The sequence below is a fragment of the Papaver somniferum genome, chromosome 9 (assembly GCF_003573695.1).
Source record: "Papaver somniferum cultivar HN1 chromosome 9, ASM357369v1, whole genome shotgun sequence".
Classification (NCBI taxonomy): Eukaryota; Viridiplantae; Streptophyta; class Magnoliopsida; order Ranunculales; family Papaveraceae; genus Papaver; species Papaver somniferum.
In genome coordinates, this window is record NC_039366.1 from 123,988,132 (window position 1) to 124,060,220 (window position 72,089).

Consider the following 72,089-nt stretch of genomic DNA (forward strand, 5'->3'; position numbering starts at 1 on the left):
TCCACAATCAAAATGGGGTTCAATGGCATCATGTTTCTCCTCGAAATGCTTCCTAGCTTTTGACAGCGTTCACAAGCAACACAATAATCATGGCAATCCTTGAACAATGATGGCCAATAGAATCCACACTGCAAGATCTTTGCAGCGGTTTTCTTGGCACTGAAATGGCCTCCACATGCTTGGTCATGACAGAAAGATATCACATCTTTCTGTTCAGTGTTGGGGACACATCTCTAATGATTTGGTCCGGGCAGTACTTAAACAAATATGGGTCATCCCAAAGGAAATGTTTAACTTCAGCCAAGAATTATAGCGGTCTTGTCTCGACCAACGTGAGGGCATCCTACCTGTAGCGAGGTAGTTAACAATATCAGCAAACCAAGGAAGGTCTGAGATAGACATCAGCTGTTCATCTGGGAATGATTCTCTAATCAGCTCAAATTCATCAATAGACTCTAAAGTTAATCTAGACAAATGATCAGCAACCACATTCTCACAACCTTTCTTATCACGGATTTCGAGATCGAATTCCTGTAATAAGAGTATCCATCGAATAAGGCGAGCTTTAGCATCCTTCTTGGAAAGAAGATACTTCAAAGCCGCATGGTCTGTGTATATGATGATCTTAGACCCTATCAGATAAGATCTAAACTTGTCTAATGCGAAAACGACGGCAAGCAATTCCTTCTCGGTAGTTGAATAATTGAGTTGGGCATCATTAAGGGTTTTGCTAGCATAGTATATCACATATGGTAGTCTATCAACTCGCTGTCCTAAAACAGCACCAACAGCATAATCAGAGGCATCACACATAAGTTCGAACGGAAGCTTCCAATCGGGTGGTCGGACTATAGGAGCGGTGGTGAGAAGGGTTTTTAATTCCTCCCATGCCTTCACACAAGCAGCATCGAAATTGAAGGCAACATCTTTGGAGAGAAGACTGCACAGAGGTCTGGAGATTTTGCTGAAATCTTTGATGAATCGCCGGTAAAAACCAGCATGACCTAGAAATGATCTGATCTCCTTCACAGAGCGAGGTTGTGGTAGATGTTGAATGAGGTCAACTTTAGCTTTATCCACTTCAATTCCTTTTTCTGAGATGATGTGTCCTAGAACTATTCCTGAATTCACCATAAAATGGCATTTTTCCCAATTTAGAACAAGGTTCTTTTCTTTACATCTGGATATCACGAGGGCAAGATGCTTCAAACATTCGTCAAACGAGGAACCAAAAACAGAGAAATCATCCATAAAGATCTCGAGAAAACTATCTATCATGTCAGAAAAAATGCTCATCATGCAACGCTGAAAAGTAGCAGGTGCATTACACAACCCGAAGGGCATACGTCTATAAGCAAACGTCCCAAATGGACACGTGAATGTAGTTTTTTCCTGATCTTCTGGAGCAATGTGAATTTGGTTATAACCGGAAAAGCCATCTAGAAAACAGTAGTGACTGTGTCCAGACACACGTTCTAGCATTTGGTCAATGAAAGGTCAATGAAAGTGATCTTCCTTGTTACGGTGTTCAACTTCCTGTAGTCGATGCATACTCGCCATCCTGTGGTTGTACGAGTAGGGACTTCATTCTTGTCGTTCTGAACTACAGTAATGCCTGACTTCTTAGGCACAACTTGAATGGGACTAACCCATTGCTATCGGAATTGGGTATATGATACCCGCATCAAGTAGTTTCAGGATCTCTCCTTTGACTACATCTCTCATGTTAGGATTAAGTCTCCTTTGCATTTCCTCGATGGTTTGGCATTCTCTCAAGGTTAATGTGGTGCATGCAAATGGTGGGACTAATTCCTTGAGATCTGAGATGGTCCATCCTAAGGCCTCTTTGTGTTCCTTAGTACTTCTAAAGCTTACTTTCCTGTTCCTGTCTAACATGATAATTGGACGGGTAAGTATCAGAAGAACCTAGGAATGCGTACTTCAACGTACTAGGCAATGTTTTCAATTCAAGCTTGGGTGGCTCAACAATGGTTGGAATGAGCTTGGAATCAGAGAGTAAGGGTGGTTCCACTTCATATTTCCTTTCAGTGATGTCCATTTGAGGTACAGATTCGAGCAGAGATAGGACGTCACTACAGTATGCATCATCATAGGAATCTGGGTTAAAGTTCTCCATACATGCTTGAAAGGGGTCGACGGATAGAATGTTAGTCAAATCTTGCATTAATCCTTCAATCATATTAACTTCATGCACATCATCATCATCAAGATTCACAGGTTGTTGACTAATATCGAACACATTCAATTCTACCGTCATGTTACCAAAAGACAGTTTCAACACTCCATTACGACAATTAATGATCGCGTTGGACGTAGCCAAGAAAGGACGTCCTAAGATGACAGGAATGTGACAGTCTGGGTTTTGTACAGGTTGAGTGTCTAAGACAATGAAGTCTACGGGAAAATAGAATTTGTCAACCTTGATCAAAACGTCTTCGACCACTCCACGAGGAATCTTGACAGATCGGTCTGCCAGTTGTAGAGTGATAGATGTTGGTTTCAACTCCCCAAGACCTAACTGCTCATAAACAGAATATGGCAGTAGGTTAACACTTGCACCTAGGTCTAATAACGCTTTATTGACCGTGTGTTCTCCTATAGTGCAAGAAATTGTTGGACATCCTGGATCCCTAAACTTGGGTGGAGTTTTGTTCAGAATGATGGAACTCACCTGCTCAGCTAAGAAAGCACGTTTTTGCACATTGAGCTTGCGCTTTTGAGTACACAAGTCTTTGAGGAATTTGGCATAAGCAGGGATTTGCTTGATTGCTTCAAGAAAAGGAATGTTGATGTTGACTCTCTTGAACAGATCTAACATCTCATTGTAATGGGTACTTTTCTGTTGATAGATCAATCTTTGAGGAAATGGGGCAACAGGAGAATGAGTTGGCAAAGGGACATTCACAGCAGTAGAATTGTCAGGCTTTCCAACTTGCTCAGATTCTTTGGTTTTCTGGGGTTGTGGAGACAGCGTGGAATTTGTATCAGATTCATTAGGTTCGCCCACGTTGTTCTCGATGACTTTACCACTTCGGAGGGTGGTAATGGCATGGACTTGATCGGGTGAGGTTTCAGTGCAGGATGTTGTGCCTGTTTGAAATATCCTCTTTGGATTTTGTTGGGGTTGGCTCGGAAGTTTACCCTTTTCTCTCTCACACATTTGATCCATCTTTTGATCTAGATTTTTCTGACTTTGCATCAAACTCTGGAACATTTCCTCTAGGGTGGATAATCTCTTGTCGGTATTGTGTTGAGGATGTGATTGTTGTTGAGAGTTTGATTGCTGTTGAGGGTTTCTCGGGTGTTGATAACCTTGATTGTTCTGATATCCCTGATTGTTTTGATAGCTCTGATTGGGTTGAGATGGTCCTCCCTGAGTGGGTCCTTTGGACCATGAAAAGTTAGGGTGGTTTCTCCATCCTGGATTGTAGGTCTGTGAATAAGGGTTATGCTCTGGTTTTTGAAACATGACATGTGCCTGTTCAAGCCTAGATTCCTGGACTGCAAGCAAATCGGGACAATTTTGGAATTTATGGCTGGGATCGTTACAAGCGGCACAAACAGACGAAGCGACATGTTCTCGGAGAGTAGTGGTGGAAGGTTTTGAATTTTTATGTAGTTCTAACTCTTCTAATCTCCTAACTATTGATGCCATGTTTGCTCTTCCCTCGAAATCCGCTTCAATCCTAAAAGCCTTTGCTTCGGATGTAGTCTTTCTGGTTTCACGGATGGATTCCCACTGTTGCGTCTTTTCAGCTACTTCAATCAAGAAGTCCCAAGACGCATCAGCAGTTTTGTCTACGAATATACCATTACACATCGACTCAACCGTTGTTCGGGTGGACACATCTAGACCTTCATACAAAATTTGCACAAGTCTCCATTTTTCAAAACCATGATGGGGACATTGGAGCAGTAATTCATTGAATCTCTCCAAGTATCTAGCTAAGGTCTCACCTTCTAATTGCACAAAGCTATTCAGACTTTGACGAATTGTCGCAGTCTTGTGGTTCGGGAAAAACTTTTTGAAAAACTCCTTTATGAGGTCATCCCATGTCATGATGGATTGAGGCTGTAAAGCATAGAGCCAGGCCTTTGCTTTATCTTTCAGGGAGAAAGGAAAGAGCCTTAACTTTAGGGTTTCGTCGGACATTTGAGTGAAACGCAGAGTTCCACAAATTTCCTCGAATTCTCTCACGTGGTGGTACGGGTTTTCATTCTCAACACCTCTAAAAATAGGAAGCATCTGTATTGTGCTCGATTTCAGCTCATAATGGCCATTATCCTCGGGTAGCACAATACAAGAAGGTTGACTGGCTCTAGTTGGGTACATATAATCCTTGAGGGTACGGGGTTCTCCCATTGTTTCGGATTGATCTGGGCTGTCTACCTCAGAACTCAGAATTTCGATAGGTTCTTCTTGATTAATTCTAACAAGTCTGTTTGTTTGGTCTCTATAGGTCACAGTCATGTCCTTGTAGGTACCTCAACTAACATGTTGGTCAGACAGAGCAATCGGAAACAATTTGGCCCACAAGGGTTATGAAGATTTGGTTTTTGAGTGGGTTTTGGTTTTAATAAGGGATTTTGTTTTTTGGTTTAAAATTGGGCTTTGGAAAAGTTTTTGAACTAAACCTAGCATAAATTAGCACAACCCATAAAAGAAAATAAAAACAATAATAATAATTACAAGCCCATAAAAGAAAAATAAAAGAAAAGAAAAGAAAAAGAAAAATAAAAATAATTATTACAAGCCCAAATTAAAAATAAATTAATTATTACATACCCAAATTGAATATTTAATGGGGCCCAAGTGGGTTACTCATGGTTTAGGCTTACTTGGTTAAGGAGGGAAGCCCAGTTAGGCTTTTGTTCCCTTTAGTTGCACAGCCCAGTTGGGCTTTAGGATCGTCCTAAGCAGCTCACGCTCAAGCCCAGCAACAACAGGTGGAACAGAGCCCAGCAGCAGCAGCAACGAAGCCCAGCTCACAGAAGACCACGAGCCCAGCAACAAAAGAAGGCAGAGCCCAGCAGCACTTGGCAAGCCCAGTTCAGTTGAAGTTGGTGAAGCCCAGTTCAGAGAATTACAAGCCCACCAGTAGAAGGCAGAGCCCAGCAGCAGCAGGTAGCAGCCCAGTTGCTTTGGCTTGGCAGCAGGCTTGGCAGCAGCAGGCTTTGGTTTACCAGCAGCAACAGCAGCAGCAGCAGCTCAGGTGGCCTAGCAACACAGCTCTGCAGCAACTCAGCAACAGCAGCAGCAGCAGCAGCAACAGCAGCAGCAACTCAGTGGCACCTGCAAGTGAACAAGAGTGCAATGATATCAGGAGACAGCTTCAAGCACCGCAAGGTAAGATGCACTTTCAGCAGAGTATGCAGTGGGAGATGAAAGACAGCAAAGGAAATCAGCAGATGGCAGCACCACTCCCCGGCAGCGGCGCCAAAAACTTGGTGTGGAATGGAAAACACACAAAAACTCTTGCAAGTATACAAGGCCAAGTTTATAATATAGGGATAAGAAAGGGATCAGTCCACAGGGAGTAGGAGTGCTTAAAAGAAGTTTTCCTAAGCTATCAATGAGTGCAAAGCACTATGGCAGTGAGCAGTGATGGATGAAGGCAGATACAATGAACTAAAACAGTTAACACAAGATGGCAGCACAGCAAGGATTAGATGGCAGATGATATAAAATAACAACAGCAAGGAACCAAGGCTGTAAGCCAAGGGCAGGGGTGAGATTGTGCACTGACTTCAGTGCACACAGCTTCAAAATGCAAGAACTAAGCAAAACAGTAAAGGAAAGTAACTAAGCAGTGAATAAAAGCAGAGCTGGAATTGTAAGTGACTGAAGAAAGGAATTGTGGCTAAGCTAATGGCTTAGAATCCACCTTGGTGTCCTAGCCAAACAATGTAGTTCTAGGTTGAAATTAAGACCCTAAGCATACAATTGGAATGGAAAGAAAATCAGCTTGCTCAACTAATGTTCTCCTAGCATTGACTGTCTTTTGACAGTACAATCAATCACAAGCACACAGATGAGCACTAATCTCTCCCATTGCTCAAGAAAAACAAGCATTAAGGCTCTAAACTAGCAATTCATCATCCAACAATGCACTAAGGCTTCATCTGAGCCTTAGCTGCAGTAACTTAGTTCATGAAAAACATGTTAACAGCATCAACATTCATCACATATGCTAATTGAAACAACATTCTCAACATTGAAGATAAAAATCAAAACATCATATAACATTCACTATCAACTGTCATGCAATAACTGAAATTGAAATTGTGAAATAAAACAGAACAAAATTTTTTTCTGGCTAGTCCAGAGATCATCCCCCCCAATTCACAACCCTTAACACCTATTTATACAAATAAAAAAAATCCCCAAAAATCAGGACCACATCAGTCCAATTAGGGTTTGGTGAAAATACAAAATAAATCAAAGAAAATCCTACCTAACTATGATAACAACCATAATAGACTAACCCATGCTTCAATTAGACGTACAATTGATTTCCCCAAAAAGTTCCCAAATCAGAAAAATTAGGGTTCTTATAAAAATTATTAAAATTTACCTAATCACTGTTGACACTGGTAGATGTCGACCCATGCCTCCAATCCTTCTCCTGATGCTTCTCTTGTTCTTCCCATGCCCTAATTGCTTTTCTAGCTCATCTATTTCATCAACCCCTAACCTAGGGTTCCTGTGAGAGGAAAAGATCGAGGAATTGATGTTATAGAAAGCTAGAGGAGTAGGGGAATGATGGCTCGAATGGTGATGGTTGAATGATTTGGGGGGGGAGAAGATGGTGGAGTGATTTGTGGGGAGCGTCACTGTTGCAGAAGAGGGGAAGAAGATGGATTCGATGGTTTTGGGAGAAGGGTGTGTTTGGCTAATGGGTATAGAATGGGGTATTAGGGTGTTGAGCGGGTTCAGCGAGGTTTGATGATCTGCGACAAGAAGCGATGGATGGGAAGATGGTAGGTGGATCCAACGGCGATACGGGGGTAAGCGTGGAGCGACCGTCGGATGAAGGGATGTAGCAAAACGGACGACCCAAGATGGAGATGGGTGTTGCGATGTAAAGCGGGAGCTTCGGAGTTTGATGTGCGATGATGGAGCGACCGTTGGATGATGATATGGATCCAATCTGACGGCTGAAATCCGAGACGGGCTTGGATATAGAAAATGGGTTTGGGTGAGGGTTTTGGGCATGCCAAGCCCATATCTTCTTTAAGAAAAATTCTTCCTCTTCAAGCCCACTTCTAGCCTTTTGGTCTTGTGCACGACATTCTTCGCGGCTTCCTTGTGTAATTCCTCCCGTCTTTTCACTACTTTTCTTCTCTTTTCGCTCCGCAATTCATCCAAACTTTATTTATTACCTAAAAATGCAAAATTAAGTAAGAAAAATATTTATTCTTGAAAACAATGAAAATACAGAATATGGGATAAAATGTAGAATTACTGCGCAAAAGATGAGTTAAATGCCAACAAAAAGGGATAAATATATACATTATTTGGCACTCATCATTGTGCGTTCGTGATCATCAACTTATCTAATCCAACCTTTGGTTGTTGATTGTAGTTGATTTGATCCTTGGACATTGGTCGTTGGTACCGTCCAAGTTATCTATCTTTGATAAAGACTCGCAGATTTCTATTTGCTTGAGTAAAGATAAAATCGAGAGATTGAGATAATTACTCCTTCAGATACTTTCTATCTAGATTGAGTCTGACTGTCTAGTTGATTCTCTAGCAAAGTGTTTCGGAGTTAGTCCATACAGATTGCTAATCGAAATATTGGGTGGTATTGTTAGACCCCCGCTTTTTCTATTAGTATCAGGGACAGGTTAACACTTTAAATACCTCATAAGTCTGTGTTTGTGGCAATCTGAGTCTATGGACAGAATCTCATACGCATACCAAAATGCCTCCTAAAGCTGTCAACTTTGTCAAGTGTCTCGGGAATACCTCAAAGGGTCACTCCTTAGATGATTCTTCCGAATCCCGAGGTAGGAAGACTGTTCCATCCTGTGTTGGTCATTCTTCCTCCAATGAGACGTTGGACATACTGGAAAAAGCTGAAATGGAGCTCACCATAATTTCAAAAAATTCTACAGAGTTTGTTGATCTCAAGGATCATGTACAGCTCATGGATGAATTCGGAAAGTCTATTGATCGTGAACAAGTACTCTACAACATTATAGGGTCATTCTCTAAGGAAATTGAGAAACTTCTTCAAGAAAACAATATACAGCGTGAAAAGATTTGTGTTCTTGAAAAGATGGTCAAAGAAGGCTCAATTAGAGAAAATTGTTTGATCAAGACGCATTCATCCGATCTAGACAGACTTCGTGTTGAGAGGGAGAAACTTGAAGCATCGCTTGTCTTAGCCCATGGACAGTGCAAATCCTTGGAAAAGGAAAACTCTGTTTTAAAGAAAAATTCTTCTGCACAAACTAATTCTCATGAGATACCGTACATAATGAAATTTTCTCCAAGAGAAGATTGTGTCAAGAGAAGTTTTCATAACTTACAATCTTCTCCCGTGGCTATGAAGTTTAAACAAGTGTCAGTTGTTGCTTCTCCTCCACGAATATGTACCTTCTGTGGGAAAGGAAATCACTATGTTATCCATTGTTTTACTAGAAAGAAACATGTTTCTGAACTCCACAAGTTGCTTCTTTCTACTGTCAATGGAGTAAATAGTCGAACGACTACTACAGTGAAGGTCCCTTTCACAGGAAACCAAGTATCTTATAAGAATGATCTCTCTCATAGAAATCATTATAGGACATTTTTAAATTCTCGTGTTACCAATGAAAGTATGTCATGTGCTTGTAAGAACATATATGATAAATCTAAGTCTAGTGTGTGGAGACGAATTTCAGAAAATCCCCTAGAACCTATTTCTAGAGGTCCTAGACTTTGTCATCATAAGGGTTTCCCGTCTGTGATTCCCAGAAGGACTGCGAGACACACCCTTATTCCTGGAAGCTGCATTGAAAGGATACAAATTTCCGAGATAAGATATCCTAGAAGAATTTATAGGTACTCTCTCAGAACCGATGGTGAGACTATGTCTCCCTCTGCTACCTAGCAGCAAAATGTTCTATCCTTGTGTCTAACTTGAGAGATACAAGGATGAGGATTTGAGAGATACTCAAGTATTGTGCTATATTTTCTCTAGGATTGTATATCCCTTGTTGTAATGATCTTCTCTAGTATCATTTTCCTTTTGTCACTTTGATCTTTTGGGATGGTGGACGTTTTGGAAGCTGCACAGTATCTCTTTCTAGGGCCATTCTTGGTCGGCCAAAAATGCCTGTATCTCCTCAAGGAAATCTAGGGTTTGTATACAGGGCATTCACGAACATATATAAATCTTATAGTGCCTCATTTTTCTTCAGAAAGGAGCTCTATGGAAACTGTTCTCAAAGAAGAAGTTAACCCTATGGTTGAGGATGATCTCAAAGGATGTGATTCTGGTCAAGAGTTTATACGGAAGAAGATGCTTGAAAGAAAAGAGTATAACACTTGGATTGGTGAATCTGTCAAGGATTTGATTCGTGTTCAGGATAAAGTTAAGAACGAACTGGCTAACCTTCAATTGCAGATAAACCAGCTGATTGATGAACAGGCGAAAGTCCTTGGTACTCAGAATATCTTGATCAGAAATCAGAAGAAAGTTATCCTTGACTGTGAAAGGCTCGTCATTATGCTCGCACTATTGATCGAAAAGTCAACGTTCTAAATTTTGAACATGGTGTCTCTACGAACAACATGGTCAAGGATATCAGTGACTCCTACTTGATGGACCATTTCAGAGGTATGAAATCATCAAGGAAAACTGAGTCTTATATGCCTAGTAAGTCTTCTTTTTGGATTAGTTGGAAGAATAACTAGTGCTTTGAATAGCGATGATTGTGACTACATAGCTATTTTTGTTTTCATCTTCTTATGTTATTTTTTAGGTTTATTGGTTTTAATTCTAAAATATTTGGAGGATGATGTTTATTGCAATATTTTAATGGTTTGTGATATTGCAATATTTTATGGGATATGTTTTGTTTACGTCCTGAACTTGAAGGTCCCATATTGTAGTCAAAAGTAAAGTCGTTCATGAATTGATATTCTTATTGATGAAAGGACGAATGGACTTTTGACATATACAAAATTTAAGCCTATGTAATCATTAATTTGATGGAAAATAGGATAAAATCTTTTGTTCAACAAGGATAAAGTCTATCATGTCGTTATGATGGAAAATAGAATAAATCCTTGTATGTTATCCACGGTATTGATCTTCGTTGATCCATTTTATTGTGTTTTACCGTGAAGGCTCCATTGTGTGTCTTATGTTGAGCACCTTACAAATAAGTCGATTTATCTTGGCTTTGTTGGTTGTTCCATAAGATGCTATATGTCGAGCATTAAGAACTGAATTAATCAACCTGTTTGGTTATTTAGTTTGTACTCCATAAGTTTTCTTTCTTATGTCGAGTACATGTACGGTTAAGGTTGTCATAATCTATGATGAACTTAGTCGGGGTTCCATAAGTTCTTTTATGTTGAGCCCAAAAAATTAAATTGATTACTTAGGTGATTAGTTTGGTTATTTGTATTCCAATTAGATTAATTATAGGTTCTCTTGTAATTAATCTAGTTGAGTTTTCATATATTCCACAAGTTCTTGTGTTGAATATATGAAAGGCTACACTATCATGTTCTTTGGTTAATGTAGTCATATATTCCGTAAGGTTTTCCTTATGTTGAGTATTTGAACGGATAAGTTAGTCATCTTCGTGTGATTGACTTAGTCGTAGCTCCATGAGTTTACTTATATTGAGCACTTTCAATTAAATTGATCACTTTTGTGGTTTGATTTAGTTGCGTATTCCAATTGAATTAATCATGGGTTTACTTGTGGTTAATTTGGTTGAGCTTTGGATATAGAAAATCATTCTTATGGTTTTGGTGTCCAATATAAAATCCTTATTTTCTTTCGAAATTAAGGTCGCTCTTGTTGTTTTCTCGGGAATGACATCAAATGGGGGAGAGTTCTTTTGAACTTGTGCTTAATGGTAATATCTTGCGGGGAGTGTGGCTGTGGAATTTTATAGGGGTTATCTTGTATCTTAAAACTCCTTGATGAATGCATTTAGTTTCGGCTTTATGATTGCATCTAAATTAAGTTGGTATGTATTTTTCTTTTGGTCATGAAATGTCTCTTGTGGAAATTTCATTATGATCCCATTCTTGTACCTTTGCCAATTCTATTGACAAAAAGGGGGAGAAATATTGTAGTTCACACTACAAATACATATGGTTTTTGGATCATTGTGTAAGGGGGAGTGGTTTCCATGATTGAGATGGAGTATTGACTAAGGAGGAGTGATACATATCATCGTAGTATTATTTTTAAAGTCGTGATACAATTGGACTTTGATGTTATATAATAATACTATGACACTGTATAATAATGATCGAGAATCTCGATTTCTCTCATTGTTATAGCTACGGATCTTCAACAACGATGGTGCTAAACTTACAACCTTTGGGATCATTGGAGTACTTGGAAGGACGAAGATTTCAAGGAACGTTGAAGATTAGACTATGGAATAGGAGCGACTAAAGTTTATCTTTTTTGTATTCCATATGTATTAATATTTTTGTCACTAAAATTGACAAAGGGGGAGATTGTTAGAGCATAGCTCGGTCAACCTCGCATGTGTTGCTATCTCAAGCATGTTTGTCAATGTTAGTGATCAAAACTATAAGTCTTGATTTTCTAGCCTACATAGCTAAGTCTCGGACTAGGATAGAAAAGTTTAGTTGAGCTCAAGGACTTCATGGCGATTCATCATACAACGATGAAGATCTATACAAGGAACTGTGGAACTTCATCAACAAAATGGTATGTGGAGACTTGAACTTATCTATCACTCAAAAGTCCATTTCTTCTATCTCCTACTTCTTATGAGATAAAAGTCGTATGCTATATAGACTAGATCATACACATTTGACATTTCGAGCTGACCGTTCATTACTTATCTTTTATCTCGAAATCGTGTGTTGGTAAAACGTTTCGATTTGATCAAGTTCATCTTCACCTAGTGACGAAAGTCATGAAAAGTTTCAATCACTTTGAGAATTGCTTTGACGTGAATCGGTCTGTGAATAACCGCTATATAGCGTCCTCTGAGAATGTCTCAATGATTGAAATGAGAGTTTAGATTACATAACCATGTATTCCTTGAACCGAAGTTTTCGAACTTTGTTGATCAAGAGAAATTAGAAGGATTGTGGAATTGGCTTGCCAAGTCCGCGAACTGTCGGAAGTTCTCGACCGAGAATTTCTGCTGCGATTTTCCAAAACTCGTTTGTGTGCTAAGTCCGGGAACTCATTCCGCGAACCCAGTCCGCGAACTGGCGGAAGTTCTCATCCCGAGAATTTCTGCTGAGTTTGGAAAACTCAACCGATTAACTTAAGTCCGCGAACTTGTTTTTGAACTTAAGAGGTTATGATCTAAAGATGTGCTCTGAACATGAAACATTAAATTACTAAGGAATGCTTTATGCAAACCGTGGCTATAATGTTCATGAGCCGACTCAATCGAATCGAATCGAATCATTTTTGTTTCAATTGTGTCTTGTATAGTTACATAAGATCTCATAGAAATTGAACGACTCTTTAACTAGTTCATTTGAGTCAATTGAACTAGTTATAGTGAAGAAGGACAAGGTTAATATGAAATGCTCATATGGTTAACCTTTTGGGTTACTATGTTGAACCAACATACACGTACACGTTTGGGCATGGTTTTCACGAATCCAGTAAACTTCTACCCAAGTGTGTGTGACAAGCTAAGTTTTCGATCTAACGGTTGAGAAATATTAGCTTGAATCTAAACCAGGTTTTCATCTAACAGTGAATATGGATTGCTTTGTAACTAAGGCAAAACCCTGATTTGAAGGCTATATAAAGGAGACATCTAGCATTGTGCAAAACTAATCCCCACACGTCTGTGTGCTACTAGTGCGCCCGCTAGAGTCGATCTCCATTAACCTTTGATTTTCTTCTCTAAAATCAGGTTAACGACTTAAAGACTTCATTGGGATTGTGAAGCCAGACCGATACTACTTTATCGTAGTTGTGTGATCTGATCTTGCATCTTCTATCATTAGAGTGCAATCGATTGATTTTCTTGAGATTGTGAGAGTTCTCCGATAGGCAAGATAAAGAAGTCACAAACATCTTTGTCTCACTGTTTGTGATTCCTCGACAATCCGCTTGTGTAGTCAGGAAGGATTGTAGAGAGGTGATTGATTAATCTAGGCTGTTCTTCGGGAATATAAGACCGGATTATCAATTGGTTCCTGTTACCTTGATTTTATATCTAAAGACGGAACAAAACCTAGGGTTTATCAGTGGGAGACAGATTTATCCTCTTATAGACTTTTCTGTGTGAGACAGATCTGTTTATTATCAAGTATGTGATTTTGGGTTACAACAACTCTTGGTTGTGGGTAAGATCAGCTAAGGGAATCAAGTGCGCAGTATCCTGCTGGGATCTGAGGTGTAGGAGTACAACTGTACCTTGGATCGGTGGGAGACTGATTGGGGTTCAACTATAGTCCAGTCTGAAATTAGTTTGCAGTATGCTAGTGTATGTAGCGGCTTAATACAGTGTGTATTCAATCTGGACTAGCTCCCGGGGTTTTTCTGCATTTGCGGTTTCCTCGTTAACAAAATTTCTGATGTCTGTGTTATTTCTTTTCCCTGTTATATTTTATATAATTGAAATAATACAGGTTGTGCGTTCGTGATCATCAACTTCTCTAATCCAACCTTTGGTTGTTGATTGTAGTTGATTGATCCTTGGACATTGGTCGTTGGTACCGTCCAAGTTATCTCTCTTTGATAAAGACTCGCAGATTTCTATTTGCTTAAGTAAAGATCAAATCGAGAGATTGAGATAATAAATCCTTGAGATACTTTCTATCTAGATTGAGTCTGACTGTCTAGGTGATTCTCTAGCAAAGTGTTTCAGAGTTAGTCCATACAGATTGCTAATCGAAATATTGGGTGGTGTTGTTAGACCCCCGCTTTTTCAAACTACATGTAAAGTAAGAGACAACATGTGAAGAGTTGTACCAAGGTTTTATCCCACTGGGTTTTTCCTTGTCAAAGTTTTAGTAAGGCAATTGATTTCGGCACAAATCATCAAGGAGAGAACGACATTTGAAGAACTACATTTAAAGCACTATATGTGAAGCACTATGTATAAAGCTTTATTGTTGAACCACACAAGGGGGAGTGTTAAAGGGCCCATGCCCATGGATGTGTGATCCAAAACGGGAGTCTTTTGGTTTTCCCTTCTCCATGTATACAAACATATGATATACATGCAAACACACAACTCTTATCAATGAAATCCCTCTCTTTCTCTTTCCCAATTATATTCCACTGCAAAAATTTATTAATTTTTTTTTATTTTAATTGGATAAAGAGTATTACATTAACTAAGCTCCAACAAGCTAAGCTCCAACAACATACTACTACATTAATTGAACAGGTTGTTGTGCTAGCCTACCAGCGAGCCTCATGGATAACCTAGCCAAAAAAGTCGAAGCGGATGGGACTGAGATTGTGTCACAAGGGGGCAAGCTAACTCTACTTCCAACCGGATACGCTAGGACCATACCGGATGTAGTGTCACGTATTACGTTGATCTTACTAGGAATTACTGGTTAATCCTAAACTTGAGTATCCGTTTAATGACTAGTCCACCCATAAAAATGATTTAACCACTAGTCCAAATTCATGATTTTGGACTAAAAATATTAATCCCTGATCCATTACACGTGCGAATAATATAAACCGCATTTTCTAAAAGGCAGAACTACCCCTCCTTGGGATAATAGCAGATCAGATTATGTTTATCGTCTCTCAATATTGAAGAGGGTCTCTGGGTATGAGATCAGAAGAAATTGCCTCAGGAGAAACATGGAAATCTCATCGGCATCACCATCATCATTGAAAAATCTAATACTTCCTCTTATCTCTCTAATATTGGTATGAAACATCTAGGTGTATCCTTGTTTCAATGAAAAACAGTTCTGGAAATTTCATTTTAGGGTTTATAATTTTCGACTCATTTATTTTATTCGAAATTAGAGTGGAGATTTGTGATCAGTTTAACTTTCTCATCGTTTTAATGTAAAATTTGATCAATATCTGGTGTTCGATTATATTTTATTTTCAGATTTGGGAATTTTTGGGAGGAGGAATTGAATGGGTTAGTGAAAAGACGGAAATCAAATGATTTTGTGTTTTAGCACCGTTTGAATTGGCCACACGTATGGAGATTTTGGATTCAAGATGCTTAATACTTTCTTTGCCCGTAAGTAGTTTGATTCCTAATATCTCATCAAACGATGGTTTATACTCAAATTTTGATTTTTCTTAGATGCTTTAATTTACACATCAAAGGTTCAAAATGTGAAAATGAAATTAGGCCTTTTTTTTTTACGTAGGTTTGATATGATGGTGTATATATTCAACAATATGATGTACTGAAATTAATATGTATGTTCTGCATCTGTAGTGGTTGCCACATATGTGTTTATTTTTGTGATGAAAAGCAATTATAATTTGGTTCTTTTGTTGTTTTTGCAGGTTGTTCTTTTGTTGTTTTTGAAATATGGTTGTGCCGTTCGTCGGAGAGAAAGTTACATATACACACTCTAGAAAATTGAAAGTGGTTGTTTGTGTCGGTGAAACTATTCAATAACGAGAGGTGGGCATACTACCTGTGACTGTTGTGGCTGAGCAAAAAAAAATCCATTGCATGTAATTTCCTACCCCCTAATGCTAGCTACTACTTAAATTCCTGAAGTCCAACTCTAAAATTTCTTTGATTTATGGTGTACTTCAATTGTAAAATGTCTTTGATTTATGGTGTACTTCAACTGTATGTAGTTTTCAAATGTGATATCTACAAAGTTTCACGCGGTACATATCAATTATATATATAATAGGCTTTCACCCAGTACATATCAGTATGTATTGTGTTTTGACTTTGTACATATCAGTATGTACTGGGTTCTTTCTCTTTATATAACAATATGTATTGGGTTCTTACTTTCTACATAACAATATGTACTACTTCAAAGAAAACCCGAGGGCCAGCAAGAGGTACAACTTGGGGAAGTTGACATATGATAGGAAGAAGATCTATTTAGTGCCCTCAACTCAGCAGGAAACCAACCTTTGGTATTTCGGGTAATCTTTCAGCAACATTACTGTGCCCTCAACTTAGTTAATTTGTATGTCCCATAAATATGTACCGAGTAATATCAACTAGCTTTGCTCAGTACATATCAATATCTACCAGAAATAGTGTACTTACTTAATACTATAGCTGCTAATGTTTCATGTTTTTTTTTTATATTTTCAGAGATTGGATATGTTTCCGTGATTCTTACTGTAGAGCATTCCTCGCGAAGATTCCAGTTCTGTATGGTCTTACTTACTGTCATAGGTTCAATGTCATTGAGTACTTGGGTAACCAAAGAGTATTACAAGTTTGTCGCAAGGGTATTAAGTTACTTGGTCTGACCAGTATCCGGTAAGATAACACTTTAAATTTTCATCCCTCAAAGCTCGGAGGAATAAGGAATGATATTCTTATCATTCTTTGCAGAAAATGTGATTAATTCTACACATGACAATAAAAATATACTAGGTTTCATTGAGTACATATAGACATCTACTAGATTTTCATTAAGTACATATTGATATCTACTAGGTTTTCACTCAGTATATATAGGTATCGACTAGGTTTTCAGTCACTACATATTGATATCTACTACTTCTCCCTCATTACATATTGATATCTACTAAGTTTTATTCAGTACATTACAGTATATTTAGCACATGTGTATAAATATTGCGGTTTTCTGTTTTGATTTTAAATTTTTCTGGGGTTTAAATTGATTGCAGACACCATTAAATAATCACCCAATGGAAAGTAACAAATAAGTAGGCAGTACTCTTTAGGTTACCTGGTTAATTTAGTTAGATATTGTTTTGTCTCTGCATCTGAATGTTTTGAATATATCCAATTGGGGGTGGCAGGAATGGTGGTGTTTGTAAGAACAAAGAATTTCGCGACCTGTGGCCATAACATGTGAAATGGTTGTGGAAGCCGTTTCGTCGTCAGATGCCCGTGGAACTCCTGTTATGTTTCTGAGAAATACACGATCTATTTGTAACAGTGGAAGACTCACAGAGTCTGTGGCTATAAAGATCAACTACAAAAGTTGGAAAATTTGCAGGCATCAAGCCTGAAAGACGGGAGGATTATCTCATCACACATCAATTTGAAGCGTCTGATACCCAATACATATCGATATGTACTGGGTTATCACCGTCACATATCAATACGTACTAAAGACGGCTAAGTTATATTTTTGGCAGAATTTTCTTTTGCGTGCCAGGCTTTACACTACAAGAAGATATCTACTACCAGTAGATAAGGATTTATATTTTTTCATAGTATTTTTATATTAGGTTAATGCATATGATTAGTATGTAGCAGAAGTACCGGAGAAAATTGGTATTTTTTACATAACCTTTTGTAATAAAAAAGTTCTGAGTACAAGTTGCAGTTTTTTCGGCATTTTGCGTTGAGAAGAATACGCAAATAAACCTACAACAACATCCATGAACATCATGTATCCATAGTTTACCTACAACAACATCCACGAACATCATGGCTCCATCTTTGTGCATTAAGTACATGGGCATCTAAGTTAAGAGCCTGAACTTGCCTTTCCAGAAAACAGAGTGCCAAGGAAGTATTGCACCACATTTTGCTGCTAAACAAGGGATAAAGCTTTGTCTTACATCCTCGCATAAAGCAACTCACCCCGTATAGATTAATCCTCCGAACTGCCCTCGAACTTCCTGAAATATCAAAGACAGAAAATGAGGAAGACGGAGAAGAGAACCCATCTTGCACTTCAAAAGAACATAAAGGTATATCAAAAAAATAATGGTTTACTAGAAAATACTGGATCACCCGTGTCAAAAAGCTTATCATAGAAATGTCGCAACATTGTACTTAAGAAAAAAGTTTGTAAATATTAGATTTAATGAATAAGGAGAATTGTAGTTTCCCAAACTTAAAAGCAAGTTACTGTTAGCAGGCTCCATCCCTTGTTTGACTTGGATTTAAACTCAATTTGATTCGTATGGTAGGATCAATTTGTATACAATACATATTGACATTTACTTCATAACCATATCACTTTTCTCCTATACACATACAGAAATATACTGCAGGATCATACCCAAACATAAACTAAGGATTATTCATATGTACATATTCAAGCATAAACTAGGGATTCATACAGTATATAATGATATGTACTGGATTAACGAATCACCTTTTACCTAAAACACAGCTATAGAATCACATTCAAGTACAAACCACTTTTTCCCTACTTACATACGCATATGTACTGCAGGGTCATATTCAAACAAACTAGGGTTTTATATACAGTATATATTGATTTGTATTGCGTTAGTGAATCACTTTTTTCTTATGTACATAGCGATAGGTATTGCAGGATCTATTCAAGCATAAAGTATGGGTTCGTACAACACATAATGATATGTACATATGATCATATTCGAGCATAAATTAGCGGTTTGTATACAATACATATTGACATGTACTGCTTAACAGATCACTTTTTCCCTACATATACATATAGATATGTATGGCAGAATCATAATCAAACATAAATTAGGGATTTGTATGCAGTACATATTGACATGTCCTCAGAACAGAAAAATAGAAATGTAAAATGAATGACTTAAAACTGAAGAATCAGAGAAGGATTTGTTTTGAACAATTTACTTGTAATTCTTCCGATAAGAAGCAACTCCCAGTTGAATCTGGTAGAGACTTCAACTGCATCATCAAATAATCTTCATTAACTACAACAAGTATTAAACAGTTATGAGCCAAAACACAATAATCCAGTGGAAGTTTAACTAATTTGAAAAAATTAGTTAAACTGTTGTCGAAACACAATCATGCAGCAAGTATTCAAATTTTAACTAAGTTATCAAAAATCCCCAATATTGCATCACTGAAACCCTAGATTTGACAAAAGTTGAAACATAAAAGCATAAAAACAGTGATATCGATCAATCACCTGGAAAACCCTTAAATATTATTGCGTACCTTAATCATATATGAATCGATAGGAAAAATATTAATGGCTAACGACCTAGATTTGAAATACAATGAAATATAAAAGCATAAAAACGGTGAGATCGATCAATCACGTCGGAAACCCTAAAATCTTACTTTGTACCTTAATCAGATATGAATCGATAGGGAAAATATTAATAGCAGATGATGTTTTAGGTTAGAGAGAAAGAAAGTTAAGGGAGAAGAAAAACAATACAGGAGAACTCACAATACAGAGACGAAAAAGATATCGTATTTTTGGTTCACACGTTTTTGGATGATGGGTATGCTAGTCATTTCCATGTTTTTGGACCAAGGGTTAAAGATATTCTCCCACTGGACTACAAATTAACCCGGATCGGGTTTAGTGGACCAAACAACAAATTCCTCTTGATCTTACTCCATTAACAACCGTATACCCGGACATAGTACCAGGTCGGCTTAGATCATTAATATTCCATCCTTTTGAGTTGAATGTGCTGCTTGTGGAGGAAGGGGAAGAAGATCCATCGAAATTGATATTATTGATAGGGAAAAACAAGGTGATATCCTTTGACTTTAGTAACAAGAGTTTTATAAAACTGTTTGATGTTAGTGCGGATGTCTGGGTACACGGATTTCATTATGTCGAAACACTTGTTCATGCTTAAAAATATTGCCTTCATCACTCGTCCTTGCACCAATCTTTTCAATGAGTGCATTCTGAGGTGGGATGGGATTTCTGATTTTTCTTTTTTATCATAAAATGATTTCTGAGTATAAAATCTAATTTATTCAAAATGATATGCTCATTCCAATATAGGTAAGAAAGTGATCAAATTAGAAAAAAGTTGGCAACTATTTAGATAGACATTTAATGAATTGACACATGTATAACAATATCGCTTAAGAAGGACTTGGTCTTGTAAGATTGGTTCAGAGTCCTAGTTACAAAAGTTCATTGCTCGATTCTCTGTATCTGCAACATACAATACACTGCTTGTTCCTCTTCTTAACGCCAGGCATGCAGAAACCTTGAGGCTTCTCTATACCAATTTTGCACGTGATCCATTCTTCAAATTAATTCTGGAGTAATTGTCAGTAACCTGCCAATTGACGAAGATTATAGACTTGAGACTTTAAGCTTCAGAAATGAAACTGAAACAAAAGCAATATTATGGAAAATTATCCTCATCCATTAACATTCATTTTATTCACTAGAAAGGTCTAAATTGATTAAAAAGTAAAAACCAAGCTCCCACAAAGAAAGTGAGAGTTCAGAGATATACACAGAGAAGAGAAAGCAGTCAGGTCTTAAGCAAAACTACAAACAAGAGCTACTTACAGCAGCTAATAGCTCAAACGACTACGCAGAGCCTGACTGCCTAAAGAGAAGAAGACTGCACACCCGCAGCCTGTCAAAAACTACCACCTGCAGGCATATATGCCTCCCACGTCGTTTAGGACATCAAAATAACAACAAAATAATAAACAGTACCAAACTATGGCGCTACATGCAGACCACATCCTAGTTAAAAATAAGGGTATCCAAAGAGATGCCACTAAATTTTTTTGACATTGAAGCACAGAAGATGGTGATCTTCACTATGATGATGAGCATACCCAAGGACTTATATGCTTTCCTATATTTACCGAGGAAAGAATTTGAGACATTTAAAAATTAAAGTCTCGACGGGTACAGAGAGATAACAATTAGTAAATCAACACATAAGACACCACGCAAAAGAACTACATAGAGACATGGGAAGAATGCTAACAAATAGCTGAAACTTGGACAATGGGGGAAAGGTGAATTCAGCACTAGGTCGACTACACAGTCTAGAGGTACTGCAAGTGCATATTATATGAAAGACTAAATGATAGGCTTCCATACATTTAATAAAAAAACCGACCAACAAAAGTGCAGAATCTAAAACAACAAAAAGCAACAACATACTCAAAACAAGTAGTTCAAACTTCAAAGAGGAAATGTACACTTGTTGGTAACTGATTACAAAGAAGTATTTGGCTAAACTCAGTAGCCGAGTATAACTGGGAACCAGATAGATTCACAACTGTGCACGCTACTTTTCTACAATTTTTCCCAACATTACTTATCCAATTTTGTTCGCATAAGGGAGTTGAGTTCACTAAAGTGCTACACACATCCTCCAATGCATTTAGTTCAATGAAACATAAACACGTATTTCTTCATCTTACGGTGTGAGTGAGACCTTCATACATGGCCCATCAACAAGGGTTCTAAACCGGAAAGACCCAACTCAGTGACGTCTATTAGAGTTGGTTATTCTTCTGGCATTCACAGGTGAACAAAAAAGACACACCTTTTCAAATTCAAATAATTGTTAAAGTATATGAACACTTTTATTCTATTTATCAGATTCACCAACTTAATATCACAGACTATGAGATCTCCAGATTGCAACATTCTAAAGATGAGGAACCATATATATTTTTCCTACAACCACTGAGAAAGCTCTTAGATCTCAAGGTTTTTTCGGGCATATACTTCAGCATTATACTCGTAACAAACATAGCAAATTAGCTTAACCAAAGCAAACAGCAACTCAAAATTGTGCATTGAGTTGAGCTCAAAAAGATTCATTGTTTTGTAATTTCTGCAAGAGCTAAAAAATCAGAAAGAAACGTACCAGAGATCTCTCTCTTCCTTCTGTCACGTTGGCTAACGATAACTGCTTTCTGTCCCCCGCTAGAACTTGCTCTTTCACCCGAATCCATTAGTTTTGTATCATCTTCTCCTAAAGCTTTCAATGACACTAAGGTGTTCTTGTGAGAGACTCCAATACTAACACTCTTTCCAAAATTCACAAGCATTCTGGAAGATGAAGCTTTTGGAGCGTATCGATAGACATGTTTATCACGATAATCGTAGCATAAAAGCCAACCACTCTTCGTAAAGTTAATTGGTTCCCCAAAGCTACTGCTGAACTCTTTACTCCAAACCACATCATGATTATTTTTATTCTTCCTTAAAACCCATGTGTCAAAACCTCCAATTGAGTGATGACATGCACATAAAAAACCGCCGAAAACATGTAGTTCAACAAAAGCTGGTAGCGAACAAGGTGGTGATGATGAAAGTAGTCGAAACTCTTCATCGATCAAATCAAAGGCAACAATGCTTCCTCTGGAGTCCACCCAATGAATAGCTCCATTTGCAGACGCACCAAGTTGACGAAAAGATAACACATTGTAGTCCATCTTTCTACTATTTCTCCATCCAATGCCACTGCCAAGAGTGTACACCTGAGTAATTCCATAATCTGGGTCTTCCTTGGAGTTATAAATTCTTACAACCTTGTACTCCTTGGTTGAAGGAATGTAACCAAATCCACTTAAGAATCGTTTTCTTTCGATATTTGGAATGACGATATACTCTCTGGTGATGGGATTACAGATGTAAGCAGGTTGCAAATAGAAACTATTATCAAGGCGTGTATTGAAACAAATAAGACCATTACATGAACCAAGAATATAAGATTCCTTAAATGGAGGTCTGAAATTGATCATTTTTATTCTACTGAAACGGTTTAATTTCTCAACATACTCAGTATAGTGAAACGGTTCTTCATCAGATCCTTCTGTATAAAATATGAAACTCAACTTACCATCAGAATCATGAGCAGAATCAAGATGATTGCAGTGCAGTCGTGGAAAAGATGGATGTTGAAGCAAATCTCTCCATAATTTTGATACCAATTTGCACTCAAAAACAGACTCAGTTGGCAGACGTGATAAGATATCTAAAATGATCTCTTCCGGAAGCAAATTAAAGTTCCCAAGTGGAACCTTAGTTAAGCAGTTCCTCATCGGAACCGTAGTTAAACAATTGCCCATCGAAACTGTAGACAAGCAGGAGCGATTTGCAGAAGAATTAAGAGTAATAAAAAAAACTAGGGTTTCAAGGAGAAAGGCGGGTTTGTTTGGGGAGAGTGGACTGTGGAGAGGGGAGAGCGACTGATAAATGGTTCCGGGACCTACCACACTCCATATCATTTTGCTGGCATTATTTAAAGTGCCAGAGACACCGAGTGAGAAATCTCAAAAAGTACACGGATTCTCACATATTTGGGGATCCCGATTAATATGTGGCCATTTTTTTGATGGTAGAACCTATAAATATGTAAGAATCGGTGAAATTTATGGGATTTCACCCACGGTGTATTTAGCGTTTTCGTTATTAAAATTTGAATAAATCATTTCATCCATCCACCTGTGTTATGCAGGTATATATTACATTAGAATGGGGCAATTCCTATGGGAATCGTCAAATTCCAAAATTTGACAATCCAGGTGATGGCCAAATGAGTTTTGTCATTATGATAAATTTGGGATTTTTTTTTAATAATCTGCCATTCACTGTTATATCTTAAAGGAAATTTTGATAAAGTACCCCACTCTCAAAATCCGGTTCAATAATATGTCCCCGTTTTTTTCAATTTTTCAAAACTTTTTTTTTAGATAACGGCCTTCAAAAAGGCTAATGATCCCCCTCAACTGTTGGGATTAACCAAACAGGAGGCACAGACCAGTACATAGAGACATTGTTTTTTTTTGGCCGATTGATCAAGCTCATGTGCTACAGAATTATACAGGCGAGGTTGGAAACTAGAAATACAATCTACAAACTGTAAAGAAAAAAAACTGAATGTCTTTAAAGATGGCATCAGTACTAGTGTCACCATCAAAACAACCTGAAGAGAATTTGTCCATAAGAGTTTTTGCATCACTTTCTATGATAACATGGGTAAACTTCTGCCCCAACGCTTTCTTCATGACTGCCCAGATTGTTCTTGCTTCAGCTTCTTCTGCCGACTTCACTTGAAAAATCAGGGAAGCACAGAAAGAGGCTTTACAGGAGGAATCCCTCATCACATATCCCGCACAATTTGCTCCAGTGATATCATCATAAGCACCATCAGTATTACATTTAATCCAGCCAAAGAAAGGAGGCATCCACTTATCACTTAATCTGATATAGGCATAAGGGGAGATAATAGGTTTTTTTTTCCAAGTTAAAAGCATGGCCTTAGCTCTATGGATAACAGTAAGATGATTTTCCTTTAAGTTTTGGAAGACTAAGTTATTCCTGCTAGTCGACAGAGACCATAGGATGGCAAAAAAAAGACATTGATTTTCATCAGAAAGTTTAGAAACAGAGTCAGATATCCAGAACATGAGCCAGTTAGTGAAGGATTTGTTTTGAAAATATTGAGTATTAATGCAAAAATCAGACAAAAACCAAACTCGACTAGCAATGAGACACAAGACCAAAGCATGCATAATGGACTCTCGAGGATAGAAACATCTAGCACAATCAGTATTGTGCATTGGCATTCTAGTATGCAAAATAGTTCTAGCAGGCAGAGCATTTCTAGCTGCTTTCTAGGTGAAAACTTGGATCCTGTAAGGGACCCTTATTTTCCAAATTCTTAACCAAAGAATTTTACGTGGGGATGGACTAAGGCCTATAACACCCATGTAGGCAGATTTAGAAGTGAATTTACCATATTTAGAAAGATCCCAAGCCCTCCTGTCAGGAGTGCAAAGCTGGCTTAAGGGAATGGTGATAATCTTCTTAACAGAAGAATCATCAAAATGAGTGTTAAGTCTGGAGATATTCCAAGACCTAGAAACAGAGTCAATAAAATAAGAAACTTTAATGCTAGGCTCTTGTGGGACAAGAGGATTTGGGGTAGCAGATCCCAAAGTAGAGATCCACTTATCACACCAGGGATCAATAAATTGACAATCTCCCACAATCCAGGAAATAAAAGGCTTGATGATCTCTTTGATAGCATGCAGACACTTCCAGGTCCAAGAACACTTATCAGTTAGAAAATCAGTATTGGGAAAATATTTAGCTTTTAGAACAATAGCCAGCATACTAATGGGGTTCTCGAGGATTCTCCAGGCATTCCTGGCTATCATAGTTAAATTGTTTAGCTCAGCTTTTCGAAAACCTAGGCCACCTTCAGCTTTGGGGGCACAAAGGATATCCCAACCCAAAAGATGAAGTTTTCTGTCTTTTGGGTCAAGAGTCTCCCCCACCAGAACTTGCAAAGGTGAGAATCCATTTGTCTACACAGGTGTTTAGGAATGAGAAAAGCACCCATTTGGAACAAAGGTATAACTTGGCCAATATGCTTGATGAGAGTAGTTCTAGCAGCTTGGGACAGAAGCTTGTGTAACCAGATTGAAATTCTAGCATCCACAGCTTGGAGAATGCCCATATGAGTTTGGATTTTAGAGGCTTGAAAAACCATGGGAGTACCAAGGTATTTTTCCCCTAAGTCCCTATTATCAATCTCCGGGATATTAGCAAGCATATTTTTCCTATGTTCAGGGATTCTTCTACTGAACAAGATACCAGACTTTTCAAAATTTATCTCTTGGCCAGAATCCAAACAGTATTTTTGAAGATAGGTTTTTATGGTTTGAAAATTTTGAACAGTAGTTTTAGAAAATAACAAAGAATCATCAGAAAAGAGAAGGTGGGTCATATCTGGAGCATTCCTGCAAACTTTGATACCTTCTAGAGTACCTTGTGTAGATAGACCATCAATATATGCAGAGAGAGCTTCAGAACAGATAATGTACAAGTAAGGGGATAGAGGGTCCCCTTGTCTTAACCCTCTCTCAGGCTTAAAAAACCCTGTAGGATATCGTTGAGGAGAACAGAATAGGAAACTGTGGAGATGCACTGGTTTATGAGTTTAATCCAGCGATCTGAAAGTCCCATCTTAGTTAAGACACCTTGAAGAAAAGACCATTCTAACTTATCATAGGCTTTAGAAATATCATTATAGCAGATATACCCTTAGTTTTATCATGATGATTAACAACATATATAGCCTCATTAGCCAGTAGAATATTATCAGCAATACTCCTTTTTGGTATAAAGGCACTTTGATTTTGAGAAATAATATTGTTCATAAAAGGTTTCAGTCTATTAGCTAAAGTTTTAGACAAAATATTATAAACAAAATTGCATATCCCAATAGGTCTGTACTGAGTGACAAGTTCAGCCAGAGGGACCTTGGGAATGAGGGAAATGTTGGTATGATAAAAGACTTTAGCAATGTGTCATGTTCTAAAGCAAGTTTGTGTCATATCAATGACAACATCCCCTACAATATCCCAATGTTTCTGGTAAAACAGACCATTAAAGCCATCTGGTCCAGGAGCTTTACCCCCCCCCCCCCCCCCCCCCCCATTTGGAAAACAACATTTTTTATTTTCTTTGGAGAAAGGGGTAAGTTGAAAGTAGAATTATCTTATGGAGAGAACTTTATTGGAAGGGAAGCTAAGATTTCCTCCTGGAATTGTTGAGGGTGAGAGGAGTATAAGGTTTTAAAATAATCAGTGAAGGAGTTATCAATACTAGTTGTATCAGTTAGAATAGTATTAGTAGAATCCTTGATCCAGCTGATAGCATTCCTCTTTCTTCTAAAGAGAGTAACTTTATGTAAATAAGGTGAGTTTTTGTCACCTTCCATGAGCCAGACCTCTCTAGATTTATCCTTCCAATAAAGTTCTTCTAAATTATAAAGATACTCCAGTCTGGCCTTGAGTCTACTAGTAGTACAGGAATCAGTGGGGTTAGAGACTTGAACTTCAATTAACTCCTTCCTAATGGTAGATATATTGGTTTGAATATTACCAAAAGAAGTTTTATTCCACTCTCTAAGACCTTTATTAGTGTTAAGAAATTTAGCTTTAAGTTTATAAGCAGGAGATCCCACCACATTAGAAGACCAAGAATTAACAATGATATCTCTGCAGGTGGGATCTTCAATCCACATCAATAAAATGAAAAGGTCTAGGCATACAAACATCCTCATAGTTAAAACCAATATGCATGGGATAGTGGTCAGAAGAGTCCCTATGGAGGTTATTCATACAAAATTTAGGGCAAAGAGTTTCAGCAATATCATTCATAAAACATTTATCTAATCTTTCAAGAATTAAGTCAGGTCCCTGTTGTATATTAGACCAGGTAAATATAGGACCAGAAAAACCAGGATCATGGAGATTGAACACAGAACAAAAGTTTCTCAAGTTTAAAAAATCAGCATCATCAACTTCTAAACCACCATTTTTGTCCTCGGTACTTAGAAGAGCATTAAAATCCCCCACAAAGAAAACTGGTTCATCTATGGGTGGTTGTTGGATTTGACATTGTTGTTCCCAATAGGCTTTTCTAAGGCTACTATTTGGTTCCACATAAATGAAATGTATGTGGAAGTTTTTTGAGTGTATGATATCAAATGTAGTAACATGGATGCCCCTTAAACTAGAGGAAATAATGTTTAAGTGAACTTCCTTTTTCCAGGCACGAACCAAACCTCCACTTCTTCCAATACTTGACACATTAAAGGTACAGGGGAAGCCCATATTTTTTAGTTTTCTAGATGTTAAATCCTTGTTCATCTTAGTTTCCGACAAAAAAATAATGTCAGGGTTAACATTTCTGCATAGAAGACTAAGTTCTTTATTAGCCGATTTCTTTCCTAAACCTCCAATATTTCAAATGACTGTATTGATATTACTGACAGGGAATTGATGTAGCTGAACAGGGGAAGAATTGGACGCGATTAAAGGAGTAGAGGAGTTATTATTTACCTGATTGGTGGAGGTAGACCCACTACCAAGAGGAGCTATAGTAGAACCATCAGAATAAGCAGCATCTCGGGAAGAATTGAGATCAGGAGTAGCATCAGGGTAAAGAGAATTATTGCGGACCTCATTGCTTCTTGGGGCATCATCAGCAGGTACATTGTAACTCCCATAAGGATCAACCAGGGCATGGGTATTGAGGGTGCAATTAAAAAGTTGAGGCTAGGTAACTCCCCTAATTTTGTAATTGGAGGACAGAGTTGAGCATAATCAGGTTCATTGGTTTCAGGTTCTTCTGGGATGACCACAATACTAGCTACTGTAGAATTGCTAGCTCTAGTATGCTTTATCAAATCAGCTCTGGGGTTTATCTTTCTTTTCAAATTAGTTAGAGCTTTCTGTTCTGCAGAAGTAATGGTATTTCTAGTGATGATGGTATTTGGACTCGGTAAAGCAGCTTTCTTAAATCTTCTTGACGAGTTTGAAGTACGAATTCGTCCAAGGTTGATCGATTCAGTAGCTGGGACTGGAATAGCAGCTTCAACAGTGACATTCTGAATAATGACTTGTTTGAAGATTATTGGTAAACCGTTATTCAGCTGAGTTGAGTTTTGTTGGATTGGACCAACATCAAAGATTTCAGGGCATTAGATTTGTTGACGAAGGGTCCCATTTGGAACATGTTGGAAAAACCCTTTAGAGCTGCGCTTTCTGAATGCTGAGACTTGGCCTTTCCTTTTTCATGCATTGTAGGAATGATAGATTCGATTTGGGTATCAGAAACAATATCGGTGTGTTGCATTGGAGAATCATTGACTTCATTAAGATTAGAAGTTGGTTGTTCCTGGATAGGTAGAGGAGGCATCATAAGTCTGGAGACAGTGGGAAGGGTATATTTTCTGCATGAAGGAGATATTTCTTTAATAGCTTTTTGCTTTAGTTTCCATGCTGGACAATTGGCATCCTTGTGATCCAAAACTCGGCACGAAGAACAATAGTATCTCGGCACTTTGACGCATCTACATTCAATCAGGAAAGGTTCAGTTCTACCATTAGTGAACAGGGGAATGCCTGCCGGTAGAGCTTTTTTAACTTGAATCCTGACACAGACTTTGACATTTTTCTTTAAAGGATGATTGCCATAGGGAGAATGAGCTTCAATTAATTCACCCATCATGATGGTAAGTTTCTGGAGATCTTCAAATTCCGTCTACTCCTTAGGGATATTGCAGAGAATGAACCACATTAATTCTTCATCAAAAGATAGTTGAAAATTAGAAGGCCATCCAGAGATTGGAACCACTTTTAGCACCATGAGATATCCGCACACAAACCATGGTCTCTGCGAATTAACTCTATCAAAATCATCTTCCACTAGAAAATGGATAAGAACCTTGTTTTTTTGACCATTGAAGGTGGTGACAGTAGGAGATTGAGAAAGAGGCCATTGGTTGCAGATGTAGTATCTGATGAAGGATGTTGGAACCAAAGTCTCACAACAGAGATAGCCTGCCATACACCACTTCCAATTACTATCAGATTCAGCAAGAACAACAGTTTTGTCTATAAAAACAGGTTCAACAAGAGAAGAAGGTAGGGAAAGTTTCTCAGCCATTTGAGCAGTAAGGTTTTGGATATCAAGGTTTGTGTTTTGATGGTTTTCTTTTATGACTTGGGATGACATTTAATATATAAGATTGATGAAGATGAAAAAAGAATAAGTGTGTAGGGAGGTAGGATTGGTAAGAGAAATAAGGATAGTGAAAAAGATTCCCTCCTTCGTGCCGTTTTGAAATCTGGTGCACTTTATAAGAATAGTCAGATAGTCATAGGTATCCTTATTGTTGTGGCTTTGAATTTTAAAAGAAGTAAAAGAATATAGCACTTTAAGGTAAGATAGAGTTTCAGGAGAAGTTTGGTGTAATACAGAAATAGAGAAATTGGTATTGGTATAAGGGGGCAGGTTAAGCTGATATAGTTGTAGTTTTCTTTTCTTTTGGTTTTGATGGGCCATTTGTGATAGTTTCTGGTGATCACGTGATATGTATCGTAAGAGAAACAGAAAAGGGTTCGAGATCTCTTATAGAAGGCGTACTTTTGATACGTTAGCATGACAAATAGGATGTTTGGTGAACCATAAATATGGTTGTCTTTTTTTGGAGAGGCATATGTGTGGTATAATAAGCCAAAACACATAATGGTAGGGAAATAAGAAAGAATATGGTTGGGGAAATAAAAATGAGATGAGCGACTGGTGTAATTGGTAGAAGAATTATTTTTATGGGTGGAACTGTTGATGGTAGGGTGATGTTTGGTGGCTCTTGAGATGGACCAGGGTACAAATCGTCTAGCAGACATGCCCCAAGGCTCAATGGCGCCTCTCAGCAGGTGCTTCCTTCTCCTGATCTGCATAAAACACAAGATTTTAATTAGACCCCAAAAATTCTTATTATGGTAAGATGACCTACCATATACTCCCTTAATAGAAGTTCCACAAGAATTAAAGGCTAAAAGAAGACTTAGGTATTGAAAATTAGGTTTTATAGGGTAATTATGATCTGAAAACTGATAGCCATACGCATGGTTTTGAATAGGCGTGGTAAACAAAGCGACGTGACGCTTAACCAAGCGCCATAAATGGTAATGAATAGGCAATGTAGGTTATTTAAAAGGGGGTTTAAGCAAAGGATTAACATACTCAGAGCAAAAAATTTTGTTTTTAAGACCAGAAAAGGAAAGAATTAGGAAACATATAGAGAAGATTAGAAATGGAAAATCACAGTAATCTAGTTGTTCCAAACAACGATGCTGCCAATAATCAAGACGATCCTCAACCATCAGCGGCGTTTGAGCAGGCCGAAGATCATGTTCAGACTTTAAGCACCGGTGAACTACAACGTCTAAGAGACTATATTCAGGCTGAAATTGATCATCGAAATCAAGAGATGATCCTTCAAAGAGAGGAGGAAGAGCAGAGGCGAAGGAGAGAGGAGGAAGAGTATGAACGCAAATTTGCTGCATGGAAGACGAAGTTCTTAGCATATGACAGGAGAAAGGAAGAAGAATGGCTAGAGAAGCATTCCGAGAGTAAGATATATGGGAGTTCAACAGATGAAGATTCTGAAGCATCTGAAGATGGGATGGAATATGAGGTTGAAGAGGTGAACACTAGTGATATGTATTCTGATGCTGCAGAGGATAAAGCAAGGATGGAGCGGTATCATGACAGGAAAATGAGGGGAAATTTTGATTTCGAACTTGCAAATCCCAAGATTTATGCACGGACCATGCGGGAGGGGGAGAGTAGTAGTGACAGTGAGGAGGTCCAGGAGACTGAAACCGATGAGGATGGGGATGGGAGTGATGTTGATGATGTTGAGAGTACTCCATCATCTGACAACACATCTCCTACGTCTTCTGAGAGTGCAGATAAATGGTTCCGAGAGGAAGAGGGTTGCGACTCCGATGAAGATGACTATTAGTTGTCTCTCCACAAGGACTGGAATAAGCCAAAACTTCAGCTTTAGAGTAAATCTTGAAGATGATCAACAAGTTTTTTTCACAAAGGTATTTCTAGTACTTCTTTTCGTTTCTATTAACTCTCCTACAGGTGGTATTTTCTTTAAGATAGTTACTCTTCTCCTCTCGGACAGTTTTTGCTTTCTTCTGGTGGTGCAGGTAATGAGAATAGGAAATGATGTTTGACTTGGTGTTTTGGTAGGTTTTTGTTATGGGTTTCTGGTTTTTGTGGTCTTAAAAAGGTTGAAGTCTGTTTTGGTAGTTAGTATCCAAGTGTTTAGTGCACATAAAGGAATTGATATTGCTTGTGATAATGGTATAGTGCTTAGAATGAATGTTTTGGTTTACAGAAGCACAAATGATGTAATGGTTAGAAACTTTGTTTAGGGTGTTCAACTGGGTGTTGATAGAGTTGTAACAAACTTTCTTGACTCCAATTTTTTCTTGTGTAAAATCAGTTGAATGAACAATCTTAATGTTACTAAACATAATGTTTCTTGAATTAAATCTTGAGGTTATGTGTTTCCAAGTCTTGTAAGTAGGATTGCAAATGTAGAAATCACAAACAGTGAGCAAATAAAGGAAGAATGATTGAAGTAAGGTAGAAATCAGGTAGGTTTGGGAAGAGATTGTGGAAAACATTCATGAAAGTTGAGAAGAGAAAATGTTGTTTGTTTTCCATCTTGTCCCACATAATTTAGTCAAAATTCGTTTACCAAGTCAAATAATCGTGTGTAATTACATGTTTATCCTCTCAAACCATTATTCCTTCCCAACATGCGTCCCATTTTTCTTGTTTTTTCCTCCTCATCCTGCAGACAAACCCTCCTCCTCTATCTCATTTTTCTTCTTCTGTTTTTCTCTTCCATTGCCTCCATATTTCTAAGGATGAAGAATCAAGAGTGTTATTGATTAATTGATTTTGATGAAGATCGAAGAATTAGGGTTTCATGAAGACCTCAGAGAAAATTTGAAAGACGGATTTGGTGTTCTAGGAGGACGATTAGACATGGGTATTGAATGGTTGAGTGGGTTATAATAAAGTTACAGGGAGGTACTTTATGCTTGTGTTGAATTGCAGGGACGAGGAAGGGTGATGTATATGATGAGTTCAGAGTGGATTGAACCTTTGGATGTATGTTAGGTTATTGCAGGTGTATGAGGTTTTATTTGAATCTGATTTTGAGCCGAGAAAATCATGACAGATGGGTAGTGACTAGTGATGAGTGATGCCATGAATTGCAGGTGAAGAAGAATGGTTAGGGTTTAGTCGATTAAACAGAGAAAAAAACTTGATCTGAAATTAGAGATGATAAAAGAGAAATTGATGAACAGTGAGGCTATGTGGTTTTGTTGAATCGATTTGAAGAATGGTTGGTCTTGGATTCTTTTTGAGAACAAATTGAAGAATGAAGAAGAAGAATATCGTTTATTGCTGTTATTGAATATTCAGACGGGGTTGCAGTCAAATTTAGAATTGGCCTGAGTTCGTGACAATTAATGAAGATGTGGTACTAATTATTCGAGATGGATTCTGTTAAAAATTATTAATTGGGTTTGTGGCTCTGAGATCTGATTCAGAATTATGGATGAACCTGCAGTTGTGGGTGTTGATGAATGGTTTAGTGAACTAGTGTTGGTGATGTTGCAGTAGCAGGAATTGTACAAGGAAGATGAAGGTGGTACTATTGATGCTTCCAATGGGTTGATAAATTAATGATTGAGTTGTGAATTATATGTATACTAGGTTGTGCATGTGAGAAGAAATACATGCCTGAAAATGGTTGGAATAGCACCGGAAACAGATAAGACTCTGCCCGATTAATTCTTCAGTGAGTCGACTTAGTGACTCGGTGAACCCTAACTCGGTGACTCGGACGAATCAGCCTTATTTAGACCAACTCTATTGAGGGCTTTTGAGACTTTTATCAGGTGCCAGCTGGAACTTAATGCTTCTAACAAGCCGTTAGCCGTATTTTGAATAAAACAGTCAACGGAGGGGCATTTTTGAAAAGTTTAAAAAAACGGGGGCACTTTTATTAGTGTATTTCAAAAGTTGGGCACTTTATCAAAATTCCCCTTAAAGTGATCTAGTCATTTACTTTATACTACTTTTAATTTAAAAGCAAACACCAATTACGAAAGCCCTTAAACACAAAAGTTTGAAGCCTTTATAATATGATTCTAACCAAATATTGTTTGGTGTTAGATGATGATCCAACCATTTTTCAGAAAAATAACGTAAATTGCTTTAATTTTTTTGTAGAAGGGATTTGTTTGAGATAGAGTTGTTAGAGCATTGCTCGGTCGAACTCGCATGCGTTGCTATATCAAGCATGTTTGTCAATGTTAGTGATCAAAACTATAAGTCTTGATTTCTAGTCTACCATAGCTAAGTCTCGGACTAGGATAGAAAGTATAGTTGAGCTTAAGGACTTCATTGCGATTCATCATACAAGAAGAAGAACTACTCAAGGAACCGGTGGAACTTCTCGACAAAAAGGTATGTGAAGACTTGAACTTATCTATCACTCAAAATTCTATCTATTCTATCTCATATTTCTTGAGACAAAAAGTAGTATGCTATATATAGATTTTGATTATACACAGTTGGTATTTCGAGCCGAGTATACCTCGCCTTTCTATATCTAGAAATATGTGTTGGTAAGCTTTTCGCTTCGACCAAGTTTATCTTTACCTAGTGACGAAAGTCATGATATGTTTCAATCACTTTGAAAATTGCTTTGACGATGGATGTTTCAATGATTGGAACGAGAATTTAAATTACATAACCAATGGTGGACATAAGCATTCTTGTGGAAACACATTTATGTATAAGTCCTAGTCCTTGAACCAAAGTTTGCGAACTTTGTTGATCAAGAGAACCGGAAGAATAGCGTGAGCCAAGTCCGCGAACTCAGTCCGCGAACTGTCGAAGTTCTCAAACCCGAGAATTTCTGCTGGAGTTTACAAACTAGTACGTGAATCTAAGTACGAGAACTCAGTCCGCGAACCTAGTTCACGAATCAGCGAAGTTTTCATCCCGAGAATTTCTGCTGGAGTTTGTAAACTCTTCCCCGTAACTTAAGTCCGCGAACCAAGTCTGCGAACTTAAGAAGGTTATATATCTGAAGATGATTTCTGAACTTAAACTTAAAAAGATTAAGGAATGCAGTTTGTAAATCGTGGCTATAAAAGTTCATGAACCGATTCGAGTGAATCAAATCATCTTTGCTTCAATTGTGTCTTGTGTAGTTACATAAGAATTCCTTACAATTAAACAACTCTCTAACTAGTTCATTTGAGTCATGTGAACTAGTTATGGTGAAGAAGAACATGGTCGATATGAAATGCTCATATGGCTAACCTTTTGGTTAACTATTATTGAACCAACAAGTGCATACACTTGGGTACGGTTAACAAACCTAGAAGCGTGCATTTCAATTGTGTGTAACAAGCTAAGTTTTCGATCTAACGGTTGAGAAATATTATCTTGAATCTAAATCAGGTTTTCATCTAACGGTGGATATTGATTGCTTTGTTACCAAGGTAACTTAATGGCAAACCCTGATTTAAAATACTATATAAGGGGACATCTAGCATCAATGCAAAACTAACCCCCACACCTTACGTGTGATACTAGTTTGCGTGCTAGAGTCGTTTCTCCTTTAACCTTTGGTTTTCTTCTTCTAAAACCAGGTTAACGACTTAAAGACTTCATTGGGATTGTGAAGTCAGACCGATACTACTTTATCATAGTTGTGTGATCTGATCTTGCATCTCCTATCGTACGAGTACGATCATATTGATTTGCTTGAGATTGATATCTCTGATAGGAAAGATATAAAAAGTAATCACAAACATCTTCGTCTCACCGTTTGTGATTCTGCAACATCTTGTTTCGCTAACATACGATTAAGATTTTTGTGAGGTGATTAACAACTCTAGGATGTTCTTCGGGAATATAAGACCACTGTATCAATTGGTTCCTGTTCACCTTAATTACTATCAAAATACGGAACAAAACCTTTTAGGGTTTATCTGTGGGAGACAGATTAATCCTTCGATAGACTTGTCTGTGTGAGACAGATTTGTTTGTCATTAAGTCTTCCACTTTGGGTCGTAGCAACTCTTAGCTTTGGGTGAGATCAGCTAAGGGAATCAAGTGCGCAGTATCCTGCTGGGATCAGAGGCGTAGGGAGTACAACTGTACCTTGGATCAGTGTGAGACTGATTGGGGTTCAACTACAGTCCAGTCCGAAGTTAGCTTGGAGTAGGCTAGTGTCTGTAGAGGCTTAATACAGTGTGTGTTCAATTTGGACTAGGTCCCGGGGTTTTTCTGCATTTGCGGTTTCCTCGTTAACAAAATTTCTGGTGTCTGTGTTATTTCATTTTCCGCATTATATTGTTTTATCTTATAATTGAAATAATACAGGTTGTGCGTTATATCATCAATTAGAATTATCCAAACTTTGGTTATTGATTGTCATTGATTGATCCTTGAATATTGGTCTTTGGTACCATCCGAGTTATTCCTTGTATTTGATTAGGACTCGTTGATTTCTATTAGCTTGAGTAAATCAAAACAAGAGAGAGATATTAACTCATTGAGATACTTTTACCTAGATTGAGTCTGACCGTCTAGTTGATTCTCTAGAAAGTATTTCGGAGTTAGTCCATACAGATTGCTAAGTGAAATATTGGGTGGTGTTGTTAGACCCCCGCTTTTTCAATTGGTATCAGAGCAGGCAAACATGTTTAAAACCTTACGAGTCTGTGTTTTTAGCGACCCGACTCTATGGACAGAGGTGCTATCTCTATTAACGTACCACCAGTCTTCGATGGCTCTAATTACTTATGGTGGAAAATTGTTACGTGAGCTTTTCTTCAAGCACGTGATTTTCAATCATGGATATATGTTGTTAATGTCTATGATGCTCCTGTTGTGGCAGTTGGAGATGTAAACGTTCCCAAGAATATTGGTGAATACAGTCCTGCCGAGATACTTGCTGCAAAGCAAAACTCCGACGGTTTGAGTGCCATCATACATGCCATTACCCCAAATTTTCAGCACCATTTGTCTAATTGCACTAGGTATAAAGATGCTTGGAATATCTTACAAACCGTATTTGAAGGTAACTCTAGTGAAAAGGAAGCTAGGCTTCAAAACCTTAATTCCGATTGGGAGAACCTTCGTATGGCAGATGAAGATACATTTGATGAGTTTAATCACAAAGTGTCTGAAATTGTTAACGTATCTTTTGCATTGGGTAAGACTATTTCTGAAAAGGACATTGTGATGGAAATTCTCAGATCGCTGCCATCTAGATACGAGTCTAAGAAGCATGCCATCGTTGAGGGAAATAACCTTGATAATCTTTCCACAAATACATTGGTTGGAAAGCTAAAGATCTTTGACCATGAGCATACATCCCAAATCGGAAAGGATGTTTCCTTTAAAGCACAAAAGAACACTAAATTATTTGATAAGAGTAAAAGTGTTTATGTCTTTGAGGATGATCAGTATGAGAGTGATTTTTCAGATGAAGATCTTGACAAATCAGTCTCCTTGATCACAAGACAGTTTAGGGATCTTCTATTGAAGAGAAGTAAACGGTTTTCAAGAGACAAACCTAGGTCATCAGATAAACCTCACAATCGTGTTCCTCCTAAAAACAGGGATGCTGACGAGGATATGCCACAATGCTTTAAATGTAAAGGTTTTGGTCATTTTGAAAACGAGTGCCCAAATCGTAGAAAATACACTGGGAACAAAGGTCTTGCTGTAACACTTTATGAGATGTCTGAAATATATGATTCTGATGAAGATAGGAAATCAAGTGTTGGTCTTCTATGTGAAAATATTGATTTTGATAATTGTAGCAATACATATATCAACCTTGATGGTTTCGGTGAAGAAGAGAACCCAATCAAGCTGGAAGAATAAATTGACCCATCTTTTGGAAACTCTGTTTGTAATGTTTCAGGATCTACCTTGTGTCTAGATGCAGTCACACCACAGATGCCTGAATATTATTCAAGATTGACGTGCTCGTTTTGTTCTCAGAAGGGTCATGAACTATCAAGATGTTACAAGTACAAACATCAAGTGAGGCACGCCAACAAACTTCAACGAAGAGCAAATCGATTATCAAGGAAGCTTAAACTTGCTCAGAAGACCGCTGAGGTATGTAGGATTTTATCTTCGTCTAAGAAGTTAGTTTCCAAAGACAAAACAAGACCATTAGAGAAGAAAGCATGGTCAAATCGTTTTGATAGACAGAGGTCAGAGAATTCCTCTCAAGAGGAAAATGGTGGACAAATTGTTGTTCACCACAGCACAAATTAATTGTGTTGTTTAGGAAATCTTGTCTCATGTGCCTGTTCAAAAGAGACAAGGTTGTGAACGCACGGGCTTTAGGAAAAGTTTTTTTTTATTGTTCTTTTCTGTCTATCAAATAAAAGGAAGGGTTATTATCAACAATTCTACTCTTTATAGGGTTTAGAGTTGGACGTCCACGAACCTGTTTAAAAGTTGCGAACCCTACATTCCTTTTTCCTCTCTGATATCCTTTATATCTTAAGACTGCTTGTTGAGATTGTGAATTCCACTCATAAAAATCAGTTGTTTATAATTGTTCCCTTAAGCATCATGTCTTTGGATGGAAAGGATGTCAACATGATTGTTAAGCCATCAATCAAGGAAAAAGAGATATCTCCAGTAACTCCGTCCTTGAAAAGAAAAAGGAGGAATAGAAGAAAGCCAAGGGCTGTCCCTTCTAACTCTCAGAATTTTTCTGATGTTCTTGATGAGTTGAAGGAAGTAAGAAAGGAGATTCGTGATATTAAGGCTTGCGTTTTAAGATCTTTGGAAATTCAGAAAGCCCTGATTCGACATCACCAGCCAAGACGGTTTGTTGATATTAACTCCTATCTTCACGAACCTTATGTACCAATGGTTGTTGACGACAAGGAGTTCGGAAATGGTAAAGAATTTATCAAAGACATTATTGCCTGGTATGTCTTCTTTTTGGCTTAATTGGAAGAATAACTAGTGCTTGAATAACAATGATTGTGACTACACATAGCTATTTTTTTTTCATCTTCTTGTTCTTTTTAGGTTTTTGGTTTAAAAATTCTAAAAATATTTTGGAGGATGATGTTTTTGCAATATTTAATCTTTATGATTTTTTATATTGCAACTTGTTATGGGATACTGGTGTTTACGTCCGTGAACTATGTTTGTCCCATACTTTGTCAAAAGTAAAGTCGTTTATGATCGATCTTCATGTATTGGTTAAAGAATGAATGGACTTTTGACAATTACAAAAGTTAAGCCTATATTGTCAATCTTTAACAGAAGATAGGTTAAAATCTTTTATTTGCAAGGATTATGTCTATTGAATGTTGTTATGCGAATAATGATGGAAGATATAATGAAACATTGTGTATTCCACAATATTGATCTTTACTGATCCATATTTTATGTAATACTGTGAGGCTCCGTAATGTGTCTTATGTTGAGTACTAAACAACCAAGTTGATTATTTTTGATTGGCTTTGTTGTTGCTCCGTAAGGTACTATATGTCGAGCATTATGAACTAAATTAATCATCTTATTTGGTTATTAAGTTATTACTCCATAAGTTTTTCTTGTGTTGAGTATATGAACGGTTAAGATAATCATTCCTTATGGTTAAACTTAGTCATTGCTCCGTAAGTTTACTTATGTTGAGCACAATCAATTAAATTGATCACTTTTGTGTTTAATTTTGTTGCATATTCCGATTAAATTAATCATGGGTTTACTTGTGATTAATTTGATTGAGTTTTTGGATATAAAAATCATTCTTATGGTTTTAGTGTCCAATAAAAATCCTTCTTTTCTTTTGAAATTAAGGTCGCTCGTTGTTGTTCTCTCGGGAATGACATCAAATGGGGGAGAGTTCTTTTGAACTTGTGCTTAATGGTCATATCTTGAGGGGTGTGCAGCTGTGGAATTTTAGAGGGGTTATCTTGTATCTTTAAACTCCTTGATGAATGCAATAGCTTCGGATTTATGATTGCATCTAAATTAGTTGGTATGTATTTTTTCTTTTAGTCATGAAATGTCTCTTACGGAAATTTCATTATGATCCCGTTCTTGTACCTTTGCCAATTTTATTGACAAAAAGGGGGAGAATTAATATGTAGTTCACACTACAAATACATATGGTTTTCGGGTCATTGTGTAAGGGGGAGTGGTTTCCATGTGAGATGGAGTATTGACTAAGGGGGAGTGATACATATCACCATAGTATTATTGTTGAAGTTGTGATGCATTTGGACTTTGATGTTACATAATGATACTATGACATTGTATAATAATGATCGAGAATATCAATTTCTCTCATTGTTATAGCTACGGATCTTCAACAACGGTGGTGCTAAACTTACAACCTTTGGGATCATTGGAGTACTTGGAAGGACGAAGATTTCAAGAAACGTTGAAGATTAGACATGTGGAATAGAAGCTACTAAAGTTTTCATTATCTTTTTTGTATTCCATATGTATTGATAGTTTTGTCACTAAAATTGAGAAAGGGGGAGATTGTTAGAGCATTGCTCGGTCGAACTCGCATGCGTTGTTATCTCAAGCATGTTTGTCAATGTTAGTGATCAAAACTATAAGTCTTGATTTCTAGTCTACTATAGCTAAGTCTCGGACTAGGATAAAAAATGTAGTTGATCTCAAGGACTTCATGGCGATTCATCAGACAAGAAGAAGAACTACTCAAGGAACCGGTGGAACTTCTCGACAAAAAGGTATGTGAAGACTTGAACTTATCTATCACTCAAAAGTCTATCTATTCTATCTCCTACTTCTTGAAAAAAAAGTCGTATGCTATATATATATATACTTTGATTATACACAGTTGGTATTTCAAGCCGAGTATACCTCGCCTATCTATATCTTGAAATATGTGTTGGTAAGCTTTTCTCTTTGACCAAGTTTATCTTTACGTAGTGACGAAAGTCATGATATGTTTTAATCACTTTGAAAATTTCTTTGACGAAGAATGTTTCAATGATTGGAACGAGAGTTTAGATTACATAACCAATGGTGGACATAAGCATTGTTGTGGAAACACATTTATGTATAAGTCATATTCCTTGAACCAAAGTTTGCGAACTTTGTTGATCAAGACAACCGGAAGAATAGCGTGAGCCAAGTCCGCGAACTTCCGAAGTTCTCAAACCCGAGAATTTCTGCTGGAGTTGAAAAACTAATGCGTGAAGCTAAGTCCGCGAACTTAGTCCGCGAACCGGCGAAGTTTTCATCCCGAGAATTTCTGCTGGAGTTTGTAAAGCCTGCCCGGTAACTTAAGTCCGCGAACCAAGTCTGCGAACTTAAGAAGGTTATATATCTGAAGATGATTTCTGAACTTAAACTTAAAAAGACTAAGGAATGCAGTTTGCAAACCGTGGCTACAAAAGTTCATGATCCGATTCGAGTGAATCAAATCATATTTGCTTCAATTGTGTCTTGTGTAGTTACATAAGAATTCGTTACAATTGAACAACTCTCTAACTAGTTCATTTGAGTCATGTGAACTAGTTATGGTGAAGAAGAACATGGTTGATATGAAATGCTCATATGGCTAACCTTTTGGTTAACTATTATTGAACCAACAAGTGCATACGTTTGGGTACGGTTAACAAACCTAGAAGCGCACATTTCAATTGTGTGTAACAGGCTAAGTTTTCGATCTAACGGTTGAGAAATATTAGCTTGAATCTAAATCAGGTTTCATCTAACGCTGGATATTTATTGCTTTGTTACCAAGGTAACTTAATGACAAACCCTGATTTGAAAGACTATATAAGGGGACATCTAGCATCAATGCAAAACTAATCCCCACACCTTGCGTGTGATACTAGTTTGCGTGCTAGAGTCGTTTCTCCTTTAACCTTTGGTTTTCTTCTTCTAAAATCAGGTTAACGACTTAATGACTTTATTGGGATTGTGAATCCAGACCGATACTACTTTATCGTAGTTGTGTGATATGATCTTGCATCTTCTATCGTACAAGTACAATCATATTGATTGGCTTGAGATTGATATCTCTGATAGGCAAGATATAAAAAGTAATCACAAACATCTTCGTCTCATCGTTTGTGATTCCGCAACATCTTGTTTCGCTACCATACGATTAAGATTCTTGTGAGGTGATTCATAACTCTAGGCTGTTCTTCGGGAATATAAGACCGGATTATCAATTGGTTCCTGTTCACCTTGATTACTATCAAAAGACGGAATAAAACCTTTTATGGGTTATCTGTGGGAGACAGATTAATCCTTCGATAGACTTGTCTGTGTGAGACAGATTTATTTGTCATCAAGTCTTCGACTTTGGGTCGTAACAACTCTTAGTTGTGGGTGAGATCAGCTAAGGGAATCAAGTGCGCAGTATCCTGCTGAGATCAGAGGCGTAGGGAGTACAACTGTACCTTGGATCAGTGGGAGACTGATTGGGGTTCAACTACTGTCCAGTCCGAAGTTAGTTTGGAGTAGGCTAGTGTCTGTAGCGGCTTATTACAATGTGTGTTCAATCTGGACTAGGTCTCGGGGGTTTTCTGCATTTGCGGTTTCCTCGTTAACAAAATTGTGGTGTCTGTGTTATTTCATTTTCCGCATTATATTGTTTTATCTTCATAATTGAAATAATACAGGTTGTGCGTTAGATCATCAATTAGAGTAATCCCACCTTTGGTTGTTGATTGTCATTGATTGATCCTCGGATATTGGTCTTTGGTACCATCCGAGTTATTCCTTGTATTTTATTAGGACTCGCTGATTTCTATTAGCTTGAGTAAATCAAAACAAGAGAGAGATATTAACTCCTTGAGATACTTTTACCTAGAATGAGTCGACTGTCTAGTTGATTCTCTAGAAAGTATTTCGGAGTTAGTCCATACAGATTGCTAAGCGAAATATTGGGTGGTGTTGTTAGACCCTCGCTTTTTCAAGAGTCACAAAAGAGGTACGAGCAGAGTAGAAATAAAGACAAAAGAGGTATATAAATAGAACTTTCAATTCTAGCCGACGGATGATAGGCGCTGAGCAGTATGCATCTTAACAATTATCACTCAACAACAGAACCAAAGTCACACATCGTGGATTCTACATTGTCGCGATGGACAAATGCTCAAATTTAGAACATTTGGCTATCTTTTTTGGGATACGAGCATTTCATAATGGTTACGCATTCGATAGAACTTTCCCTAAGATTTGAAAATGAGGCCCGGTTAACTTTGAAAGGACCTTCGAAATTCAGGACCTTATTAATAAAGTAAACATGTACCCAGTAAAACTCTTTACCTATCCATAGTTTTTCTTGCTTTGACAATGAAATCAATCTTGCTTTGACAATGAAATCAATCAGGTTAACTTTACAAAATTCGTTTAAGTTGGCAACTCAGCCAATATGGAAAAGGGATTAAACACAGAGAGAGAGAGAGTTCTCTCTACTTGGAAAGAAATTTTTTCAGTGTTTTCGATCAAACAATTGGAAACAGGCAGCACGATGAAGAATTTACTGGGACTCAAGATTTCACTGTTTTTCATGCTCAAGTGGTTCAGAAATTAATCCTAGACAATAATAGCTCAAACTAAAAGAAATATCAACTCTAATTATTTGCCAAAGGTGGAGGAGAAGAAGAATAAACTACACTCTTAGTCTGTAATTGTTTGACTGTGATCTATTCCCATCCTCTGTGACTGTTGCTCTGGGACAATTTCGAGCTATAATTTTTCGTAACAGTCAATAGTGCAACAATTTATTTAAATTTGTAACTATTGAGTTGTAACGGTGAATTTGTAACATTTAGCTACTGTTGCAAATTCCCGATTTATGTTATTTCTCCTCTTTTTCACTATTGTAAACACTTTTCGAACAATAAAAAAATATCTTTTGAGAGTGTTTACAATATGAGGAGCTAAATCCCAACAGGGGGACAACGAAGGAAGCTGGATTTTATCCTTGTGGTAATTTAATTAATTCTTTATATAATGTTTGCACTAATTTGTATTGATTTAAGATTCCTATTAATTACCTGTGAGTTTGTTTGATGCAGTATTTGTGCCTACAGAGCCAAGACTGGCCTCATGCAGCACCAGGTTATTTTCATTCATCATAGCGGACGGTTCGTTGTTGTTTCTAGAATTTAAAAATTGAAATAAATACATCAAATTTAGTCATTTCCAATTTAAATTTGCGAGAGCTAAGTTGTTGGTCGACAAATATGCCAGATTATTTGCTGTCGTGTTTTGAGTTCATTAAACTTTTACCAGACTACCTAGCTGTAGTTGCAGGAAATCCTACACTACACCCCTCATATGATTTCATTGTTGATCAACTCATTTTTAGGTTTACACTCTTAATTTTATTGATTAATTTTTGAATGTTCTTACAAGAAAGATAAAGAAGTCAAGAATGATCTCTGCTTTGGACTTTCTCTCTCCTATTTACTTGATTCTTACTCAAAAAGATCTCTCTCCTTTCTTTACAACTTGAATGACTATTTATAAGGAAATACATAGTGGATGACAGCTAATCTGTCCTTTATTTTCGGATATGGTTTGCGACGTTCTCGCAACCTTACAAATATTCATTTTCGCAAACTCTCTAATTTTCGCAGGACTATCATACCTTTCTCGTGTTCTTAGCTGACGTCGTTTTTATCATTTCTGGAGTTGTTTTGCGACGCTTAAGTGCTGTGTCATTGATAATTTCGTTGAAACATAGTTGTTGCGAGATTCTGATCCTACACTAGCACACAATAAATTTCCTCAAAATTTTCACCATTCATTTGATGGAATCCCAAGTTGAATCTTCCTTGAATTTCTCTTTGGTACATTTCCATAATAGCATCCAGAGTTGCATCATCATATACCTGAAAGTCTATGTTTACACGTTGAAAATCTTTATCCCAGCTGATAGCTAGATCAGTGCTCCCATCTTCAGGGTCTGAGAAGCTCCTTGCTCCCACGCATTTTCCTGCCACAACCATTCCTTCCCAGGGACAGCTATATTAAAATTGAAAGCGTTTACGTGTGCTCTCCAATTGGCACACCAAGGGGTCTATGAAGGACAAAGCAATAAAAGCATAATTAGTGTGTGGTTATCATTTTCTTCCATGATAAATAGAGTGTTTATGAAACTTATGCTAGTAGTTACGCAAAATCTCGTTATGGATCCTGGTGACTCTTTCTTCATATTCCTGAGATCTCCTCTGATAATAAAGGTTATTAAGAATGTGGCTTTGGTTATGCATCACTCTATTAAAAGAACGTAGGTTTTTCTGGTATTCTTGGTAGTGATGGCTTCATCTAGAGGAATGTTTTTGAAGGTGAAATCACATCTTGCTTTCTAGATGCACCAATAGGATTTGGAAAGTACAAGATTTCAAATTTTGAGGGGATTCATTGGCTGAGACCACGAGTTGAACCAGTCCATGGAAGAAGTATTGTTTCCAAATACATTGTGGTTGGCACCAAAGAGTTGAGTCCAAATAACAACATCTTTAAGGCAGTACATCCGAGTGTGTGTTAAATCTTACTCGGTATTTTTGCACAGGATGCAAATGGGATCAATGTAGTGAAGGATGCTAGCAGTTCTGGAGTTAGTTGGGAGATATCCTTTGCATATTTCTAAATGAACATCTGGATATATTGAGAGGTGTCAAGTTTCCAGATTTCCTTTCAGGAACAGTTAGGAACATCATCTATATCTTGATTTTTTTTGTGGTACAGAGATTTGACCGTGAATTCTCCCTTATGAGTTAGACTCCATACAATAATATCTTCCTCCTGAAGGTTAAAAGTAGTATCTTGAAAATCAACTTAGTCCTAAGGAGAGAACCAAAGAGATATGGTAGTACAATCTCGTTCTCCTTCATTGTTGAAAAGTTTATTAGCATAGTTCAACTTACTAGGACTATAAGTAAGTTTGGTCATGATGTTTCCTTTATAAAAATCAATTTATCTTCCCAAATAAGAATCTTTTAGTTATTGTCAATCTTTCATCTATAGTATTTCTGAACATTTTCAACTTCTTCAAGAATTCCTTTCCAAACCTAGCAGTCAGTTCTCTTTGGTTTTGTGTTCATTCTTATGACTTCATGGCTTTCAAAATGTTTAGCTCTCATAATTAATGTCCAGAGAGATTAAGGCTCCTTGACAAATCTCCATCCTATTTTTGTAATCATTGCACTGTCGAAGAATTCCATGTTCTCGAAGTCAAGCCCTCCCAGATCTTTAGACTTGTAAACAGAGTCCCAGGAAACGTAATAGAGATTTTTAGGCTTCTCAGGGAATTTTGATATCATTAAAGGTCTTCTTGGGAAGTTTTAAGCGGTTCATATGATATATATTGGAAGTGAAAGTGACATTAGTGATCATAGTGACTCTCCCATCTGAAGAAAGAGTTTTACCTTTCCAACCAGCTAAACTGAATTTTAGTTTCTCTAAGCATGGTAGAAAGGCTTGAATTTTTCTTTTACCAGTGAATAAAGGAGATTCCAGATACTTGTCAAAGCGATATATCATTTATACCTTCATAAAAGAACTTATGTTGGCATCCATGGAAGGATCAGTATTCTTGCCGAAGAAATTCCGGATTTGGAGAAGTTAATCATTTGACCTGAAGCAGCACTGAACTGGTTGAAAAAATTTACTAAGTTCTTGCATTCCTCCATATCGGCTTTACATAATACCATGCAGTTATCAGCAAAGATGATGTGATTAATCGGAGGAGCTCTAGTGAAGATTTGAGTACCATGAATCAGATTCAGTAATCTCCTTTCCTACCCCCTTTGGTATTCATGAAGTGAACAACTCATGGGATATGATAATATTTTCATAGATTTTCCTTCCCTGAACCAAAGCAGAGTACGGAGAGAAATGAGTTTAATTAGGGAGTAATGGTAAAAAAGCGGGGGTCTAACAACCACACCCAATATTTCGTTTAGGCAATCTGTATGGACTAACTCCAATATACTTCCAAGAGAATCAACTAGACATCCAGACTCAATCAATGGAAATATATCCAAGAGTTATATCTCAATTCAATCTACAATCAAACAAATAGGAATTTGCGAGCTCGATTGAATATAAGAAATAACTTGGACGGTATCAAAAGCCAATATCCAAGTGTCAATCAATTTAATAAACAACCCAAAGGTCGGATTCACAAACTAGTTGAACATACGCATAACCTTTGATATTTCAATTATATAAACAAATATAATACGGAAAAGAAATAACACAGACACCAGAAATTTTGTTAAGGAGGAAACCGCAAATGCAGAAAAACCCCGGGACCTAGTCCAGATTTGAACACCACAATGTATTAAGCCAATATAGACACTAGCCTACTACCAATGAACTTCGGACTGGAATGTAGTTGATCTCTAACCAATCTCACATTGATCAAGGTACAGTCGCGTTCCTTACGCCTATGAATCCTAGCAAGACTCTTCACTTGATTCCCTTAGCTGATCTCACCCACAACTAAGAGTTGCTACGACCCAAAGTCGAAGACTTGATAAACCAATCTGTCTCACACAGAAAAGTCTATTGAATAGATAAATCTGTCTCCCACAGAAATACCTAAGAGTTTTGTTCCTTATTTTGATAAATCAAGGTGAACAAGAACCAACTGATACACCAGACTTATATTCTCGAAGAACAGACTAGTAATATCAATTACCTCACAATAATCTTAATCGTATGGTAGCGAAACAAGATATTGTGGAATCACAAACGATGAGACGAAGATGTTTGTGACTAATTTTTATCTTTCCTATCGGAGATTAAATCTCGAGTAAATCTTAGAGAAGATAGTACTCAATCACGATAGAAAACAGCAAGATCAAGACATGCAACTATAGAGAAATAGTTGGGTCTGGCTTCACAATCCCAATGAAGTCTTCAAGTCGTTAACCTGCGGGGTTTTGGAGAAAACCTAAGATTAAAGGAGAATTGACTCTAGTCGCAACTAGTATCACACAAGAGGTGTGGGAATTAGGTTTCCCAGTTGGTAGAGTTCTTCCTTATATAGTCTTCAAATCAGGGTTTGCAATCAATGTTACCTTGGTAACAAAGCATTCAATATTCACCGTTAGATGAAAACCTGATTATATTCAAGCTAATATCTTTCAACCGTTAGACCGAACTTGGATTGTTACACACAAATGAAAAGTGACTTCATTTAGATATGAGTAACCGTACCTCAACGTGTACACCTTGTAGGATCAACAATAGTTAACCGAAGTTAGCCATATGAACACTTCCATATCAACCTTATTCATTTTAACCATAACTAGTTCAAATGACTCAAATGAAACTAGTTCTAGAGTTGTTCAATTGTTTATATTCTCATAGAAGTATACAAGAAACAATTGAAGCAAAATCGATTTTGATTCACTCAAATCAATTCATGAACATTATAGCCACGGTTTACAAAAGATTGCATTCCTTAATATATAAATTTATTAGTTCATGAACAAACCGATTTTAAAACATAACCTACTCAAGTATGCAAACGGGTACGCAAACCTAAGTAACCTGACTAAGTTTGGGTTCGCCAGTATGCGAACGGGTATGCATACCTTCCAAACTCAGTTAAATCCTGAAACTTGAAACTCACGCCAGTACGGATACTGGTATGCATACTAAGTTCGCGGAATTCCATTAAACAATTCAGTACACATACGGGTATGCATACCATGTTTCTCGGACTTGGAATAACTCGCAACAGTTAGCATACAAGTACGCGTACGATGCTATATCTAATCATGGTTAATAATTCTAAACTCTCATTTCAATCATTGAAACATTCTCGGAAGACGACAATAGCTGTCCGACACAAACTATTAGCTTCAAAGCAATTTTCAAGCGATCGAATGATCAATACGAAACATTCCGAGTCTACATCAAATGGATGTCTTACCCAAATCATGTAAGATGTTACCAGGCGATTTTTACATGATCATCTTTTGACTTTCGTCAAGAATATAAGACGAACTTGGTTAAAGCGAAAGCTTACCAACACATATTTCGAGAAATATGTAAGCGAATTAAACTCAGCTCGAAATGTCAAATGTGTATAATTGAAATCTATATAGCTATACGACTTTTGTCTCAAATAAGAGATAAAGTAGATAGACTTTTGAGTGATAGATGAGTTCAAGTCTCCACATACCTTTTTTTGATGAAGTTCCACAAGCCCCCCTTAGTAGTTCTTCGTCTTCAATTGATGAATGTCGTGAAGTCTAATGCTCAACTACACTTTTTATCCTAATCTGATACTTAGCTATAAGTAGACTAGAAATCAAGACTTATAGTTTTGGCAACTAAACTTGACAACAAGCTTGAGATAGCAACGCTTGCGAGTTCGACCGAGCAGTGCTCTAACAATCTCCCCCTTTGTGAATTTTAGTGACAAAACTATCAATGCATATGGATTACAAAATAAATAAACTTTGTAGCTTTTCATCCAAATAGTTGATTTCCTTGGTTCTTCAACATTAATCGAAATCTTCGTCACTTCCAAGTACTCTAGTGATTCTGAACGTGTTCAACTCAGCATCATAGTTGTTGAAGATCCGTAGCTATAACAATGAGAAAACAATAGCTCTGAACCATTGTTATACAATGTCATAGTATTATTACCCAACATCAAAGTCCAATTGTATCACAACTTTGACAACAATACTATGGTGATATGTATCACTCCCCCTTAGTCAATACTTCATCTCACAATGAAAACCACTCCCCCTTACATAATAATCCATAAAACATATGTATTTGTAGTGTGAACTACACATTAATTCTCCCCCTTTTTGTCAATATAAATTGGCAAAGGTACGAAAACTAGTGGGATCATAATGAAATTCTCATAGAGATACTTCATGACTAAAAGAGAACATATCAACTTTGTTTCGATGATTGCACATAGTCGAAACTTATTGTATTCATCAAGGAGTTTATAAAGATACAAGAAAACTTTTACAATATTCCACAGCCGCACTCCCTTAAAGATTTGGCAATTAAGCACAAGCTCATTTAAGAACTCTCCCCCATAAAATGCCATTCCCGAGAGAACAACAAGAGCGACCTTACTTTCGTAAGAAAATAAGGATTTCTTAGAACATTAACAAATTACATGAAACATGTATTTGTATCCAGAAAACTTAATTAAATTAACCACAAGAGAACCCATGATTAAGTTAATGGGAAATGCTCAACATAAGAGAACTTACGGAACCGCACATTACTTTCACATAGAAGTGGATCAGGGAAAGATCAATACTGCGGAATATTCAAAGATTCATTCTATTTTTCATCAATATTTGCGTAAAGACATATAATAGATTTAATCTTTGCAATCAAAAGTTCATCCTATCTTCCATCAATATTTGCATAATGACATAATAGGCTTAACTTTTGACATATATGGGACAATCATAGTTCACGGACGCAAATACACATATCCCATAACAATTTTTGCAATATATAAAACAATAAAGATTAATACTGCAAAATCGTCTTCCAAATAAACTTTAGAATTTAAATAAATAAATCTAAAAACATTGCAAGATGAAGCAATAGCTATGTGTACTCACAATAACTGCTATTCCAAACCCTAGTTATCCTTCTTAAAACATAAGAATAAATTCTCATAAGAAGTTTCCTAGACATCGTAGACCTTTCTCAGGGCATCCTCTAAGAATGTTTCAATGATTGAAATGTGAGTTGAGATTATGTAACCATCTTTGGATATAAGCATATGTAGTGTGTCCGCACATTAGTGTATGAATCCATAAACCGGGAACCAAGTGTATGCATATGTGTGTCTACGAAATTGGTGAAGGAGACATGTTAAGTATGCGTACCCGTACCCATACTGACAGAAGTTCACGTCCGTGAATATCTGTTGAGTTTTGGAATTAACGAACTGTTAACCAGTCACCTTAAGTATGCGTACCCGTACGCATACTGGCGTAAGTTTTCCATCCGAATTTTTTTGTTGAGTTTTGGAAACCAAACCAACTCAAATCCGTCTGCTTAAGTACGCATACTAGTACGCATATTTAAGCTGGTTACTTTATCAAATCGGTCATTTCTTGAACTTAAACATTTAAATAAGAAATGCAATCTTTGCAAACCGTGGCTATAATGTTCATGAATCGATTCAAGTGAATCAAACCGATTTTGTTTCAATTTTGTCTTCCAAAAGATCTAAGTAATTGAATAACTCTTTAACTAGTTGTTTTGAAGTCATTAGAACTAGTTGTGGTGACGATGAATATGGTTTATATGAAAGTGATCATATGGCTAACAATTTGGTTAACTTTTGTTGAACCAACTAAGTGTACACGTTTAGGTACGGTTACTCAAACCTAAATGAAATACATTTTATTTGTGTTTGACAATCTAAGATTCGATCTAATGGTTGAAAGATATTAGCTTGAATCTAATCAGGTTTTCATCTATCAGTGAATATTGGATGCTTTGTTACTAATATATTAGTCTGGGTTATCGAATGGTTTCTGTTCAATTTTATCAAAAGACGGAATAAAACTTGTAGGTGTTTATGTGGGAGACATAGTTATCTATTATCGTATACTTTTATATGTGAGAAAAATTTGTTTATTAAAGTCTTTGACTTTGGGTCGTAGCAACTCTTGGTTGTGGGTGAGATCATCTAAGAGAATCAAGTGCGTAGTATCCTGCTGGGATCAGAGACGTAATGAGCGGAAATGTACCTTGAATCAGTAAGAGATTTATTGGGGTTCAACTAAAGTCCAGATCGAAGTTAGTTTGTAGTAGGCTAGTGTCTGTAGCGGATTAATACGGTGTGGTGTTCAAACTGGGCTAGGTCCCGGGGGTTTTCTGCATTTGCGGTTTCCTCGTTAACAAAATCTTTGGTGTCTGTGTTATTTCTTTTCTGCATTATATTTTTTATATAATAGAAATATCACAGGTTGTGCATTGAATCGATCAATTGGTAAATCCAACCTTTGGTTACTGATTGAAATTGATTGATCCATGAACATTGGTCCTTGGTACCGTTCAAGTTATTTCTCTTATATTCAATCAGGATCGCAAATTCCTACTTGCTTGATTGCGGACTGAATTGAGAAATTGAGATATAACTCTTTGATATACTTTTTCTTAAGATTGAGTCTGATTGTCTAGTTGATTCTCTTGAAAGTACATTAGAGTTAGTCAATACAGATTGCTAAGCGAAATATTGGGTGAGGTTGTTAGACCCCCGCATTTTCACAACTAAACTTGACAAACAAGATTGAGATAGAAAAGATTGCGAGTTCGACCGAGCAATTCTCAAACAATCTCCCTTTTTGTAAATTATAGTGACACAACCTTCAATATATGGATTACAAATAAAATAAACTTTGTAGCTTCTCATCCAAATGCTTGATCTACTTGGTTCTTCAACATTACTTGAAATCTTCGTCACTTCCAAGTACTTCAGTGGTTCTGAATGTGTTCAACTTAGCACTATAGTTGTTGAAGATTCGTAGCTATAACAATATATAAAAAAAGATGTTTTCATATTGTTATACAGTGTCATAGTATTACTACACAACATCAAGGTTCAATTGTATCACAACTTTGACAATAATACTATGGTGATATGTATCACTCCCCCTTAGTCAATACTTCATCCGCATGAAAACCACTCCCCCTTACATAATGATCTGTAAACCATATGTATATGTAGTGTGAACTACAAAATAATTCTCCCTTTTTTTGTCAATATAAATTGGCAAAGGTACGAAAACTAACGGGATTATAATGAAATTCTTAACGAGATACTTCATGACTAAAAGAGAGCATATCAACTTTGTTGACATGCAATCATATAGCCGAAATTAAATACTTTCATCAATGAGTTTATAAAGATACAAGATAACCCATATAATATTCCACAACCGCACTACCCACAAAGATTTGGAAATTAAGCACAAGTTCGATTAAAAACTCTCCCCCATAAAATGTCATTCCCAAGGGAACACCAAGAGCTACCTTACTTTTACATGAAAAGAAGGATTTATTTGGACATTATAAAATCACATGAAACATGAATTTGTATCCAAAATACTCAATTAAATTAACCTCAAAGGAAACTCAATGATAAATTTAATCGGAAACGCTCATCGTAAGAATACTTACCGAGCCACACGGTACTTTCACAACGAAGTGGATCAGGGAAAGATCCATACTGCGGAATATTCAAAGATTCATTCTATTTTTCATCACTATATTTGCATAATGATTTCGTAGACTTAATATTTTCATAAAATCAAAAATTCATTTTATTCTTTATATATATGTGCATATGGGACAATCATAATTCACATACGCAAACACACATATCCCATAACAATATTTTGCAATATACAAAATCAATAAAGATTAATACTGCAAAATCATATTCCAAATAAACTTTAGAATTTAAATAAATAAATCTAAAAACATTGCAAGATGAAAATCATTGGCAATAGCTATGTGTACTTGCAATAATTTCTATTTTAAACCCTAGTTATCCTTCTTAAAAAATATAAGAATAAATTCTCATAAGAAATTTCCTAGACATCGTACAACTTTCTCAGAGCATCTACTGAGAATTCCTTCTCATTATTGAAAAACCCATTGATTATGGGATCGTTCAATTCCTCTAAATCTTCAGAAATATAAGTTAACTCACTAAGTTCTCTTTTTGGTCCACTCAAGGTGTTCCTTGTTAGAGACAACATATGTTCATAGTGAGCTATCTTTTCTAAAGAGAAAATTATTTGAGATTTTAAATCATTGATTTTGTTGATGAAATCCTTCACCATACCTCTAAAGTTATTATCAAAATGGCAAACAGACAAGAGGCAGTTAGAGGAAGAACATTCTTCATCATTTTTAGATCTCTCTTTTTTCTTCCTTGGGGATTTGATTCCTTTACAAAGATACACATTAACTGCTTCAACTGCATCCCTTTTTGTGGTACCTCTAGTTACGGGAGCCATGAAACTGTATCTTTCAAAGATAAAAGAAGTGAAGGGCATTTTGATCACAAATGAATATACATAGACTAATGGATAGCCAAACCCTAGAAGAACTTTGAAAAATTATTGTACGGTTCATGATCAATTGTCTATTTTAACTAAAAAGATATTTTCTTAACATAAAAAGAAAAATAAGAAATTAACAATTATACAAAACTTGAGCAACCTTGATGGAATCCTCATTTTCTCAAATTAAATATGAGGATGCACACATCACTAATATAATATAATGACGGAGTGAGCCGAATGCTCACATCTTTTATCACATAGTGACTTATCAAGGTTTGTTGTATAAACAGACTTCTTACCTTGTCTGAATCTGGTTCTTTTAGATTTCTTATTGTCTTCAGGAGTACCATGTTGATTACCCAAGGCCAGAATCATTCTTTTCATGTCATTTTGAGGTTTGGAAATCCTTTTTTTGTTCCTCTTGAATTTCCAACACTTATTTTGGACATGATTTGCATTTACACAAAACGAACAAATCAAGGAAGATTTATTGTCTTGCTTATTTGCCTCATGTTTATCACAACATTAATCATCAATTGTTCCAAAGCCGGCTGGAACAAAAGAGTTATTTGTGCTCATAGTTTTTCTTTTGAACCCTAACACATTTGTGTTTCTAAAAGACTTCTGACCGAATAACATTGCTGGGATTTTGTCAGAACTTCCAGACAACCTTTGCAGGTCATATTTAATAGTATTAATCTCTTTTTCCTTCAGATATAGGGTCCTGGTAAATTCATCATTAAGACAATCTATCTCAAGATTTTTCACCTGAAGTGATGATTCAAGTTTCTCCAACGAAACCTTTAGTTGGAGATTTTCTTCACACTGATCCAAGATTTTAATAATCTTAGTATCCGACTCAAACTCTGAATCAGAATTTGAGTAGGAAGAATTTTCTGCTGCGAGATCCCATCGTAAGCATGCAAGATATTGACAACCTGAGATGATTTTTCTTGTATTGAATCATTTGAAGCATTAACCAGCGAGAGACGTTTCTCACATTTTTTGTTTTTTTTTACAATATCCTTGATCTTTTGTGTAATTAATGATTTATCAAAATCAACATGATTGGAAAAACATTCATCAGAACAAGTTAGAAGATTCTCTTGTGTTGGTCACAACATTGAACACATATGTTCTGACTATGTTCTGATCAAGATCAAGTATTTTTAACTTTCCAACAAGAGTATTTCTGGAAAGCGTATCAAGGTTATTTCCTTCAACGATGTCATGTTTCTTAGAGTCGTATTTGGCTGGCAACGATCTGAGAATTTTCCTCACAATGTCTTTTTCAGGAATAATCTTACCCAATGCAAATGAGGCATTAACAATTTCAGACACTTTGTGATTAAACTCATCAAATGAATCTTTATTAAGCATACGAATATTTTCCCAATCATAATTTAGGTTTTGAAGCCTAGCTTCCTTTTCAGAGGTATTCCCTTCGAATACAGTTTCTAAGATATCTCAGGCTTCTTTAGACTTAGTGCACGTAGTCACATGGTGCTGAAGATATGTGGTAATGGCATGTATGATGGCATTTAACCCGTTAGAATTTTGCTTCGCAGCATGAATCTCATCAGGTTCATATCTACCAATATCCTTTGGAATAGTTACATCGCCTTCTGCAACAACCAGAGGATCATAGCCATTAATAACATGTACCCATGTTTTAAAATCACGAGATTGAAGAAAAGCACGCATAACAATTTTCCACCATGAGTAATTCGAGCCATCGAAGACTGGTGATACGTTTATAGAGATATCACTTCTGTCCATAGAGTCAGATTGCTACAAACACAGACTTATGAGGTCTTAAACGTGTTTGCCTGCTCTGATACCAATTGAAAAAGCGGGGGTCTAACAACCACACCCAATATTTCGTTTAGGCAATCTGTATGGACTAACTCCAATATAGTTCTGTAGATGGGGAAAAACAATTTGCTGGTTTTTTAGGGAATTGAAGAGATGAACGTGTTGTCGAGACTTCTCAACCGAGGAAACTGTTCAACCTCACACAGATGCACTGCAAAGGGAGTGCTTAGATTCGAGAGATCAATCTGTAGGACTCCGGCCTAAACCAAGTCAATGGCCATTACATAGTCAATTCGGTCACAAAGAGGGAGATGGGTTGATCTGTAGGAGGGAAGCTGAGAATTGTGTGAGATCAATGATTGTTAGAGCATAGCTCGGTTGAACCCACCAAGTGTTGGTCTGTTAAGTTTGGCTGTCATATTTTAGTGAACCAAAACTCATTTAAGAGTCGCTTGATTAAATGTACTAGAGTCAACTTCATATAAGTTAGCTTGAAAGTATTAGGATATGAGACATTACAAGTATTGTGAAGACTTGAAGAAGTGAAGAAGTAAGGAGCTATAACCACAACATCATCCTTCCACTTGAGGTTAGTGATATTTGACTTGAACTGTTTCATTCCCTAACAACGTATCTTTCAAGTCGTGCATATTGAAAACAAAACTGCGAAGCATGAACATTGTAGATAGACATAGTATTAAGGAATACAATACGAGGTTTATTGCTTAACCATTAAACTTTGTAGATAAGACATCGACATAATCATTTAAATTATATTGTGATTATGTATAGGTATGAGGTCATGATTTCATCCTAGGAAACAATGTGTTTACATGTGTTTTAAGGAAGTAAGTTCATGAACTTTGTTTGTGAGTCGAAAAGGAAATCGCCAGGCGTTATTGGGATTGTTCTTCATTGCATATCTTATGAACGACCAATATGTGTGATTAGTATAACCGCTCATGACTTGTTTGTGTTCTTGGTAAAACTATTCACATGAGGCCTGACTTTTGTATTGGTATGACTTTTATTAGTTGTTGTAGTTTTGAAAGTGGTAGTAAAAGTTCGTTGCTCGGACTTGTAAAGATAATGGATTTTTATATTTAAAAATATATATACAAAAATATTAACAAATTGTTAGAGAGGTAATGGGACTAATGATTCGGCCAATCTTCATAACATAGGGTTCAATGATTTATTCTCAACAATAATCGCTCAAAACATATATGGACTCTTATTTTGCCAAAGTAGATTCTCAAAACATTGGTTGTAAGTGTTAAGCATGGAACATCAAATCACCTAAGCTAAGCATGACCCATCTAATCAAATAACACCCAATTTAATCAAATCATATTTCAATTAATTTTTAATGCAAAAGTCTTAAAAAAGAATTAATAAAATTACCCATGTATGAAGCTCGACCTCCTTCGTCGTCCCAGTGTTGGGGTTTAACTCATCATAGTAAAAATGCTCTCAAAATAATTTATTATGGCTCAAAAATGATTTACAAATGATGAGAATATGAGAAATACAATAAAACCAGAGAACTACGACCCTCAGTGACAAAATAAGACTGTTGCCGCTCTGTCGCAAACGCTGTGGAAAATAAGACTGCCTGATGTACGAACCACAAGTGTGAGTCGTTATTGCTGTAGAAAAACGACTGATGTAGCTGGTCCGTTCTTCGTGTTCTTGGTGTTCTTCATCAGCAGCAGCAAACAGCAGCAGGAAGCTTGCTGTTCATCTTGATTTCTTGCTCCTCAGCTCTCCTCAAGCCCCCAAACTCTCGACAACCATTCTATTCAACCCCATAGACATATTTATACTCAAAAGCACCGAGATAATCCGAGTTAAATGCAAATAATTCTCCCTTAATGATTTTTATTTTCACGGGAATATTTTCTTTCCCTGTTTAACCTTTCACGCGTCTTCTGTTAGCTACTTTCATGTTATCTTCTCACACGTTTGTTCTGAGCTGGATTTCCTTGTTTATCCTGGCTTGATTGGTCGAATCTTGTTGAATAAAGAAGAAAATATTCTCCCATGCAGTTACATATCATCCAATATCCCGTGATAATCTCTCTTCCCTGTTTAACCAAGACTCGATGTTCTAGCCCAACTGGATCGAATCCATTAACCATACGATCCCTGTTTAGCCCAAGCAGGTCAATCAAAACAAAATCCAGTGATTGAATCTCGCTCAAAGCCCACACAAGATCGAACCCAAATTTCTTCCGTGAACTGCATGAACTTTCCCGCCATTTTGAATTTTCAAATCGTGAAGAAGGGTGTCCCCCTAACCGTATGTGGAGTGAAAATAGCAAATGCCCAACTGAGGGCCCCTTAGTAATTGGGTTGCCCCTTAACCAAAATGAGAGTCCGAATAAAAAATTCCCACCGGGGATGCTCCGCATAATTTTTCGAGCTGATTTTTCCAAAATTATTTATTTCCAAAAAATACCTACAAACACGCAAAATACCATAATAAGGACGAAAACAAGTACTAACAATACAGAGAATTGAGAACAAAATAGACACATATATGCATCTATCATTAGTGAAACCGATCTTAAGTAATCACCTGATGGTATGATCGAGTTTGTGTAGTTTGTAAGACCTAACACTGGGTAAAGGGGAACCGATCCTAGTAAGAGGTGAAACACATCACAAAGGGGAATCGATCCTTGTATGGGGTGCAACAAGGTTTATAGCAGAAAGGGGAACCGATCCTATGGACATGTGTAACACGTTTTTAGGCAAAGGGAAACCGATCCTATGGACATGTGCAACACATATGAGTTAGATACCACATATATGTGGGGAACCGATCCTAGTACCTAGTCAACCGAATTTTGGGAAGCTAGTGTAACTATGCACAGTACTCACATGGAGGTAGAATCGAAACTTGTTTTGGTAGAACCGTTAAACCCATGATTTGTGATTGAGAGTTCTTAATCAATCGCATAGCTCTTGAAAGTCAGATGAACCAATTCTAAACTTGTTTGGAAGCGTGGTAAATCGGTTTCATGTGTGTAAGTATGAAAGAGGACTTACAAAATAAGGATGTCGACACACTTTGAACATATGCAGTAATGCGTATCTTTTATTATTCAAAGATATCCCTTAACAGCTAAGAAGAAAGTAAATCCCAGGATCGAAACTAAATAAGTTAAGAATCTTTTAATTAAGGTTTTTAATTATATATGGAAAATAATAATTAGTAATGTGCATTTAATAGTTAAAGATTTTCCAAGGAGATTTTCGGTCAATATTTTGGACAGAGCATTCTCAGGAATTATGAAAACCGAATATGGAAATTATTATTGAATATCTTGAGAATATTTTCGGTTTTGGAAATTCCTTGGTGTCCAAACTTCCTTCTCTATAAATACTTGAAGTTTGCATTTCTATCAAACTAATCTTTCGTGACAGCAAAATTCCTCGGTTGTGTTGTTACTGGTGAAGCCGCCTATTCGGAGAGGAGAGTAACCTAATTAGGCGAAATCTCTTACGAACGCTCAATTTAAAGAATTCTTTGGGATTGAGAAGCTCTATTAGTACTGTTGGTGGGAAACTAGATAATTGTGGTTTATCTTTTGTTTTCGATTGATTTGATTGACTAACGGTGGTTGAACTTTGATTGCACCTAGTTTGTTTATGCTTGAGAATCTTCTCTTCTGATATAAGATTCACTCAAACTAGTTCGAAGTTTCGACAGGGATCTTTAGACTGTTGTTAGTTCTAAAGACGATCTTGTGATAATCCATTGTTAACAAACTCCATTCTGTGTGTGATTGATCACAAGATATTCAAGTAGTTGTGTGCAGGTGTTTATTGAAGATCTAAGAAGATTTGAAGACAAAGAAGAGATAGAAGATTTCTGACTTGGTTATATAAATCTTTGGTGTGCACAATACTTGTTTTGGTAAAAAGAGGATCTCACTATAATCGGTTTATTTTTGTGGTAGATTGGATAGAGTAGTTGAGTAGATCGGCATCAATACGGTTCCTTGGGATTAAAGGTATTGATTGCAAAATCTTATGATTACTTTGAGTAATTGAACATAAGATAGATCTAAGAACCTGACGAAGGAGTTTATGTTAAGATAAACAGAAGAGCCTTTGTCCGACTCATATCACTTGGTTGAAGAGAGTTGATACCGAACAGAATTTTTGTTCCTTTACTGTTTGGAATACTAACCAAAGGAATTGTTCCAAGTACGTGACTTATTCATAAGTTGGAGGCGTGGGAATACAGATGGAACTAGGTGAACTATAGGTTTAGTTACTTGGTCTCAACTATACGAAGTTGGTTTATTTTGTATAGCGGCTTAATCCTGAGAGTATTCAATTCTGGACAAGGTCCCGGGGTTTTTCTGCATTTGCGGTTTTCCTCGTTAACAAAATCTTGTTGTGTCATTTACTTTTATTTTCCTCATTATAATTATTTTATTATAATTAAAGTAAATTACACAAACGTTAATTCCTATTTACTTGATAAGCAATCCCATTGTGTTTGGTTAAGTCCGAACCTTTGTATCAAGTAAACATACTTCGTTGTTGTATTGTCTCGATCTCGTATCCATAGACATCACACAAAGTGTGAACCGATTAGTTGTATTGTCTCGACTCAGTCCATAGACAATCACTTTCGGAGAAAGGACTTATAGGAAGGAAAAGTTTTAGCTTGAGGTATATTTTTGGGTACCCTCGTCTTTTCAATGATGATCAAGGATTGTGGATGTGTTGAAGATTTCTGCAAGTTTTTTGTGAACTGTTGAGTTCAAAGTAAGTTCTGGTCGATTGATGGAATTTTTGAGAGTGATGACTCGAAATTTTTGTGTTGTTTCAATCATGGATCCAGAGACTTATTTATATTGCCAGAATGATGAACACACTTAGCCCTGTAAGTGTGACGGTTTCTTGAGTGAAAGAGTGGGAAAATGGAAGATCGTGGTGAAACCAGGTCCAGGTCGTGCGGAGACTTGGTTAACCGTCCTCCCACTACTTTGCTAACTCCTTCAACCGTTTTCACGAATTACTCACATTTCTCATCGTGGATGAATCCACGTGCCGTAGGCCGCCAGACCAAAACCCTAATTGATATCCCCCCATGTGACATGATTGTTGTCTCATGATTTGTGAAGTCTTCAAGCAGACGTGTATTAATTAGTCAGTTGTTGACTGATTAGACAGTGAGTCTAAGTTTTGTTGAATTGAACATACGTGTTCTTATGTTGATATTGCTCGTATGAGCAAATACTGTTAAATTCGAGCAACTGAGCAAGTATTGCTCGATTCGACGAATTACTGAATATTGATAAATTACTGAATATTGATATTTGGATCAATATTCGAGTAACTGAGCAAGTATTGCTCAATTCGACAGGTTATTTATTGGTAACTGTTAGAGCATAGCTCGGTCAACCTCGCATGCATTGCTATATCAAGCATGTTTGTCAATGTTAGTGATCAAAACTATGAATCTTGATTTCTAGTCTATTATAGCTAAGTCTCGGACTAGGAAGAAAAGTGTATTTGAGCTCAAGGACTTCATGGCGATTCATCATAAAACGACGAAGATCTACTCAAGGAACCGTGGAACTTCATCAACAAAAAGGTATGTGGAGACTTGAACTTATCTATCACTCAAAAGTCTATATATTCTATCTCCTACTTCTTATGAGACAAAAATTCGTATGCTATATATAATGGATCATACACATTTGACATTTCGAGCTGAGTATTCACTACTTATCTTTTTCTCGAAATCATGTGTTGGTAAAGCGTTTCGCTTTGATCAAGTTTATCTTCACCTAGTAACGAAAGTCATGATAAGTTTCAATTACTTTGAGAATTGCTCTGACATGAAACGGTCTGTGAATAGCGGCTATATAACGTCCTCTGAGAATGTCTCAATGATTGGAATGAGAGTTTAGATTACATAACCATGTATTCCTTAATCCTAAGTTTTCGAACTTTGTTGATTGAGAGAAACCGGAGGAATTGGCTTTGCCAAGTCCGCAAACTCAGTTTGCGAACTCAGTCCGCGAACTGACAGAAGTTCTCTTGCCGAGAATTTCTGCTGGGATTTTCCAAAAACTCGTTTGCGTGTTTAGTCCGCGAACTGGCGGAAGTCTCTTTGCCGAGATTTTCTGCTGAGTTTGGAAAACTCTGCCGGTTACCTTAAGTCCGCGAACTTGTTTGTGATCTTAACTGGTTATGATCTAAAGATGTGCTCTGAATATGAAACTTAAATTACTAAGGAATGCTTTATGCAAACCGTGGCTATAAAGTTCATGAGCCGATTCAATCGAATTGAATCATCTTTGTTTCAATTGTGTCTTGTGTAGTTACATAAGATCTCATAGCAATTGAACAACTCTCTAACTAGGTCATTTGAGTCAATTGAACTAGTTATGGTGTAGAAGAACTAGGTTAATATGAATTTCTCATATTGTTAACCTTTTGGGTTACTATGTTGAACCAACATACACGTACACGTTTGGGCATGGTTTTCACAAACCCAGTAAACATCTACCCAAGTGTGTGTGGCAAGCTAAGTTTTCGATCTCACGTTTGAGAAATATTAGCTAAAATCTAAATCAGGTTTTCATCTAACAGTGAATATGGATTGCTTTGTAACTAAGGCAAAACCCTGATTTGAAGGATCTATAAAGGAAACATCTAGCATTGTGCAAAACTAATCCCCACACGTCTGTGTGATACTAGTGCGCTCGCTAGAGGCGATTTCTCCTTTAACCTTTGGTTTTCTTCTCTAAAATCAGGTTAACGACTTGAAGACATCATTGGGATTGTGAAGCTACACCGATACTACTTTTATCGTAGTTGTGTGATCTGATCTTGCATCTTCCATCGTACGAGTACAATCTATTGATTGGCTTGAGATCGTGAGAGTTCTCCGATACGCAAGATAAAGAATTCACAAACATCTTCGTCTCACTGTGTGTGATTCCTCTACAAACCACTTGTGTAGTCAAGAAGGATTGTTGAGAGGTGATTGATTCATCTAGGATGTTCTTCGGGAATATAAGACCGGATTATCAACTGGTTTCTGTTCACCTTGATTTTATATCTTAAGACGGAACAAAAACGTAGGGTTTTTATGTGCGATACAGATTTATCCTTTGATAGACTTTTCTGTGTGAGACAAATTTGTTTATTATCAAGTCTGCGATTTTTGGGTTGCAGCAACTCTTAGTTATGGGTGAGATCATCTAAGGGAATCAAGTGCGCAGTATCCTGCTGGGATCAGAGGCGTAGGAGTACAACTGTACCTTGAATTAGTGGGAGACTGATTGGGGTTCAACTATAATCCAGTCCGAAGTTAGCTTGTAATAGGCTAGTGTCTGTAGCGTCTTAATACAGTGTGTATTCAACCTGGACTAGGTCTCGGGTACATTTGCGGTTTCCTCGTTAACAAAACTTCTGGTGTCTGTGTTATTTCTTTTCCGCATTATATTTTATATAATTGAAATAATAAAGGTTTTGCGTTAAGATCATCAATTGGAAATCTAACCTTTGGTTGTTGATTTATATTGATTGATCCTTGGATATTGGTCCTTGGTACCGTCCAAGTTATTCCTTGTATTTGATAAATACTCGCTATTGTTTTAGCTTGAGTAAAAATCAAATGAAGAGAGAGATATTAACTCCTTGAGATACTTTAATCTAGATTGAGTCTGACTGTCTAGTTTATTCTCTAGCAAAGTGTTTTGGAGTTAGTCCATACAGATTGCTAAGCGAAATATTGGATGGTGTTGTTAGACCCCCGCTTTTTCAGTAACGTGACCCAATAAAATATTAATTAAAATATTGGTAGACCACCAAATATTATATGATTAATCCAGATGTTGATTTCTGAATCAACATAAATTTATTAGTGTTTGAATCTTGCTCAGAATGATGATTTGTGGAGCGTTTATTCGAAACCCTAATTTTTGATCAATTGTTTGTCAATTGATGAATTGCTGAAAATAGGTCATGAGTGATGGAGGGACTGACCACAGGGGATGATGGATGTCCATGTGGCGCCCAAGTGCTCGAGTGCGTGTGCACCAGGGTCCTTAGTTGGCCAGTTGGTGAAAGAATGATGATTAAATGCCGGTTTCATCATTCATTGAAATAGTGCTCGATTGAGCATTAGGTGATAAAACCTAATTATAGAAAAGTGGTGGACCGACCAAGAGGGCATGAGACCGTCCCTTGGTGGTCGTGGGACCAGCTGATGGCCGTTTGAGCGAACTCCAAGTGGTTGGAAAGAGTTTGAACCCAATATGAGCAATGGCGCAAATTAGGTCAAAATCGTGAAAACGTATGGGACCAACTCCTTGCAAGCCTTGGTCAGTCAAGGGAGCATGCCCGTGTCACCACAATGTCCGCGTCTCAGTCCCGAGAGTTTCGGTATTTTGTGGTGTGCGTTTGAGCAATATGTTGGATTTTCAGAAGAGTTTGATCTTTGACTGAAATTCTTGATTTTGCTCGAATGAGCAAAGTATAACTTTGCTCGTTTCATCAATTTTTGAGAATATTAAAATAATGATATTTTAATATTTTTCGTGAATAGCCTAGTCGGTCATGTGACCATTTGAGTTTTTGGCCTTTTCATGGTTTGAGCAATATTTGAGAAAATATGAAGAAACCATGATTTTTGCTCAAACTGAGGAGTTTCATGAGATGAGGAAAATAATAATCATGAAAGACTAAGGATTGTAAGGTGTGGGACAGGCCACGGCTAGGGAATGGCCGGCCGGCTAGGTTGCCCGGTCCCACAATACCTTTCCCTATTTTCTATTATTTTTCATGAAACCGTGAAAATATGGAGAAATCATGAGTTTTGCTCAAACAAGGAAAATTGCTAGAATCAAGGAGTTTTCATGAGTTCATGAAAATAATAAAATAAGGAAAAATAATGGAAGAAGCATGGGGACCGGCCACGGCTAGGGCATGGCCGGCCGGCCGGTGGGCCCGGTCCCTGGGCGCTTCTTCATTATTTTAATATTGTTATTTTCTCTCTCCTGTTTTGTGTAGGATTCATCATTTGTCCATATTTTCGAATGCTCGTTCGTGCATTTGGGTGCTTGTTCGTGCATCATTGTTGAGTACACTTGCACCATTTTCTTGGGACTTACTCAGTGATGGTCCAGACGCCCGATTGTTGAGTATTTATTACTAATTCATGGAATTTAGTAGAGAGTGGTTCATCAAACTGAGTAATAAAGGTGAGTAGTTATTTATTATCAGTACATAAGATCAGCCGTAGATTCGATTATGGATTTGGAATAATAAAATGAGTATTACCATCCTATAGGATCGTAGATTCGACTACATAATCGAAGTAATAAAATTGTTTATTACCATTCCATGAGATCAACCGTGGATTCGATCATGAAATCGGAGTAACAAGATTATCTATTACCATTCCATGTGATCATCCATGGATTTGATCATGTAATCGGAATAATGAGATGAAATAGATTATCTTCTAGGAATTCAGTGGTGAATGTCACAGTAGAATTAATCTATTGCAGAAGGAATATTAGCCAGTTAAAACGTCATACCCGTTCTGAAAGGTTCATAGTCAGGAAACAACGAGTGTTGCCGATGTCCTGAAGGCGTTTTTCCCTCTCAACAATCATGTATGGAGAACCGCCTGGATCTATAAACGGTCTCTCTACATAGTCAGGGAACAATGAGTGTCACCGACGTCCTGAAAGAGTTAATGCTCTCAATCTTATGGAGAACCGCCCAATCGTTCTTCTATGTAGAGGGGGGTCTCTCTATGTAGTCAGGGAACAACGAGTATCACCGACGTCCTGAAGGCGTTAAGTTCTCAATCATACGGAGAACCGCCCTATTATGTTATTCTACATAGAGGGTATGATGAAATGCGAGGCATCGAATGCTCAGCTAGTGGAGGCTTTTCGAGAAACATATTCATCATGGCTCGTAAAACACAAATCGTCACATGCGCTGAAGCCGTGTCAGAAACATGCAGTATCATGATTTTACGATTTTGACCTTTATCGAAAATCCACCATCAACATTAAGTCCCCTGCTTGGTGATGAACAGTCATGTTCCACAGTAAGCATTAGATGGTGATTTTCAGTTGACGAAATCAGTGGTTGAACTCGGTCGTACAAAGGTATTCCCAGAATCCTCGATTTGGTCCAATGGTGTCATGTACGAGCAAATGTACAGATAAGGACCCTGATAATATGATAGAGTCTGATTTCGTGAGTGCGGATAGATGAAGCACCGCTGATTTGGTCGGTTGAAAGTCCAGTTTTGGTCGGTTTAGCGTTTACGGTCCCAACCTAATTATGGAAAAGTGGTTGACCGACCAAGAGGAATGAGACCGGCCCTTGGTGTTCGTGGGACCAGCTGATGTCCGTTTGAGCGAACTCCAAGTGATTGGAAAGAGTTTGGACCCAATATGAGCAATTGCGCAAATTAGGTAAAAAACGTGAAAACGTATGGGACCGACTCCTTGCAAGCCTTAGGGACGCCCTTGGTCGGTCAAGGGAGCATGCCCGTGTCACCACAATGTCCGTGTCTCAGTCCTGAGAGTTTCGGTATTTTCTGGTGTGCATTTGAGCAATATGTTGGATTTTCAGAAGAGTTTGATCTTTGACTGGAATTCTTGATTTTGCTTGAATGAGCAAAGTAGAACTTTGCTCGTTTCATCAATTTTTTAAATATTAAAATAATAATATTTTAATATTTTTCCTGAATAGCCTAGTCGGTCATGTGACCATTTGAGTTTTTGGCCTTTTCATGGTTTGAGCAATATTTGAGAAAATACGAAGAAACCATGATTTTTGCTCAAACTGAGGAGTTTCATGAGATGAGGAAAATAATAATCATGAAAGACTAAGGATTGTAAGGTGTGGGACCGGCCACGGCTAGGGCATGGTCGGCAGGCTAGGTTGCCCGGTCCCACAATACATTTCCCTATTTTCTATTATTTTTCATGAAACCGTGAAAACATGGAGAAATAATGAGTTTTGCTCAAACAAGGTAAATTGCTAGAATCAAGGAGTTTTCATGAGTTCATGAAAATAATAAAATAAGAAAAAATAATGGGAGAAGCATGGGGACCGGCCACGGCTAGGGCATGGGCGACGGGCCAGTGGGCCCGATCCCTGGGCACCTCTTCATTATTTTAATATTATTATTTTCTCTCTCCTATTTTGTGTAGGATTCCTCATTTGTCCATATTTTCGAATGCTCGTTCGTGCATTTGGGTGCTCGTTCATGCATCATTGTTGAGTACACTTGCACCATTTTCTTGGAACTTACTCAGTTATGGTCCAGACGCCCGATTGTTGAGTATTTATTACTAATTCATGGAATTTAGTAGAGAATGGTTATGAAACTGAGTGATAAAGGCTAGTAGTTATTTATTATCAATCCATAAGACCAGTCGTGGATTCGATTATGGATTTGGAATAATAAAATGAGTATTACCATCCCATAGGATCGTGGATTCGACTACAGAATCGAAGTAATAAAATTGTTTATTACCATTCCATGAAATCAGCTGTGGATTCGATCATGAAATCGGAGTAACGAGATTATCTATTACCATTCCATGAGATCAGCCGTGGATTTGATCATGAAATCGGAATAATGAGATAAAATAGATTATCTTCTAGGAATTCGGTGGTGAATGTCATGATAGAATTAATCTATTGCATAAGGAATATTAGCCAGTTAAAGCGTCATACCCGTTATGAAAGGTGCATAGTCAGGAGATAACGAGTGTTGTCGATGTCCTGAAGGCGTTTTGCCCTCTCAACAATCATGTATGGAGAACCGCCTGGATCTGTACACGGTCTCTCTACATAGTCAGGGAACAGTGAGTGTCACCGACGTCCTGAAGGCGTTAATGCTCTCAATCTTACGGAGAACCGTCCAGTCGTTCTTCTATGTAGGGGGATCTCTCTATGTAGTCAGGGAACAACGAGTATCACCGACGTCCTGAAGGTGTTAAGTTCTAAATCATACGGAGAATCGCCCAATTATGTTATTCTACATAGAGGGTATGATGAAATACAAGGCATCGAATGCTCAGCTAGAGGAGGATTTTCGAGAAACATATTCATCATGGCTCGTAAAACACGAATCGCCACATGCGTTCCTGAAGCCGTGTCAGAAACATGTAATATGAAATTTATGAAATTTATGATTTTTTTTTTGTGATGATTTTAATAAAACAATAGGCATGTTATCGTCTTCTTTTTTGTTTGGTTCACATTTAAGCTAAAGTAAGCGATTATTATTATTATTATTTTGGTTTACTTGCCTTGTTGATGAAATTTATAAAAAGATAATTTTTTTTATGTACAATTCTTTAATTTGTTGGAGTTTAGTATTATTGTAATTATTTTTTTATAACATTGTTGGAGTTTAATAGATAAGGTCTCTGAGATTCATTTTCTTTTTAATGAGATTTAAAAGTTTTGTTTTTTCACTTGATTGATGAAGAAAATTCTTTAAAGATATATACATCATGCTTGTAACTGGGAATTCTAATGAACAAAGAATAATCTTAAATTTTTTGTATCACTTTAAGTTGCATTGATTAAACTTCCACTCATGACTTTTTTTTAGCATTTAGTTATGACTTATGAGTGGAAATCAAATTAATGCAAATTGATAATGAGTGGTTAAAAATCATATGACCGTTTGATGTCTATAGCTGAGATGAGACTGGGATGGTTAGATCATATGTTTGTCTCTGAACATATTATTTGACCGTCGGTTGCTCAAAAACCGATGCTATTTTGTATTCTAGATAAGTCCTACAAAACAATCTTTAGGTATACATGGAGATATATTCCCCCACGGGTTTTTAAACTACCGCCAGGAACCAACCACGACCACATTGACTCGGTCCTTCTATCATGGCCTCCATTACATTTGCTAGGAATAAATCGTGCAAAATAATTTCATATTTCTCCAAAATATTATCTATAAACAACAAAAAATAATTTAAAAAAAAAGTGTTTTGAAATTACCTTAGTAACATGGAGACATTTGATGCGCGTTAAAGCCTCCTTCATGGTTTTGGAACCATTAGTAGCACCCATACAAATGTCGAAAATCCACCATCAACATTAAGTCCCCTGCTTAGTGAGGAACAGACATGTTCCGCAGTAAGCATTAGATGGTGATTTTCAGTCGACGAAATCAGTGGTTGAACTCGGTCGTACAAAGGTATTCCCAGAATCCTCGATTTGCTCCAATGGTGTCATGTACGAGCAAATATACAGATAAGGACCGTGATAATATGATAGAGTGTGATTTCGTGAGAGCGGAGAGATGAAGCACCCTGATTTGGTCGGTTGAAAGTCCAGTTTTGGTCGGTTTAGCGTTTACGGGCCCAAGCCCAAAAAAGAAAATCCATGTTTTATTAGGTTTTGGAAATAAAATTGATATAAAAGGGAAGTAACCCTAAATTTTTTTTATTTTCTGATTAACCGACCACTCTCCCTCTTCGCCACTTTCACGCGAGCAGCAGGAGGCGAAAATATTTTCGCCGGACTTCAGTCGCCTCCGCCCGTCGCCGATCACCGTCCGGCCAAATTCCGGCCGACGCCGACCAGGTACGTTCGACTTTTTTTTTTTTGTTGTTGTGAGTTCATGAGTTGTTCAAAACAAAATTTTATGTATGCATGCATGTGTAGGTTTCATGAAGAAATTATTTTAGAAAACGTATGCTCGTTTGTTCGTTAGTTTAAGAAACAAACAATAATCCCTAATATGAAAGAGATACATGAATCCTTGAATAGAAATGATTGAGTTACAATAAAGAAAATTTTGTTTATGAGTTTTCATGAAAATCCAAATTTGTTTTCGAAGCACGAACTTTCACACCAATACCTTTAGGAAACGTATATTCGTTCGTAGTTAAAGTAATAAACAATAATCCTAAGATATTTCGGAAATAAACCTGCACCTCATGATAAAATTATTTATGAACTTTCAAAATTTTATTTGGAATATGTGGACCTTTATGAAAATAGAAAAGACCCTCGTTTCATAGACGAATGCACGTTCGAGCAAAAATAAGTTTTTTTTTCTATTAACTCACATAAAAGAATAAAAAAAAAATTTAATCATACGTGATTTTTATTTTTTTAAATAATTTTTTGATAAAAAATCAAATAACAATTTTTTGAGTAATTGTTAGAGATAAACAATTGTATTTTATGATTTTATGATGTGTGTTTGCGGTATAAAATCATGGAACGTTCACATGAAGAGTTTATGTGAATTGTTCATAGTTTCGTGAAAAATCAGGTGTTTGACTTTTGAATGATGAATTTTGCTCGTCTTTACAGGTTTGAAGAAACGAGCAAGTTTTCAGAGTTTTACGTTGTTATCACTAAGTTCGTGAAATCGTAAGAGTTGAGAGTTACCATTTTTGTTGTGAATTCGATATTAACATATCTGTAATTCTGTGCTTCTGGTTTCAGATAATGGTGACTTCCAGCAGCAGTGATTATGATTATGATTATTCTTCTAGCTCTTCTGAAGAGGATTCCAATATTTCTGCGGCCAGAGCACGTTCCAAGGTGGATCTTGCTAAGGAGATAATAAATAGCATGCCTCTCGATGATCTGAAAGTTGCTCGTGATGAGCTCCTGAAGAGGAAAGTTCGGGAGAAAAGGCGCAGAATCCAGCAGAAAACACTAGAAGCTGAGGAGAAACTTCGGTCTCGTCCTGATGGTGTAGCCTCAGACTCAGATGCTGAAGAAGAGGAACCTGTGTGGGAGCCGATGGAACGCAGAAGTAAGCCATATCCACCGCACAAGGAGATTGGGCGACTCCAAGCTGGACGTGATGAAGAATACTACTGGGATGCAATATATGATGATCTCGAGGAGGAAGAATTCCCTAGTTCGGAAAGTGATTCCGAGAAAGAGTCTGAAGAGGATTCCATGAACGATGATGTTGATGACGATGAATCGGACGATTCTGACTATTAGTCTTGCTTGCGAATATTTCTGAGATCATTTATTTTCTGTTGAAATAGATATTATTTGAGCGGTTTGGCTGTATAGATATTCAGAGATTATTTTTTATATTTTTTTGAACAATCCCTCATCGCATCTTCCATCCCATTCTTTGCATGCCTTTGATTGGATGAACCCATATTCGCTCGTGTGAAAATTAGTCGTGATCTTCGGGAGTATGACTGCACGAGCAAACTGAAGAATCATGATTCGCACAAATCATCAATTTCTTTTAAAATATTGACTGCGCTTGGTTAGACTACCAGTCCCCAGTGTTGTCGCTCTTCTTCCATATCTCCAACGGAATCTAGTTTGAGATCTAGAGTCTCAGTAGAAATCGCAACTGATTTGACCGTTCATAGAGGATAAGTATCCACCATATTCTGTTTTGACTTTCAAAACTTATGGTTTTTTAGTTATACGACACATTTTCTTCTGCTCCTGCGTGAAATAATCTGTTGTTGTGATAATATATTCATGCTGCTTCGAAGATGCTGGATTGATTTTCCAATAATATCCAATCCCCAACTGTAGAAGGTCCATGGAATGCTCACATAATGTAATGGAAGACAAGGAGTATGGATGAGGTTACCATGAACTTGGCATTGATGACATCTCCGAACATAAGCAGCCACATCGTCTTCCATAGTTGGCCAATAATACTTCTCATGAATTTGGAGAAATAATTTCTTCTTTCCTTGGTGTTCACCTTCGTGCATCTCTTTCAAGATTGTAGGAATTTCATGCTCGGCCAAGCATCTTAGGAGGTTCCCGCCAAAGCTTTTGCGATACAAAATCCCTTCCAAGTATACAAAATATTTGGCCCTCTGGATGAGTTTGATCGCTCATTTCTTCTCCGATGGAATATTGTTGTCACGAAGATATTTTATGTAAGGTTTTCTCCAGTCCCCAGTGTGGTGGATCGTTAGAACCTCCAAATGATCAGGTGGCGTCTACAATTAGGATAGGACCCTTGTAACATTCTCGACTGAGCCTCCATGGAGGGCCAATATTACCCGAGTCTTTGAAGCCTTCTGTAAAATGTGACTACCAGGGTTTGTCCGCATATTTCCTCGTGTATGCGTTTGAGTTTCTCGCTCGCTTCCACATCTCCAAGACATCGTGACAAGGATCCATCAGGATTGCGATAATATAATGCTTCATGCAGCAGAAAAAAGTTATTCAACTCCTTGAGGCTTATTTTCCCTTCTGTAAGAGAGCTGCTCAATTCATGATTGATGGGTGCCCGCCAGTCACTCGATTGAGCATCTTCAACTTGAGTAAGCCAGGTGGATGATACAGAACGTCTTTGGACAGTGATGGACTTCTCTGGCCCTTCAAATTGTAACTTGGACGCAAGATTCGCTAGACAATCAGTGTGTCTGTTGTTGGTGCGGCCAGTATGCACAATGGTTGCATCGGCAAAATGAGCTAACAGTCATTGTGCTTCGGCCCTGAATGAAGCAAGTGTTACCTCTTTTAGAGAGTACACGCCATTCATTTGATTGACCAGCAACTTTGAGTCTCCTCTTATCTCCAGGTGCATCGCTCCTGCTTGCTTGGATAAAGATAATCCCAGGAGGAAAGTTTCATATTCTGCCGAATTGTTGGTGCAGTGGAAATCCAGCTTGAATGAATGT

At 37.2% G+C, this 72,089-nt stretch overlaps 2 protein-coding genes across 3 annotated transcripts; one reads left to right on the plus strand and one right to left on the minus strand.

Annotated features, from left to right (window-relative positions):
- Positions 1 to 20,051: 20,051 nt before the first annotated feature.
- On the minus strand, positions 20,052 to 23,363 carry LOC113309113 (F-box protein At3g07870-like). Of its 2 annotated transcripts, XR_003340326.1 has the most exons (3): positions 21,945 to 23,363; positions 20,618 to 20,704; positions 20,065 to 20,378 (listed from the first exon to the last, which is right to left on the minus strand). XR_003340326.1 is itself a non-coding variant. In XM_026557535.1 (2 exons), the coding sequence occupies exons 1-2, from the start codon at positions 23,308 to 23,310 to the stop codon at positions 20,371 to 20,373; spliced, it is 1,374 nt and encodes a 457-aa protein (XP_026413320.1). In that variant the 5' UTR covers positions 23,311 to 23,359; the 3' UTR covers positions 20,052 to 20,370. The 2 variants fall into 2 exon arrangements, 1 of the variants encoding a protein (XP_026413320.1); XM_026557535.1 differs by lacking the exon at positions 20,618 to 20,704 and having other exon boundaries at positions 20,052 to 20,378; positions 21,945 to 23,359.
- Positions 23,364 to 30,701: 7,338 nt separating this feature from the next.
- Positions 30,702 to 31,415, plus strand: LOC113312530 (luc7-like protein 3). The gene has a single exon (XM_026561278.1). It carries the CDS (start codon positions 30,702 to 30,704, stop codon positions 31,413 to 31,415), a length of 714 nt encoding a protein of 237 aa, XP_026417063.1.
- Positions 31,416 to 72,089: the final 40,674 nt, after the last annotated feature.

What these genes read in the sequence shown, in the direction of transcription:
- LOC113312530 (XM_026561278.1), top strand. Translation starts at nt 30,702, where the DNA reads ATGGAAAATCACAGTAATCTAGTTGTTCCAAACAACGATGCTGCCAAT.
- LOC113309113 (XM_026557535.1), bottom strand. Translation starts at nt 23,310, where the DNA reads ATGATATGGAGTGTGGTAGGTCCCGGAACCATTTATCAGTCGCTCTCC.